The sequence below is a fragment of the Pseudorca crassidens genome, chromosome 2, assembly GCF_039906515.1.
Source record: "Pseudorca crassidens isolate mPseCra1 chromosome 2, mPseCra1.hap1, whole genome shotgun sequence".
NCBI lineage: Eukaryota > Metazoa > Chordata > Mammalia > Artiodactyla > Delphinidae > Pseudorca > Pseudorca crassidens.
Genome location: NC_090297.1, coordinates 9898061 through 9969508, shown reverse-complemented (window position 1 = coordinate 9969508; position 71448 = coordinate 9898061). Strand labels below are relative to the sequence as shown.

General features: G+C 43.1%; 4 protein-coding genes across 4 annotated transcripts in view; all 4 read right to left on the bottom strand.

Moving 5' to 3' along the window:
- Nucleotides 1-9808: 9808 nt before the first annotated feature.
- LOC137209987 (PRAME family member 8-like) lies at nucleotides 9809-13967 on the bottom strand. Its single transcript, XM_067711561.1, has 4 exons — nucleotides 13903-13967; nucleotides 12679-12998; nucleotides 11662-12234; nucleotides 9809-10651 (listed from the first exon to the last, which is right to left on the bottom strand). The coding sequence occupies exons 2-4, from the start codon at nucleotides 12963-12965 to the stop codon at nucleotides 10093-10095; spliced, it is 1419 nt and encodes a 472-aa protein (XP_067567662.1). The 5' UTR covers nucleotides 12966-12998; nucleotides 13903-13967; the 3' UTR covers nucleotides 9809-10092.
- A 14939-nt stretch (nucleotides 13968-28906) lies between these two features.
- On the bottom strand, nucleotides 28907-32980 carry LOC137209986 (PRAME family member 8-like). Its single transcript, XM_067711545.1, has 4 exons — nucleotides 32914-32980; nucleotides 31832-32142; nucleotides 30830-31402; nucleotides 28907-29816 (listed from the first exon to the last, which is right to left on the bottom strand). Exons 2-4 carry the CDS (start codon nucleotides 32116-32118, stop codon nucleotides 29258-29260), a joined length of 1419 nt encoding a protein of 472 aa, XP_067567646.1. The 5' UTR covers nucleotides 32119-32142; nucleotides 32914-32980; the 3' UTR covers nucleotides 28907-29257.
- A 14657-nt stretch (nucleotides 32981-47637) lies between these two features.
- LOC137220230 (PRAME family member 12-like) lies at nucleotides 47638-50542 on the bottom strand. The gene is made up of 3 exons (XM_067729987.1): nucleotides 50256-50542; nucleotides 49232-49804; nucleotides 47638-48211 (listed from the first exon to the last, which is right to left on the bottom strand). Exons 1-3 carry the CDS (start codon nucleotides 50540-50542, stop codon nucleotides 47638-47640), a joined length of 1434 nt encoding a protein of 477 aa, XP_067586088.1.
- A 17845-nt stretch (nucleotides 50543-68387) lies between these two features.
- Nucleotides 68388-71448, bottom strand: part of LOC137220229 (PRAME family member 15-like) — a 4154-nt gene continuing 1093 nt past the window's right edge. The window contains exons 2-4 of the mRNA XM_067729986.1: nucleotides 71380-71448; nucleotides 70376-70948; nucleotides 68388-68961 (exon numbers count right to left, since the gene is read on the bottom strand). The exon at nucleotides 71380-71448 is cut by the window's right edge and continues 242 nt beyond it. Coding sequence (XP_067586087.1) covers nucleotides 68388-68961; nucleotides 70376-70948; nucleotides 71380-71448 — 1216 coding nt within the window. The remainder of the gene's footprint in view (nucleotides 68962-70375; nucleotides 70949-71379) is intronic.

The window sequence follows — 71448 nt, the reverse complement described above, 5'->3', positions numbered from 1 at the left end:
AAATCCAATTGACCCCTTTCCAAGTGTATTTTGATAATTACTCTTTTCTCAAACTTGGGTAAATTCAATACAGATATTGATCAAGGTGACGCCGTTAGGCACAGAAATAGAATTCTGTTTCCCCTTCATATTAAGCACTGTTCACAAATATCAACACTTTTCCCACACAAAATTCAGAAGTTATATTTGATGTTTAATGGTCTGCCATGTTCAGGGATGTCCCCCACCCTGGACTGGATCACATGGAGACTTTTTGAAGTTCAGGATCCTAAGAAAGTAAGACCCTCCCTCTATCCCTAGGATTTATTATGCTTCTCTCTCCCCGCTCTATTCAATGTGATGCCCAAACGATTTTTATATACCACTGGTCACCAAGACTAGGATTCTTTGAAGAGTGTTTGCCATCTTGATAACTTTCTGGAAGATTCCTTTCGCCACATTTCTAACCCTTGTAGAGCCTTTGTGTAAAATTGGGTTAAACTGAATTGCACTCAATAGACATTTTAACTCCCAGGCCACCAAACACCTTTATTAATAAGCTGTAATAGAGTGAGATTAGTAACAATGATAATTATCAACATCTCTGTTTATTGAACACAAACTGGGTGAGCAATGGTGCCAGTACATTTTTTTAACACTACCTCAAATAACCTTCACAGAAAATGTAAAGTTCTCTGCTTTTTTCCCAATTGTTAAGTTGGTGGATTCGGGGATGGCCTTGGGAGAGGAACCTGCCCACTTCCACCCAGTGAATAACTGGTAGATTCCCTCAGGTGAGGGGTTCAGAAGGTCACTGGAATTGTCAGACCACCTAAGTGTTAGGAAGGACTGACAGATAGACTTCACATGATGTCACTGGAAATGGGGAAACTGCAGACTCCAAGCTGGGGATGTTTCTACGGGATGCCAGCTTCCATGAGATCCAACTAGGTAAGAAGGGTCAAAGTGTTGGAATGTTCTAGAAGTTATAAAAGCCCAGCCACCTCCCTTCCCCCTGAGGGTGGGGACCACCTCTGTCCTCCTTCACTGAGAGCCTGTTTGCTCTGGGGACACACTGTGTTTCTAGGAGGAGGGAGCACGTGTGCACAGAGGCACCATCCTTCCTGCCCAATTCTGAGTCAGCAGGACTCCCAGGGTCTGATGAGAAGCCTGGGTTTGGCATTTCTACCCTGTCCTGATTCCTTGTCCTCATGACCTCATTTGCTGCCCAGGTCAGAGCAGCTGTCTGAGCCCACCAGGGGGACGTCCTGATCCCCTTCTCCAGTCAAAGGGTCTCAAGTGAGATTCCAAAACATCTGCTCCTGGGTCCCTGCTTTGGGTTTTAGAGTATTTCTGTGCATCCAGTTTCCTCTCCCAGCATGAACTGACTCAGTAGCCCTCTCTTTCTGCAGCCCACCAACATCACCTCTCCTGGAACCTGAAGCCTGGCTTCAGTGTTAGGACACCCTTCCACCGGGATCAGCAGAAATCAAGGAATTCTTCTCAAGTTCTACTGAGCTATTATGGAAATATGACTAACCCCAAGGCAAAGAGTTTCCCTGCTTCATTTCTGGATCAACTGAAGCACCCAGGAATGCTGGAGGTTGACCCTTCTTGGGTTACAGAGGTGGACCCTGACTCCTCTGGTCTTCCTGGAGGTGACAGCTGATGGGAGACCCTGGGGACCAGTCCCCTACAGAGGCTCTCCCCTCTGTGACTCTCTTGAGGCAGTCCTTGAGCTGACAAAGTTCTCCTCAGGCCCAGTAAGTCCTTTTTCTTTCCCAAGTTAGAACTCTGCTGGCCCTGAAATGTCTTGCCCTCTGTGCCTTTTAAAATGTCCAGGTCCCTGTGTTGACCATCCTTGCCCTCTCCAGTACTTAACAAGGTCTGGCTACACTTTAGATCCACTGTCTTGCTATAAACAAGGAGCTGTTGATCTTTCTTCCTCATCAATAAAGATTTGATGATGACATCACCCTGAGTCCAGACAATCCCAAAGGACAGGCTTATAGATACATGGTGGGTGGGGAGGATGTCTGTGACTCTCCCCAGGCAGGATTGGGCCACAGAGAATGAAGGAACGGAGAGGTGTTACTGAGTCAAAGTTCATACTGCTCACCACATGACAGGCTAGAAAATTGAGAGACAAGTTGCTGGGGCAAGGAATAGTGACTTTATTGGGAAAGCTGGCTGACAGAGAAGATGATGGACTCATGTCCCAAAGAACCATCTTGCCTGAGTTAGAATTCAGGCTTCTTTTATATTAAGGGGAGGCAGTAAAGTCGAACATTTCCTGGTTCTGTTCAGACTCTGGAGGGAATGTATTAATTTCTTCCGTCCTGTAGTCATTCACAGGTGGGCCTGGTCAGGATGTTTTCTGTGAGCTAAACAAATGTATTTTAGCTTAATGCTCACTACCTGGGAGACAGGGTTCTCAGAGATGTGCCATTATGTATAATTTAAGTTTATAGGCAACATCGTTTTAGTGATTCACTTGTAATAGAATACAAAGCTTCCACCCTGTTACAGAGGGACAAGAGGAGGGAATGTCCATAGGAGCTGGTGTGTTGCCCAGAATAAGAGGGAAGCAGGGAAATCACAGACAACCTGGAGACCATGTCCTCTGGCTGTCACAGAGCTGTGTCCTTTCAAGTCTTGGGACTTGTGTCTAGACCACTGGGGGTCACTGAGGGCCTGGATTTGGGGCTGTGAGTTCCCAATGAACTGGATTTGCTTGCCCTGACCTGCATTAGGCTCCAGTGGCTGCCCCCACCCCCTGCCCAAGGGCATGGAGTCTGGCCAATGGACAGTCTGGAAAGAGAGAGAGTGAATAAAATCCATTGTGGATGAAAAGATGAGGGGCACGTTAGGTGAGAAGTGGAGGGTCCCCATCTTGGCATTTAGGCCAGGAAAGGATGCTCTTTGGAAAATTTTCAGTTTAGTCTCCTTACTCATCACAGCCTCCAGACTTTGAGAACTGTGCTTTTTAGGAGGATGTCTTTCTCATCCAAGTGACACCAGATTGCCTACTTTGATCTGTAGAAAGGTCATGGGAGATGAAAGTCAAACCAAGACATATTGGCTGCCTGGCACAAATGAAGGAGGAGCACAGTGGTCTCAGGGGCACTGGCCTTTTGTGGGAAAAATCTTCTAATGTCAGGGTTGAGGACTTGCAGAACCCCCTGGGGGCAGGGACTCTGTGGACCAGTTCCCTGGGATGTCCCCAGCACATGAGACACCCCCTAGTACTCAATATCCAATAATGCCCCCTCACATCTCTCTCCTTGATTCATTTAAAGCTTTTATTTATTCTTTTTATAACTGAAAATTGTACCGTTTGGACCTATATCATTCCATTTCTCCCTTCTCCAGCCCCTAGCAACCAACATTATATTCTGCTTCTGAGAAATTTCTTTTCTTTTCTTTCTTTTTTTAGATTGTACTCATAAGTGATACCATATAGTATTTGCCTTTCTCTCTCTGGCTTACTTCTCTTAGCGTAAAATCCTCCAGGTCCAAACATAATTTTACAAATGGCAGGACTGCTTTCTTTTCATGGATGAATGATATATCATTATGTATATATACCACTTTTTCTTTATCCATTCATCCATCAAAGGACATTTAGGTTGTTTCCATATCTTGGCTATTGTGAATAATGCTGCAGTGAACATGGGTGTTCAGATATCTCTTCAAGTACCTAATACACCCGCAGTGACTATAGCTATTAATATAATATTGTATAGTTGAAATTTGCTGACAGTGGATCTTAAGCATTCTCACCCTCCCCCCGCAACACACACACACAAAAAGTCAACTATATGGTGATGGATATCTTAATTATCCTGATCTTGGTAATCATTTCACAATGTATATGTATATCACATCTTCACATTCCACATTTGATATATCTACAATTATATTTGTCAATTATTACTCAATTAGAAAAATGCATTTACTGAGTATCTAGGGTGTGCCAACTGCTATTCTGGGTGATGGGGAAACATCCAATGAATATAACATCGTCCTGCTCTCATGTTATCCCATATGTACAAACCTTACATTCTATTGAAGCAGACAAAAAAAACACATAATCAGAAAAATAAATTTAATACAGGCAGACCTGTACCTAGACTATAGTAGTTCAGAATGAGCCCCTCCGTCCCCAAAATGTGCTACTCTGGTATGCATATTATTTTGAGCTACAGGCAATCAAGACCCAGCAGACTGAAACAAACAAAGAAAACCTTTTACCTCTCTCTGAACTACCTAAATAAATTCAGAAGGGGAGCCTGGGCCAGAGAGAGAGCTCTTACCAAGAGATAACTTTATCTGAATGAAGTATCTATATGGCAGGACAACTATCTAATTACCAAACATCTGCTCTTCTGTGAATCACCTTTCTGCACTTTGAAGCCCAGGCCCCCTCTCCCATTCCGTGTTCTGAGATCACACATAAGCCTCAATTGCTTGGCTTCTCCTTGGTCTTACTGTGCTGAACATTCCCATTTAAACTTCTTTTTTTCTCCTGTTAATCTGTCCTATGTCAACTTGATTATTAGACCAGTTGAAGAACGTTTAAGGGTAGAGGAAACGTGTCTCCTCCCCAACAATGATAAAAATGAATGTGCAAACTGAGACTACAACCCAATCTTAATAATCAAAAAGAAAAACTATGGTTATCCTGTGGCCTTTAAAAAATTTAAGAACTTTCTTGCTGTGGTTATAAATATATAGGTAAATTAAAACTAGTACTTAGTACACTGTAATTTAAAACATTTAGAGCTAAAGTATTTTGTTTCTTTGTGAGAAAATTACCAAGAGTAGTGTGAAAGGGTGACTGCCTTCTTCTTATGGCATAACTGATGACAGGGAGCCAACATCTCTCCTATGCTTTGGAAATTGTCATCCTCCTTTCTAAGTCTGGATCAGCCTCCCACATTTGGTCTTTCGTCCATCTGATATCATGGGTTCTGTGAGTGTGAAGGACAACTATTCCTTAAAAGGCTAAATTCCCTAATTACTTTCAGGGAAAGTCTTTTAAAGACAGGAGAGTGTTGTGGGGTGTATGATTAGCTCCTGGACATTCTTCTGATTGGCTGATGGTGATGTAATTGGGAATCAGCATCATCAACCTTCTGGTTCCAACTGGTCTGTGGTGTATGTGCTTGTGGTCTGGATACAACTAACTTCTTCCACCTGATGGAAGGTTCTGTATCTGCAAAACAGCTCAAAGGCTATGGCTCAGAATATTATCTATAGCTTGTGAGGAGGAACTAAACGTTCTTTACTTTGTTTAATGGCTAAAGTATAATTATTTTGTCTTGCTTGACTGTTTTCCTTTGTTTCTGCATTTTCTCATATTTTGTTATTCAATTTATTCTTTGTAACTTGGGGAAGTCCTAGGAGGCTAAAGATTTTCTGCAAACAAGAGGCAGGAGGAGAATATGGTGGGGATCTGCCCCGGGAAGGCCCCAGAGAGTCCTGCTTGGTTACACTTCCATGTACAATTTATAGGTTCAAATAGAACACAAATGCTATTTCTTCCATATCCCACTTGCTTATGTTATCAGTAGCCTGCTAATGTTGACTTTCCCCAATTTGCATTGCAGTGCAAAATAACATTTGGCTATAAACTGATGTTAAATTGTTCCATGCACCTGCAGTTATAGACATTTACTGGCTCACTGGGCTTCTTGTTCAGTTGTGGGACCACAAGGTGGTAAAGACACAGTCCCTTCCTTTTATGAGATAATCTCTAACAGGTAAGATTGTCAAGGTAGAAAAATAATTGTAAAACATAACTTTTTCATATGATCCAGCAATCTTGGTATCTACCCAAATGAGTTGAAAACTATGTCCACACCATGGTGCACACAGATACTCATGGTGGCAAACCAAGAAAGCAACCAAGATGTTGTTCAGTAGATGACTAAATAAACTCTGGTATGTTTAGACAATGGAATGTTATCAAAACATGAAAAGACATGGAGGAAGCTTACATGTATATCATTAACTGAGAAGCCAATCTGAAAAGGCTACATACTGGATGATTCCAATTATATAACATTTTGGATAAAGCAAAGCTCTGGGGAAATAAAAAATATAAGTGGTTGCCAGGGTTGCAGGAATGGAAAGATAAATAGCAGAGTAAAGAGGATTTTTACGGCAGTAAAACCACTCTGTAGGGTATACAATTATGTATTTGCCAAAACTCAGGGAATACACAACACCAAGGGTGAACCTTAGTGTAAAATATGAAATTTGGTTGATAATGATGTCTCAATGTAGACTCATGATTTATAGTAAATCTTCTACTCTGGTGGAGATGTTAATAGATAGAGTGGCTGTGCATATGGTGGGGTCATGAGTTACATGGGAACTCTCTGTACTTTCTGCTGTTTCACTATGAATCAAAAATTGCTCTAAGAAATAAAATCTGGGGCTTCCCTGGTGGCGCAGTGGTTGGGAGTCCACCTGCCAGTGCAGGGGACACAGGTTCGAGCCCTGGTCCGGGAGGACCCCACATGCCGCGGAGCAACTAGGCTCGTGTGCCACAACTACTGAGCCTGTGCTCTGGAGCCAGCGAGCCACAGCTGCCGAGCCCGTGTGCCACAACTACTGAAGCCTGTGCGCCTAGAGCCCGTGCTCCGCGACGGGAGAGGCCGCCTCAGTGAGGGGCCCACGCACCGCAGCGAGGAGTGGCCCCCGTTCGCCGCAGCTAGAGGGAGCCCGCGTGCAGCAACGAAGACCCAACGCAGTCAAAAACAAATTAAAAAAATTAAAGTAAAATAAATAAATAAAATCTACTATTATAAATATAATTGTAATCCTTCTAGCTCTAAAATTTTATTATTTTAAATGTGTTCTAAAGGAGAAAAAATTAATGCTTATTGTTTGTTTGTTTGTTTTTGGCTGCGTCAGGTCTTAGTTGCGGCACTTGGGATCTTCCTTGAGGCATGCGGGATCTTTCGTTGCAGCGCAGGCTCTTTGTTGTGGCGCACGGGCTTCTCTCTAGTTGTCGTGTTCAGGTTTTCCCTCTCCAGCTGTGGCCCGTGGGCTTAGTTGCCCTGCGGCATGTGGGTGGGATCTTAGTTCCCCAACCAGGGATCAAACCCATGTCCCCTGAATTGGAAGGAGGATTCTTTACCACTGGACCACCAGGGAAGTTCCAATGCTCATTGATTTTTAAAATCAGTTTTTAAGTCCTATTTGTTTTGAGACTCCAAACCAAGTTAAACATTTTTTTAAACCCACATGCATTCTTTAAAATACTAAATTTCCTTTATAGTTTTATAAGAATATTTATATCTTTAATATTTAAATGATTCACAGCACAATTATTTATTCAACTAGCATTTACATAACAGCAGATTTTTTAAAAAATACTGAACCGTGCTGTCCTGTCTGCCAAACAGGCCAAATTTATATCCTCTGGCCTGATCAACCAGCTGGTGGCCTACAGGACTTGAGGCTCAGAATGTCTATAACTAGAGATGAATCCAATCACTTCTATGTCCACGCCCAACCCTCCCTGCACTGGCTACTAGAGCAGCTTGGTAAATCATGATTCATTGGTGGCCACATGTAAATGCTGAGACACATTTCATGTCCTGGGTTTGTTCTCCTCCCCTGTTGCAAGGAATAGAGGGTAAGCTAGAGGGATAAAGAATCCTGGGGGCTTCTGCTATGAAGGAAAAGACTCATTTAATAATGTCTTACTGTTTGCCAGGTTGGGTGCCAAGCCCACAAGTGCATCATCTCATTGGATCCTACAAAAATCCCAGAAACTAAAAAAAAAAAAAAAAAATCCCAGAAACTAGGTTTGTAACATTGTCTTTCTTTCACAAGAAAACTGAGCTTTTACCTAAGGTCCCCCCAACCCTATATCCCCTCCCTCACTGAGTCAACAACACCGGCCCCTGAATCCTCAGCAGGGAGCTTTGCTGTGAATGCCCTTTGTTAGGGTCACTATGATGGTTAAAATTTTTCTGTATGAATATTGCTGTGCAAAAAAATGATGGTAAAGAATGAATTCTGGATGAGGGTGTTTCTGGAAGAAATTAACATTGGAAACAGTAGACTGAGTGAAGAGATCTGCCCTCATCAGTATGGGTGGGCATCATGCAATCCTTGGGTTCTGCATGAAACAAAGAGGACAAGTTCTCTCCTTCTCTCTCTTCTTACCCATGAATATCAAAGCTTCTGGCTCTCAGGCTTCCATACTGTGAAACTTAAACCAGTGGTCCCCTGGTTCTCAGGTCTTTGGCCTCAGACTTGGAGTAACACCATCAGCTTACCTGATTCTCAACCTTAATCCTCAGTCTGAGTTATACCACTGGCTTTGTTGACTCTCTAGTTTACAGACATCAAGCTGAGGGACTTCTCAGCCTCTGTAATCATGCAAGCCCATTCCCATAATAAATCTCCTTTAATATATATACAGGTGACGCTGGAAAACACTGGTTTGAAATGATCAGATTCACTTACACACAGAGTTTTTCAGGAGTAAATATAGTTCTACAGGATCTAGTTAGTGGAACCAAGGATGTGGGAATGAGGCTATGGAGGGCAGACAATAAGTTATATGGGGATTTTTCAACTGAGAAGGGGGTGGTAATCCTCACTGACACATTGCTCAGCAATCAGACATACCCTGTTGGTTGCTCAGGAGAACCCTGACAAATACAGTCTTACCACAGGCAAGGAGGTCACCTACACCCACAAGTGTTTTGTTATACATTATACATTCTGATTATTTGATGGCAAAACATGCTATTCTAGTCTTCCCTGTTGGTGAGAAATAGGTTTTATGGGAATAAATTCAATCTCTCATTGATATAATCTAGCCCCTGAAAGGATATAATTTTTTAAAATAAATTTATTTATTTATTTATTTTTGGCTGTGTTGAGTCTTCGTTGCTGCTCTCGGGCTTTCTCTAGTTGCAGCGAGCGGGGCTTCCCATTGTGGTGGCTTCTCTTGTTGTGCAGCTCGGGCTCTAGGTGCACAGGCTTCAATAGTTGTGGCACACGGGCTCAGTAGTTATGGCTCGCAGGCTCTCGAGTGCAGGCTCAGTAGTTGTGGCGCACGGGCTTAGTTGCTCCACGGCATGTGGGATCTTCCCGGACCAGGGCTCGAACCCATGTCCCCTGCATTGGCAGGAGGATTCTAAACCACTGCTCCACCAGGGAAGTCCTGAAAGGATATAATTTTTAATGAGGTATAAAAACACTAAAACCATGTTACATGCCTGTATGATTTTAGTAGTTAGCTAAAAGAAATTTGTATAACTTCCCTGGTCCAACTGGATTAATTCAGGAAGGACCATTACTCACCATGGGTCCAGAGGTTCAGCTTATCTGCAGTGTGGATGACCCCTTCCAGAACTGGGAGCCATGCCTTGTGCAGTAAAGCCCATTCCCCCCACACTGAAAAGTCAAGAACTGAGAGTTATGGACCCACCAGGAGAACCGTGAGGACTGCTCATGTCCAGGGTCATGGCCTGAGCCAGCAGTGAGGGCCCTGCCCAGAACTCTTCACTCCAGTGGTTCACTGACCACTGAGTATGTTCCCCTTTGTGTGTATTAACCCACTGAACAGCCACAGAAATAAGCAAGGAAGTATGAGATGCTCCAGGCTAAAGAACTGGTGGGAACGGTAAGATCAGATCATAGACAATTCAGAGCCATTGTCTTCTTCCATCAGTATCTGGATTCCTGCGGTATAAACTGAGAAATCAGGATAATACAGCATGGAGGGCAGCAGTCAGTTTACACTGAGGGTCTCTTTATTTCTGACCATTCGTTTACAACCATCTACCCAGGGATAACTCCAACACGTGGGTCTCAAGACTCAATCCACCTCCAGAAATTTAGGTTCATATTTCTGACTCTATGACACATGTCCCCAAAAGGCCTATTACCTGTCAGAGTCAACTTTTCCCTCTGCAGTCCTTCACCCTCCCTTAATCACTTTCTCTTCTCCCATTCACATTGAGCAGATGTCTGAAACCATGGGTCTGTTTTCCCTTTACGATTCAACTATGTCCTAGATATCAGTTTCCAAGTGCTCAGAAGAAAGCTTTTAGACGTACCCAAGTAGTTAGGGGGATTTCAGCGGTATACGATGGGCTGGGGATGAGAGAATGTGTTATCTCCACAGTGCAGACAGGGGCTGGAACTAATCCAAATGATCCTGGGACGTCCTAAGACTCGCAGAATCTCAAACAGTTCAGCCCGACACTGTGCAAGTCTCCCAGGTTGGAGGATTCGCTGAGAGCTGTAACTCTCCTGAGGGACAGGATACAGCTCTTGACTTAAACGGGGCAGCCCGGAGGTGTGTCGCAGCAGCTTCCCCATGACGGCCATGGAGATGAGGTTTCCCCGCAGGCTAAAGAACGTGAGCTGGGAGCAGCAGCTCAGGGGCGGCAGGATGGTCTCGAGGTGAGAGTCCATGATCCCACATTGCTCTAAATACAGTTCCTGGAGGGTGGCTGCAACTTTCTCCAACAGAACTGGGAGGAGCTCAGGACTAGAGTAGGTCAGGGTGATGCCACTCAGATCCAGGCCCTTTAGCTGACTGATGTTCGGACACTGGGACAGATGGTTCAAGTCTGAATCCGAAAGGAGGCAGTGAGTTATTGCAAGGTTGTCCAAGGGGTTTGTCAGACACCTGGGGAGAAACAGAGCAATTAGGTCTTGGAAACCGAGGTGGAAGTTGACCTCAAGTAGGGAGACAAGTGATTTGCCCAAGCCCAAGGTTAGCCTGATCATCTGATAACGATCAATACCCAGAATGCCCAGTCTCATTTTAACCTGAGTCCTTTCATCTTCCTGTGTGACTGAGCCAAGTTGAAAGCTCTCTTTCCTCATCAGTCAAGCAGAGAAAAACTTACTACACTTCTTATGAGGATGAACGAAGATAATAGAGTACACTAGAACACGCTCAGGGGAGAGCCTGACACCTTGTCTCAGTAAAGAGTGGGCATCACTGAATTTTAATAGTAAGATACATACATAAAATGCTTCCTACTCAGGTTTCCTTCAGCCCACGTTTGGGCCACAGGCACGCATATCTCAGGCCAGGTAAGGCTTCTGGGTGATGTGCATAGTGGAACCACCAGGGCAACATCTCAGGACATCAATTGAGGTTGCCAGTCTGCAGGGGCTCAGTTACATTCCTGCATCATCTGCAAACCATCTACCAGTTTTTATTCTGCTTTAGGCTCCTGATCTATTACCAGCATCTCCAGAATCATGCATTATCCATATATTAATTACCTTTTCAGGAGGAAAAAACAACCTTTTGCAAACAGGGAATTTGAGATAGGCTCATTGTGGTCACAACACTGGTGAGCACAGAGCTTCCATTTAGAAATGCTCAGGCCTGATGGAGTTTTCCCTCTTCAATGCCCACTTCCCTTAGTTATTTTCTTAATTCATCTAAACCAAGCTATCTCTTCCTAAAGAAGAAATCATATACCCACACCACTAGATCCTAACCCCTAGTCCATAGCTTCCTAGCAGGGTGTCCCTTTCTAGAGGCTCTATCCCAGTTTGGGCCCCTACCTTGATTTGCGTGGTTATGTGATACCACAGTTCAGGATAGAGAAGCAAAAGGGACAGTGCTTTGGATATTCTAGTGTTGTGTTCGCTGTTACCTGAACAATGGTGCACACTCACCTGAGCATCTGGTCCAGGCATCCTTCAAGGAAGGAGTGAGATTCCAGATGGAGATCCCGGAGGTGGTGCAGCCTGAGGAACTGAGAGGTAATTTGGACAACGTGCTGCTGTTCCTGCCCCCCAAGTGCAGACATGTGGATGTTGGAGAGAAGGAGTCTCTGCACTTTATTCATCTGGCCCAGGAGAGGAGCAAATACGGCCAGGGTGGACAGATGCCAGGTGCAATTCACTTGCACCTCCTGGATACAGTCCAACTGTACCATACTCAGGACCTTCATAATATTTTCCATGGGAAATGAAAGAATCCTCAGCTTCTTACAGCACAGGTGTATGGAAGCTTTTCTCTGCTCTACCCATCTGATGAGGTAGGTGAGGAATCCATCCAAGGTCCTTTCCTTGAGATGAAGTTCTATGAATACCTCCAAGGGAGCCCTGGGCTGTTCTGCCCTTGACCTGTCCTCAGCCACTTGTGCCATCAGTGAGCTTGAACACCCATGGACCCTGTATCCAGACCACATTCTCCAGAAGTCCTGGCTGGTATTTCTTAAATCCAGCACCCGCAGCCTGCACCTCCTGTGGGGAAACAGCAGATTGTCAGCGATGGCTTAAGATCCACACATAATGAAACCACAGTCTCAGCATTTAGGCAGCACTCAGACTCCCCACCCAAGCTTTTATTTCTCATCCCTGACATCACCTGCTGTCTTGCCCTCTTCTTCCCTCTCTGCCTCACATTCCTCCATCTCCTTTCCCCTTCCATCCTTCCTGGCTTTCTACACCTATTACCCTTACGCATCCCTGGCTGAGACATGTACTTTCAGGCTCCCCTGCATCTTAGGCACTCATACACTGCTGGAAGGCGTTTCCCCAAATGAGCTCAGCAATGGCCAAGTCTCTGTGTCTCTTCATTGGCATCATCGAAGCCTCTGTTCCATCCCTTGTCCATCCACTCTCCTGACTTCAGCTTTCTCTTCAGAGCTGCCCAAAACCTTACTAGGCTCCCTTGATCAGACTCACCTGGGATGATCCTTCTGTGCAAGCAGGATATCAAGCCCATCCAACACTGCTTGTAAGGTTCCCAGATGAGGCATCTTCATCAGGCCCCCCAGAGGCAGGCGGACAAAGGGCCAGGCTTGCACCATGGCCTTCAGGGTCTCGCTGCGTCTCCCATAGAAGGCCTCCATGAACACTGGGGGGAAGAGCTCTGTGGGCAGATCCTTCAGAGCCGTGATGGTCGAGGCCTCATCCCTAAGCAAGCTCATTCCCGCCAGGTCCAGGAGTCTCAGGGGGTTCCGCACACTCATCGTGACTCTGCTCCTAAAAGAATCCTGTGGAAACTTTCAGGGAACAAGGAATCTTTCTCAGGTTAAGCATGAGCACCCCCTACTCGGTCTCCCCACCCTTCAGAAGAACCAACTCAGAGCCAAAGTCACTGCTCTGGCAGTGGGGGAAGAGCCTCAGTTTAGCAGAATTCCACTCTGGGCTCAGTGGGCCCAAAGCCATAGCTTTGCCCTTGTGGGCACCAGAACAAGCTTCTCACAAGTACCAAGGAGGAAGAAACCCACCCACTCGTCCATCCATTTCCATTCACTGCTTTGCTCAATTAGGTTGCACTGGGAAGTGGGTACCATGAGCCTGAAGGCTGACCCCGGTCTTTTTGGGGGAAACCTTTCAGACCACCACTTAGGGCCCTAAAACTATGGGAATAGGAGCATCTTGTGGCCCAACACAGTCTCTAATCTCAGTTTCCACAGTTAACTGCACTGGGAAAGATAAAGCAGATATGCCTAAAATGAGTGCCATTTGTGCAAACTAAATCTTTTTTTTTTTTTTTTTTAATCTTTTGGCCGCACCACAAGGCATAGGGATCTTAGTTCCCCGACCAGGGATTGAACCCGTGCCCCCTGCATTGGGGGTGTGGAGTCTTAACCACTGGACCACCAGGGAAGTCCCTGTGCAAACTAAAGCTTTTTAATGTAAAAAAAAAAAATTCCAAACAGACGTTTTCATTAAAAAATAAAATCTGGTTGGTTAAGAGATTTTTAAATGATATAAACCAAAGTACAAATCAAGGTGTTTGGGATTAAGGCAAAACTACACTTAGAGGCAAAATCAAAGCCTTACATTTGTACATCTGAAAAGAAAGAAAATCTCCCTGCCACCCATAGCTACATGCCATCATTCAAAACCTGATGACCATAGATAAGATGAGAGTGTCTTTAGCTGAGGTCTGTAACTTACCAGCTCTGATGTGGCAGGGTGCTCAGACCTCAGATCCGGTGGAGAACCCAGGCAGTGACTCCAGAGAAAGAAGTTTCTGCATATCTTCTTTGGTGCCTGAGGCTTTTATAGGCCTTTTTAATCACATCTTCCCCCTTTGCAACTACAACCATCCAATCAGAAAGCGATGCCTGATTGGATTCCAGACTGTCCATCAGGTTAATCCTGATTGGATCTTTGCCTATAACCAGGTGAATTGATTGAATCCGGTATTCATTCAGGAGGGAATAAATGGGGGGGAGGGGATTCGAGGACTCAATCATTGATTCACTGCACAAACACTGATTGAGTTTTACTAATAGGGTCCGTTATAGCCAAGGGTGTGTGACAGGGAAGAGATTATTGGTTCCTGACATTGAAAAGATAAAACAAAACTTGAAAGTATCATTGTTGGGGAATCTTTGGCCAGATCAACTTAATCAAAATGTCCCACAATTAAAGCGACTTTAAAAACACATTGGGGTCATTCCCAAAGGTAACAACATAAACTCCTATCTGTATCAAGTTGTCACTTAGATTTTATATCAGAAACATAGCAGATCATAAGCCTATTCAGGGAGCAAGGGAAATGCAATTGGAGATGTTCACGATGTTCACCCCCAGGCTAAAGTCAGGGCTCCTCTGAAAGAAGTCAGGTCAAAATCACAATAAGGAGGAAGGGTGGGGACTGAGCAGTGTGGAGTAGGCCATTCCTAAAGGCACCCTTTGAATGACCCAAACAGTGTGAAATATTTTTTTTTCTCTTGGGGAAGAGGGAGACTAAATGACTTTTCTCTTGGTGGAGTTTAGCAATTAAAAAGGGAAACAGTGTCATGTTTGGGGTGTTTCCTTACAGAAAGATGGGATCAGCACAGCAAACTGGCATGAAAAGATTAAATATGAGAATGTGAGCAGAGGGAGAGGCTGGGAGCCCTGGGAAGTCAGACATTTCCAAGACTGAGAGCCACGGAGGGTGGGCACTGTGGGCTGTTCGGGAACTTGGATACAAGGGGAGACATGAACGTGGATAAGGTGCACCAAACCCTGTCCTCATCGTGGTGGCTGCTACCAGTAAACATTTTCTTTTAGGTTCTTCCCACAGAGGACGCTCCCCAATGGCAATTAGCCACAGCCTTTGTCCAGGACCTCTGGCAGCTGAACCACCACCCCATTGGCTCCTGTCCAAGTATATGTTGATAATTACTATTTCCTCAAAATTAAGAAAGTTCAACACAAGTTCTGATCAAAGTGACACCATTAGGCACAGAAATAAAATTTTGTTCTCATATTAAGCACTGTTCAAACATACCAACACCTTTCCCTACAAAGTTCAGAAGCTATATTTGGTGTTTAATGATCTGCCACAGTCAGGGATGACTCCCGCCTTGAGCTTCATCACATGGAGATTTTTTTGCAGTTTCAGGATGCAAAGAAAATGTGACCCTCCGTCCACCCCTAAGAGTTCTTCTTGCCTTCCTTTCCTCCATTCACTGTGATATCCAGATAATTCAATTATAAAACTGCCAAAGAAGGCTAGGAGTTTTGAAGAGTGTTCTCCACCTTGGTATCTTTCCAGAAGATTCCTTTCACCACATTCCTGCTATGGGTATAAATAAATAGCCTTTGCATAAAATTGGGGTAAACTGGATTGTACTCAATAGACATTTTAACTCCCAGGCTGCCAAACCCCTTTATTAATAAGCTGCAATAGAGTGAGATTAGTAACAATGATAATCATAAACCTCTCTGTTTATTGAACACAACGTGGTGAGCAACGGTGTCAGCACTTTTTATCCACTACCTCGATTAACCTTCACAGGAAATGAAAGGTTCACTGCTCTTTTCCCGTTTTTAGGCTGGTGGATTCAGGTGTGGGCTTGGGATAGAAACCTGCCCACTTCCATCCAGTGAATAACTGGTAGATTCCCTCAGGTGATGGGTACAGAAGGCCCCCCGAGTTGTCAGACAACCTAAGTGTTAGGAAGGACTGACTGACGGACTTCAGGTTATGTCAGTGTAAATGGGCAAATAGCAGAGTCCAAGCCGGGGATGTCTCTATAGGATCACAGCTTCTGTGAGATCCAAGGAGCTATGAGGGGTCAAAGTGTTGGAATGTTCTAGAAAAAAGCCCAGACCTCTCCCTTCCCCCTGGGTAGAGTGTAACCTCCTCTGTCCACCTCCACTCAGAGCCTGTTCGCTCAGGGGACACACTGAGCATCGAGGAGGAGGGTGCACAGGTGCATAGAGGTGCCGTCCTTCCCACCCAATTCTGGGCCCAGCAGGACTCCCAGGGTCAGGTGAGGAGCCTGGATTTCGCATTTCTACCCTGTCTTGATTCCCTGTCTTCATGACCTCATTTGCAGCCCAGGTCAGAGCAGCCCTCTGAACCCATCAGGGGCACATCCTGTCCTGCTTTTCCAGTCACAGGATCTCAAGTGAGATTCCAAAACATTGCTCCAGGGTCTTTGTTCAGGGGTTTAGAATGTTTCTGTGCATCCGGTCCCCTTTCCAGGATGAAGCAACTCGGCAGTCCTCTCTTTCTGCAGCCCACCAACATCACCTCTTCTAGAAACTGGAGCCTGGCTACAATGCTGGGACACCCTTCCACTGGGATCAGCAGAAATCCAGGAATTCTGCTTTAATTCCTCTGAGTTATTTTGGAGTTTATGACTAACCCCAAGGCATAGAGTTCCCCACTGCTCCTCTGGATCCATTGAGGCACCCAGGAATGCTGGGGGGAGACCCCTCCCAGGTTACAGAAGAAGATCTTGACTCTTCTGGTCTTCCTAGAGGTGACAGCTGATGGGAGGCCCTGGGGACCAGTCCCCTGCAGAGGCTCTCCCCTCCGTGGCTCTCTTGTTCCAGCCCTTGAGCTGACAAAGTTCTCCTCAAGCCCAGTAAGTCTTTTTTCTCTCCCAACTCAGATCCCTTCTTGCCCTGAGATGTCTTGTCCTCTGTGCCTTTTTAAAAGTTCAGGTCTCTGTGTTGGCCTTCCTTGCCCCCTCTAGCTCTCAGCAGGCTCTGGTTCCACTCTAGATCCACTAATATTTTGCTATAAACAAGGAGCTGTTGCTCTTTCTTCCTCATCAATAAAGTTTTGATGAGAACATTACCCTGGGTCCAGGCAATTAATCCCGAGGGACAGGTTTGTAGAGACATGGTGGGTGGGGAGGATGTCTGGGACCCTCTCCAGGAGGGATTGGACCATAGGGACTGAAGGAAGGAAGAGGGAGAGGGCAGAGAATGTCCAGAGGAGCTGCTGTAGGACCCAGAATGAGGGAGGGAAAAGAGAAATGGCAGCTGAGCAGGAGACCATGTCCTCTGACACTCAGAGGGCTGTGTCACTTCAAGACTGGGGACTTGTGTCTGAGGCCATTGGGAGCACTGAGGGCCAGTGCTTGGGGCTGGGAGTTCCCAAGAGACTGGATTTGCTTGGCCTGACCTGCCTTAGGCTCCAGTGGCTGCCCCTACCCCCAGCCCAAAGTCTGCCCAATGGGCAGTCTGGAGAGAGAGGGTAAATAGCATCCATTCTTGATGCAAAGATGACGAGCAAGTTAGGTGGGAAGTGGAGGGGCCCCGTCTTGGTATTTAGGCCAAGGACAGGGATGCTCTTTGGAAATTTTGCCATTTAGCGTCGTCACTCAACACAGCAGCCATACTTTGAGAATTGTGCTTTTCAGGAGGAAATGAGAAAGAAGGAGGTCTGACACTGTGTCTTTGTCATCCAAGTGACACCAGATTGTCTACTTTGACCCGTAGAAAGGTCATGGGAAATAAAAGTCAAACCAGGATCCATTGCTTGCCCAGCACAAATGAAGGAGGGGCGCAGGGACGACCTGCAGTGGCGTCAGGGGCACTGGCCTCCCATGTGTGGGAAAACTCCTCTAATGACCGGGTTGAGGACAGCAGGAACCCATCGAGGTGGAGACTCCATGGGCACTTTCACTAGGAAGTATCTAGCACACACGACACCCCCTAATACCCAATACTGCCTCCTCACTCCTTTCTACTTGATCCATTTACATGTACTTATTTATTCTTCATATAACTGAACATTTTTACCCTTCTCCCCATTCCCCCTGGCTGAGTGCCTGGCAACCACCATCCTATTCTGCTTCTGTGAAATTGTTCTTTTCTTTTTTGATTCTACATATAAAGATTCCATATAATAGTTGTCTTTTGACAGGATTTCCTTCTTTTTATGGCTGAATAATATACCATTATGTATATATACCACATTTTCTTTATTCATTCATCCATCAAAGGACATTTAGGTGTTTCCATACTGTGGCTATTGTGAATAATGCTGCAGTGAACATGAGTGTTCAGTTATCTCTTCAAAAATCTAAGACGCACACAGTGACTATAGTTAATATAATATGTATACTTGAAATTGCTGAGAGTAGATCTGAAGCATTCTCACTACACACACAAAAAGAATTAACTATTAGGTGATGGATGTCTTAATTATCCTAATCTTGGTAACCTTTTCACAATGTGTATGTGTAATATATCACATCATCATCATTGTGCAATTTAAATATCTACAGTTATATTTGTCAATCATTACTCAATTAGAAAAATGTATTTACTTAGTATCTAGAGTGTGCCAACTGCTACTCTGGGTGTCGGGGAACCATCCAATGAATGTGACCCACTCTTATGTTAGGTCACATGTACAGACCTTACATTCTATTGAGGTAGGCAAAAAACACATAAGCTGAAAAATAAATTTAATACAAGCAGAGCTGTACCTAGACCACAGTAGTGCAGGAGGGTGAAGGGATTAAAAACGCCACCCCAAAAATGTGCCGCATTGTTATGCATATTTTTGGAGCTATAGGCGATCAAGACACAGCCAATTGAAACAAAGAAAACCTTTTCCCTCTCTCTGCACTACCTAAAAGAATTTAGAAAGGGGGCCTGGCCAGAGAGAGAGAGTTATTACCAAGAGATAACTTTATCTGAATGATGTACCTGTATGGCTGGACAAACATCTAATTACCAAACACCTGCTCTTCTGTGAATCACCCTCCTCCCCTTGGAAGCCTGGGGCCCCTCTCGCATTCTGTGTCATGAGATCACACATAAGCCTCCAAAGGCTTCTCCTGGGGTCTCACTGTGCTTGTGGGACTCCTGAACTTTCCCAATTAAACTTCTTTTTTTCTTGTGTTAATCTGTCTTATGTCAACTTGATTATTAGATCAGTTGAAGAAAGTAGAAGGTTAGAGGAATTATTCTTCCCCAACAATACTAAAAATGAATGTGCAAACTGAAACTACAACACAATCTTAATAATCAGTAGAAAAAATTATTATTATCTCCTGACTTCCCTGGTGGCGCAGTGGTTGAGAGTCTGCCTGCCGATGCAGGAGACACGGGTTCGTGTCCCGGTCCAGGAAGATCCCACATGCCAGGGTGTGGCTGGGCCCGTGAGCCACGGCCGCTGAGCCTGCGCGTCCGGAGCCTATGCTCCGCGACGGGAGAGGCCACAACAGTGAGAGTATACCGCAAAAAAAAACAAAAAAAAATTAAGAACTCTTTTGCTGTGATTATAAATATACAGATAAATAAAAACTAGTAAACTACCATTGACTTAGCACACTGTAATTTAAGATGTTGAGAATTAAAGTGTTTTATTTCCTTGTGAGAAACTTATCAGGAGTAGTGTGAGCAGTGGCTGCCTCCTTCTCATAACTGATGACAGGACATCTGCATCTTTTCTATGCTTTGTAAATTGTCATCCTCCTTACTAAGTGGGTATCAGCCTCCCACATTTGATCCTTTGGACTTCCAATGTCATGAAATTCCCCCAGAGTCCTGTGAGTGTGAACTTTCTGACCAGCGTCACCTCGTCTGGAGCTTCTTCATTCTTTTCTTCACACACTTTCCTCTTCCCTGCATCTCTGGGAGATACGGGCTGTGAGCCTGAGAGGAACAGAGGCCATGGAGAGAGGGGATCCCTTGACTGGTTCAAGGTCACACATGGGAAAATGGAGGGAGAAGGGTCTGGATTTACCTGCATTTTATCCACATGAGGCGCCTCACCAGTGCAGGTTGGCTCCATTTGAAGCAGAAAGGTCCTGGATCAGCAAGTCCCTGGAACAGCAGATGGGAAACATTCCTAACAGTATTAATATGGTGTACCTGATCAAAGCTGGCTTCTGTTTCCCGGCGGAAACTCAGGACCGTGGGGATCAAGGACCAGATTGACCAGGGAGTTGGGAGGAGTTTGTTCTCCTTGGGCTGGGAACCCAGTGGATCGGGGTAAGGTTTGAGGCCACACCCGCTGACTCTGGATCTCGGGAAGGGAGAGGATGAGACGCTGAGACCAGGACCCACACCAGGGCCTGCAGTGCAGGTGAGCCCTTTCCCTCTATCAGGTGCAGAGCCAGAGAACAGCTGGCTCTGGGTTCCTCACATATTCCTGTGTCCCTCCTCTAGAGAAGTCTCAGCTGCAGGACAGCTGCACCTGTCCCTGTGCAGGAGAGGGCCCCAGCACGCACCCGGGTGCAAAGTCCATAAGGGGACCAGAGGCATTTGGCAGTGGGTGGGGGAGTGCGGGAGAGGTTGTCTCCCTGGCGCTTTCCCCTCCCTTGAGTTCACGGCAGGTTCCCTTCCCTCCAAGTCCTCCTGGGATACTTGCACCTGGAAGTCAGGCAAGGGTCAGCCAAGGTCCAGTGTGGAGGAGAACTCTACTCAGTATTCTTTCATAACCTGTACGGGAAAAGAATCTGAAGAAGAATGGACATATGTATATGTATAACTGAATCACTTTGCTGTACACCTGAAACTAGCACAACATTGTAAGTCAACCATACTCCAATATAAAATAAAAATTAAATTACCGAAAAAGATGAACTGCATAGTAATAAATTATGTCCCAATAAAGAGTTTATCTTTTTTAAATAGGACACTTCACATTACTTTTAAAATTTTTTTAATCTATCTATTTATTTATTTATTTATAGTTTTGGAAAACATAACAACTTTCGGTAAAAATGTGTTATTTATGTCACAGGTTGGTATTGTTATGCATAATTGAATTGATAAATGAGTTTTAAATATTTTCCCATTGTAACTAGATGACAAATATTGATAAATATAACCCAGATACTCAAAAGCTCTTTAGGATCATCGATATATTTTTAAAATATAAAGGCATCTTGAGACTGAAAATTTGAGAACAGTGGCTCTAGGATGAAAATTTACCAATAATGAAAGCAGTGGTTTTTCCCTACTGGTGAGAAAAGTGAAGTTTCTTTCCCCCTTATACTGTTATTTAATCCTGCACACACCATCCAAACACACGTGTTATGGTCTGTGTGGTGAGGGTGAGCACAGGGTGGTACAGCCACACTCTCTCTACTGCTTCTCCACTGGCTATCATAGTTTACACAGCTAAGTCAGTCAGACATGCAAATATTTGTGGGGTTTTTTTCTTTTTCACTGTAAAAGCCCTGTCTCCTTATATTTTTTTTCATTTTTCTTTTGGCATATTTTCCTAGAAGAATTTTTCCAGTTTTATTGAGGTAGAATTGACCTATAACACTGTATTCCTTTTCCAGTGTACAACATAATGATGTGACATGTATACATTGTGAAATGATCACCACAAGAAGTTTAGTTATCATACATCACATCACATAAATGTGTTTTTTTCTCATGATGAGAATTTTAAATATCTACTCTCTTAGCAATTTTCATACACAACACACAATGTTTTTAACTTTTGTCACTGTGCTATGACAGACACATTCCATCCCCTTGACTTATTTATTTTGTGACTGGAAGTTTGTACCTTTTAACCACTTTATGTCTTTCCCCATAGGTCTTTCTTTACTTATTTCACTTAGCACAATGCCGTCACGGTCCATCCATGTTACCGAAAGTGGCAGGACTTCTTTCTTTTTTATGGATTTATGGCTGAATAATATTCATATATATAAAAATATATACATTCATATTTTCTCCGTCATCCATTGATGGACCCTTAGATTGCTTACATGTCTTGCTACTGTAAACAATGCTTCAGTGAAACTGTGGCTGCAGATTTTTTTTTGATACCGATTTCATTTCACTCATATATGTACCCAGAAGTGGAATAGCTGGATTCTATGGTAGTTGTATATTTAATTTTTTGAGGAACCTCCGTACTGTTTTCCACAGTGGCTGCATCAACTTACATTCCCAGCAACAGTTTCAAGGGCTCCCTTTTCTCCATGTCCTCGTCAACACTTGTTATCTCTTGTCTTTACAGCAGCCATTCTAAATGTTCCGAGGTGATATCTCCTTGTGGAGTTTTTTCTCTTTTTTTAAATTTTTATTGAAGTATAGTTGATTTACAATGTTGTGTTAGTTTCAGGTGTACAGCAAAGTGATTCAGTTATACATATACATATGTCCATTCTTTTTCAGATTCTTTTCCCATATAGGTCATTACAGAGTATTGAGTAGAGTTCCCTGTGTTATTCAGTAGGTTCTTATTAGTTATCTTTTTTATATATAGTAGTGTGTATATGTCAATCTCAAACTTCTAATTTATCCCTCCCTACCCCTTTCCTCCTTGGCAACCATAAGTTTATTTTCTACATCTATAACTCTATTTCTGTTTTTAAAATAAGTTCATTTGTACCCTTTTTTTTAGATTCCACATATAAGTGATATCATATGATACTGGTCTTTCTCTGTGTGACTTACTTCACTCAGTATGACAATCTCTAGGTCTATCCATGTTACTGCAAATGGCATTATTTCATTCTTTTTTATGGTTGAGTAATATTCCATTGTATATATGTACCACATCTTCTTTATCCATTCCTTTATCAATGGATATTTAGGTTGCCTCCAGGTCCTGGCTATTGTAAGTAGTGTTGCAATGAACACTGGGGTACATGTGTCTTTTCAAATTATGGTTTTCTGTGGATATATGCCCAGGAGTGGGCTTGCTGGATCATATGGTAGCTCTATTTTGAGTTTTTAAGAAACTTTTATGCTGTTCTCCGTAGTGGCTATGCCAATTTACATTCCCACCAACAGTATAAGAGGGTTCCCTTTTTTCCACATCCTCTCCAGCATTTATCATTTGTAGATTTTTTTGATGATGGCCATTCTGACTGGTGTGAAGTGATACCTCATTGTAGTTTTGATTTGCATTTCTCCAATAATTAGTGATGCTGAACATCTTTTCATGTGCTTTTTGGCCATCTGTATGTCTTCTTTGGAGAAATGTCTATTTAGGTCTTCTGCCCATTTTTTGATTCAGTGATTTGTTTTTTTGATATTGAGCTGCATGAGCTCTTTGTATATTTTGGAGATTAATCCCTTATTGGTTTCTTCATTTGCAAATATTTTCTCCTATTCTGTGAGTCGTCTTTTCATTTTGTTTATGGTTTCCTTTGCTGTGCAGAAGTTTTAAGTTTAATTAGGTCTCATTTCTTTATTTTTGCTCTTATTTTCATTACTTCATGAGGTGCATCAAAAAGATCTTGCTGTTATTTATGTCAGAGGGTGTTCTACCTGTTTTCCTCTAAGAGCTTTATAGTATCCAGCCTTACATTTAGTTCTTCAATCCATTCTGAATTTATTTTTGTGTATGGTGTTAGGGAGTGTTCTAATTTCATTCTTTTACATGGAGCTGTCCAGTTTTCCCAGCACCACTTACTGAAGAGACTGTCTTTTCTCCATTGTGTTGCTATACTCTTGCCTCCTTTGTCATAGGTTAGGTGACCATTGGCACATGGGTTTATCTCAGGACTTTCTATCTTGTTCCATGGTTCTATATTTCTGATTTTGTGCCAGTACCATACTGTTTTGATTACTGTACCTTTGTGTATAGTCTGAAGTCAGGGAACCTGATTCCTCCAGCTCCGTTTTTCTTTCTCAGGGCTGCTTTGGTGATTCGGGGTCTTTTGAGTTTCTATACAAATTGTAAGATATTTTGTTCTAAATCTGTGAAAAATGCCATTGGTAATTTGATAGAGATTGCATTAAATCGGTAGGTTCCTTTGGGTAGTATAGTCGTTTTCACAATATGGATTCTTCCAATGCAAGAACATGGTATATCTCTCTATCTGTTTGATTTCTTTCATCAGTATCTTATAGTTTTCTGAGTACAGGTCTTTTGCCTCCTTAGGTAGATTTATTCCTAGGTATTTTATTATTTTTGTTGTGATGGTAAATGGGATTGTTTCCTTCATTTCTCTTTCTGATCTTTTGTTGTTAGTGTATAGGAATGCAACAGGTCTCTGTGCATTAATTTTGTATCCTGCAACCTTACCAAATTCATTGATTAGTTCTAGTAGTTTTCTGGTGGCATCTTTAGGATTCTCTATGTATAGTATCATGTCACCTGCAAACAGTGACAGTTTTACTTCTTCTTTTCCAATTTGTATTCCTTTTATTTCCTTTTCTTCTCTGATTGCTGTGGCTAGGACTTCCAAAACTATGTTGAATAATAGTGGTGAGAGTGGACATCCTTGTCTTGTTCTTGATCTTAGAGGAAATGCTTTCAGTTTTTCAACATTGAGAATGATGTTTGCTGTGGGTTTCTCGCATATGGCCTTTATTATGTTGAGGTAGGTTCCCTCTATGCCCACTTTCTGGAGAGTTTTTATCATAAATGGGTGTTGAATTTTGTCAAAAACTTTTTCTGCATCTATTGAGATGATTGTATGGTTTTAATTCTTTAATTTGTTAATATGGTATATCACATTGATTGATTTGCATATATTGAAGAATCCTTGCATCCCTGGGATAAATCCCACTTGATCATGGTGTACGATCCTTTTAATGTGTTGTTGGATTCTGTTTGCTAGGATTCTATTTTGTTGAGGATTTCTGTGTTTATGTTCAACAGTGATGTTCATCTGTAATTTTCTTCTTTTCGTGATATCACTGGTTTTGGTATCAGGATGATGGTGCCTTGTAGAATGAACTTGGGAGTGTTTCTTCCTCTGCAATTTTGTGGAATAGTTTCAGAAGGATAAGTGTTAGCTCTTCTCTAAATGTTTGATAGAACTTGCCTGTGAAGCCATATGGTCCTGGACTTTTATTTGTTGGAAGCTTTTTTATTATTATTATTTTTATGCTCTATTTATTTATTTTTCATATTGCACCAATATTTACTTTAAAAATGGTGCTAACCATTTTTTTAACATCTTTATTGGACTATAATTGCTTTACAATGGTGTGTTAGTTTCTGCTTTATAACAAAGTGAATCAGTTATACATATACATATGTTCCCATAGCTCTTCCCTCTTGCGTCTCCCTCCCTCCCACCCTCCCTGTTGGAAGCTTTTTAATCACAGTTTCAATTTCATTACTCGTGATTGATCTGTTCACATTTTCTATTTATTCCTGGTTCAGTCTTGGAAGGTTGTACCTTTCTAAGAATTTGTCCATTTCTTCCAGGTTGTCCATTTTATTAGCATGTAGTTGCTTGTAGTAGTTTCTAATGATCCTTTGTATTTCTGTGGTGTCAGTTGCAATTTCTCCTTTCCTATTTCTAATTTTATTGATTTGAGTCCTCTCCCTTTTTTTCTTGATGAGTTTGACTAAAGGTTTATGAATTTTGTTTATCTTCTCAAAGAACCAACTTTGAATTTGATTGATCTTTGCTATTGTTTTCTTTGTTTCTATTTCATTTATTTCTGCTCTGATCTTTATGATTTCTTTACTTCTACTAACTTTTGGGTTTTGTTTGTTCTTCTTTCTCTAGTTGCTTTAGGTGTAAGGTTAGGTTGTTCATTTGAGATGTTTCTTGCTTCTTAAGGTAGGAGTGTATTGCTATAAACTTCCCTCTTAGAACTGCTTTTGCTGCATCCCATAGGTTTTAGGTTATGTTTTCATTGTCATTGCAGTATTTTTTTAATTTCTTCAGTGAGCTCTTAGTTATTTAGCAGCATGTTGTTTAGCCTCCATGTGTTTGTGTGTTTTTACAGTTTTTTTTCCTGTAATTGATTTGTAATCTCATAGTGTTGTGATCAGAAAAGATACTTGATATGAGTTCAATTTTCTTAAACTTACTGAGGCTTGATTTGTGACCCAGTATGTGATCTATCCTGGAGAATGTTCCGTGTGCACTTGAGAAGAAAGTGTATTCTGATGTCTTCTGATGGAAAGTTCTATAAATATCAATTAAGTCTATCTGGTCTAATGTGTCATTTAAGGCTTGCGTTTCCTTATTTATTTTCTGTCTGGATGATCTGTCCATTGGTGTAAGTGGGGCGTTAAAATCCTCCAGTGTTATTGTGTTACTGTGAGTTTCCCTTTTTATGGCTGTTAGCATTTGCCTTATGTATTGAGGTGCTCCTATGTTGAATGCATAAATATTTACAATTGTTATATCTTCTTCTTGGATAGATCCCTTGATCATTGTGTTGTTTCCTTCTTTGTCTCTTGTAACAGTCTTAATTTTAAAGTCTATTTTGTCTGATATGAGTATTGCTACTCCAGCTTTCTTTTGATTTCCATTTGCATCGAGTATCTTTACCATCCCCTCACTTTCAGTGGGTATGTATCCCTAGGTTTGAAGTGGGTCTCTTGTAGACAACATATATATAGGTCCTGTTTTTGTATCCATTCAGCCAGTCTGTGTCTTCTGGTTGGAGCATTTAATCCATTTACATTTAAGGTAATTATTGATATGTATGTTCCTATTACCATTTTCTTAACTGTTTTGTGTTTCTTTTTGTAGGTCTTTTTTTTCTTCTCTTGTGTTTCCTGCCTAGAAATGTTCCTTTAGCACTTGTTGTAAAGGTGGTTTTGTGGTGCTGAATTCTCTTATCTTTTGCTTGTCTGTAAAGCTTTTGATTTCTCCATGGAATCTGAATGAGATCCTTGCTGGGTAGAGTAATATTGATTGTACGTTTTTCCCTTTCATTTCTTTAAATATATCTTACCACTCCCTTCTTGCCTACAGAGTTTCTTTTGAAAAATCAGATGATAACCTTATGGGGATTCCCTTTGTTATTTGTTGCTTTTCCCTTGCTTCTTTTTTTTTTGGCAGTATGCGGGCCTCTCACTGTTGTGGCCTCTCCCGTTGCGGAGCCCAGGCTCCGGACGCGCAGGCTCAGCGGCCATGGCTCATGGGCCTAGCAGCTCCGCAGCATGTGGGATCTTCCCGGACCGAGGCATGAACCCGTGTCCCCTGCATCGGCAGGCGGACTCTCAACCACTGTGCCACCAGGGAAGCCCAATGCACACCTTTTTTATATGATCCAGCAATCTCACTCCTTGGTATCTACCCAAATGTGTTGAAAACTTATGTCCATATCAAATGTGCACATAGATGCTTATAGCAGCAAACCAAGGAAGCAACCAAGATGTCCTTCAGTAGATGAATGAATAAATAAACTCTGGTATATTCAGATGATGGAATATTATCAAAACATGAAAAGACATGGAGGAAACTTACATGCTTATTACTAACTGAGAAGCCAATCCGAAAAGGTTACATACCAGATGATTCCATTTATATAATATTTTAGAAAAAGCAAAGCTCTGGGGAAAGCAAAAAGATCAGTGGTTGCCAGGGTTGCAGGAATGGAAGGATAAATAGCAGAGTAAAGAGGATTTTTAGGGCAGTAAAACTACTCTGTAGGACACTACAACTAAATATTTGCCAAAACTCATAGAATATACAACTCCAAGAGTGAACCTCAGTGTAAACTATGAAATTTGGGTGATAATGATGCCTCAGTGTATGTTCAAGAATTATAACAAATGTATTCCTGTGGTGGAGATGCCAATAGAGTGGCTGTGCATGTATAGGGGCAGCAGTTAGATGGGAACTCTCGGTACTTCCTGCTCAGCTTTACTATGAATCTAAAACTGCTCTGAAAAATAAAGTCTACTTTTAAAACTATAACTATAATCCTTCTAGCTCTAAAATTTGATTATTCTAAATATTTTTAAGGGAGAAAAAATATCCGTGTTCATTGATTTTTAAAATCAGTTTTAAAATCCTATTTGTTTTGAGGCTCCAAACCAAATAAAACATTTTTTTAAATCCACATCTATTCTTTAAAAGTATTAAATATTTTTTATAATTTTAAAATGACACATATCTTTAATAGATCAGAGCACAATGATTTAGTCAACTGACATTTACATAACAGCAGGGTTTTGGTTTGTTTTTTGTGTTTTTAAAAAAATTAATTTAATTAATTAATTATTATTTTTTTAGATGTTGGGGGTAGGAGTTAATTAATTTATTTATTTTTGCTGTGTTGCATCTTCGTTTCCGTGCGAGGGCTTTCTCTAGTTGCGGCAAGCGGGGGCCACTCTTCATCGCGGTGCGCGGGACTCTCACTATCGCGGTCTTTCTTGTTGGAGAGCACAGGCTCCAGACGCGCAGGCTCAGTAGTTGTGGCTCACGGACCTAGTTGCTCTGCGGCATGTGGGATCCTCCCAGACCAGGGCTTGAACCCGTGTCCCCTGCATTAGCAGGCAGATTCTCAACCACTGCGCCATCAGGGAAGCCCTAATTTATTTTTTTAATACTGAACTGTAGAGTCCTGCTTACCAAACTAATTTTTATCCTCTGGTCTGATCTACCAACAGGTGGCCTAGGAGACCTGAGGCTCAGAATGTCTATCACAAGAGATGACTCCGATCTCTCTTATGCCCTCCCCATGCCCTTCCTGCCCTGGCTGAGACATCTGGACCCACAAGAGAACCATGAGGGCTGCTCATATCCAGGGTCATGGTCTGAGAGAGCAGTGAGGGCCCTGCCAAGAACTCTCATTCCAGTGGCTCATTGACCACTGAGTATGTTCACCTTTGTGTGTATTAACCTACTGAGCAGCCACAGAAATAAGGATGGAAGAAAGAGATGCCCCAGACAGAATAAAGAACTTGCTTGAATGGTAACGTGTCAGATAACAGACAACTCAGTGCTTTCTTTTTTTTTTTCCATCAGTAACTGGAGTTTGCTGAGTTATAAACTGAGAAAGCTGAATAATACGTTATGGAGGGCAGCAGTCAGTTTACACTGAGGGTCTCTTTATTTCTGACCATTTCTTTACAAAATCCACCCAGGGAGAGCTCCAACATATGTGTCTCAAGCTCGAATCCACCTAAAGAAACTTAGATTCATATTTCTGACTCTATAGGACACATGTCCCCTAAAGGTCTATTACCTGTCAGAGTCAACTTTTCCCTCTGCAATCCTGCACCCTCCCTTAATCACTTTTTCTTTTCACATTTACATTGAGCAGATATCTGAAACCCTGGGTCTGTTTTCCCTTTACGATTCAACTATGTCCTAGATTTCAATTTCCAAGTGCTCAGAAGAAAGCTTTTGACAGATGCACCCAAGTAGTTAGGGGTATTTCAGCGGTATACGATGGGCTGGGGATGAGAGAATGTGTTATCTCCACAGTGCAGACAGGGGCTGGAACTAATCCAAATGATCCTGGGACGTCCTAAGACTCGCAGAATCTCAAACAGTTCAGCCCGACACTGTGCAAGTCTCCCAGGTTGGAGGATTCGCTGAGAGCTGTAACTCTCCTGAGGGACAGGATACAGCTCTTGACTTAAACGGGGCAGCCCGGAGGTGTGTCGCAGCAGCTTCTCCATGACGGCCATGGAGATGAGGTTTCCCCGCAGGCTAAAGAACATGAGCTGGGAGCAGCGGCTCAGGGGCGGCAGGATGGTCTCGAGGTGAGAGTCCATGATCCCACATTGCTCTAAATACAGTTCCTGGAGGGTGGCTGCAACTTTCTCCAACAGAGCCTGGAGGAGCTCAGGACTAGAGTAGGTCAGGGTGATGCCACTCAGATCCAGGCCCTTTAGCTGACTGATGTTCGGACACTGGGACAGATGGCTCAAGTCTGAATCCGAAAGGAGGCAGTGAGTTATTGCAAGGTTGTCCAAGGGGGTTGTCAGACACCTGGGGAGAAACAGAGCAATTATGTCTTAGAAACTGGGGTGGAAAGTGAACTTAAGGTGGGAGACAAGTGATCTGCCCAAGGCTAAGTTTGGTCTCACCATCTGATAATGATCAATACCCAGAATGCGCTGTCTCATTTTATCCTAAGATCTTTCACCTTCTTTGTGTGACTGGATCAAGTCCACAGAACCCTGAAAGCCTTCTTTCCTCATCTGCTAAAAGGGAACAACATACTCCACTTTCTTTTGAGGATGAATGAAGATAATGGAATGCACTAGAACATGCTCAGAGGAGAGCCTGACACCGTGTGTCCATCAAGAGTGGGCATCACTGAATTTTAATAGTACGTGACATACCTAAAACTCTTCCTACTCAGGCTTCCTTCAGCCCATGCGTGGGCCACAGGCACCCATACCTCAGGCCAGGTGAGGCTTCTGGGTGACATGCATAGTGGACCAGCGTGGGCAAGATCTCACGACATCAGCTGGGGTTGCCGGTCTACAGGGCCTTAGTTACATTCCTGCATCATCTGCAAACCATCTTCCAATTTTTATTATCCCTTCGGCTCCTGCTCTATTACCATCATCTCCAGAATCACGCATTTTCCATATATTAAGTACCTTATCTGGAGCAAAAAACAACCTTTTACAGACAGGGAATCTGAGACAGGCTCAATGTGGTCACAAAACTGATGAGCACAGAGCTTCCATTTAGAAATGTTCAGGCCTGATGGAGTTTTCATTCTTTAAGGCCCCCTATTTTCCTAAGTCATCTAAACAAAGATATCTCTTCCTAACGAAGAAATCACATACTCACACCCACTAGATCCTAGCCTCTAGTCTATATCTTCCTAGCATGGCGTCCCTTTCCAGAGCCCCTATCCCAGTTTGGGTCCCTACCTTGATTTGTATGGTTATGTGATACCACACTTCAGGATAGAGCAGCAAAGCGGACAGTGTGTTTCACATTCTAGTGTTGTGTTCATCATTACCTGGTCAGTGGTGCACACTCACCTGAGCATCTCATCCAGACAGCCTTCAAGGAAGGAGGGAGATTCCATGCAGAGATCCCGGAGGTGGTGCAGCCTGAGGAACTGAGAGGTAATTTGGACAACGTGCTGCTGTTCCTGCTCGTCAAGTGCAGAGACGTGGATGTGCGAGAGAAGGAGTCTCTGCACTTTATTCATCTGGCCCAGGAGAGGAGCAAATACGGCCAGGGTGGACAGATGCCAGGTGCAGTTCACTTGCACCTCCTGGATGCAGTCCAGTTGCACCATACTCAGGACCTTCATAATATTTTCCATGGGCATTGAAAGTATCTTCAGTTTCTTACAGCACAGGTGTATGGAAGCTTTCCTCTCCTCCACCCACCTGATGAGGTAGGTGAGGAATCTATCCAAGGTCCTTTCTTTGAGGTGAAGTTCTATGAACACCACCACGGGAGCCAAGGACTGCTCTGCCCTTGACTTGTCCTCAGCCACTTGTGCCATCAGTGAGCTTGAACATCCATGGACCCTGTATCCAGACCACATTCTCCAGAAGTCCTGGCTGGTATTTCTTAAATCCAGCACCCTCAGTTTGCACCTCCTGTGGGGAAACAGCAGATTGTCAGCGATGGCTTAAGAGCCACACATAATGAAACCACAGTCTCAGCATTTAGGCAGCACTCGTTTCCCACCCGAGCTTTTACTTCTCATCCCTGACATCACCTGCTGCCTTGCCCTCTTCTTCCCTCTCCGCCTCACCTTCCTCCATCTTGTTTCCCCTTCCATCCTTCCTGGTTCTCCACTTCTAGTACCTTAAGCATCACTAGAAAGATGTGGGGACATGTTCCTTCAGGTGCCCTTTCATCTTAGGTACTCCTACATTTCTGGAACTCAGCAATGGCCAAGGCCTCTGAGCCTCTTCATTTGGCATCATCAGAAGCCTCTAGTCCATCAACCAGCCATCCACTCTTATGACACCAGCTGCCTCTGGATGTCTAGGACTCTACCAGGATACCTGGATCAGACTCACCTGGGGCGATCCTGCTGGGCAACTAGGACATCAATACCGTCCAACACTGCTTGTAAGGTCCCCCGGTGAGGCGTCTGCATCAGACCCCCCAGAGGCAGGCGGACAAAGGGCCAGGCTTGCACCATGGCCTTCAGGGCCTCACTGTGTCTCCCATAGAAGGCCAAAATGAACAGTGGTGGGAAGAGCTCAGTGGGCAGGTACTCCACAATGGAGATGACCGAGGTCTCATCCCTCAGCAGACCCGTTGCTGCCAGGCCCAGGAGTCTGGGTGGGTTCCAGACACTCATGCTGACTCTGCTCCAAAAGGAATCCTGTGGAAACTTGCAGGGAACAAGGCATCTTTCTCAGTCAAGCATGAACACCCCTTAATCTGTCTTCTCACTCTGCAGAGGAACAAACTCATAGCCAAATCACTGCTCCCACAGTAGTGGAAAAGCCTCTGTTAGCAGAATTCTACTCTAGTCTCTGTGGGCACAGATCCATAACGCTGCCTCTACAGGAACCAGAGCAAGCCTCCTTCCAAGGAGGTAGAAAACCAACGACTTGTCCATTCATTTCCATTCACTACTTCGTTTAATTGTATTGCACTGGGAAGTGGGTACCACAAGCCTGAAGGCTGACCCTAATCTTTTTGGTGAAAACTTTTAGAAAATCGCTTAGGTCCCTAAAACTATGGGAATAAGAGCATCATGTGGCCCAACACAGCCTCCATCCACAATTCCCACTGTTAACTTGGGCTGGAAAAGATGAAGGACATACACCTAAAATGAATGCTCTTTTGTGTACAGACTAAATATTGTAAACGTCAAGAAATAAAATTCTAAACTGTTAGATGTTTTCATTAAAAGGAAAATCTTCTTGGTTAAGATAATTAAAAATGATATAAACCAAAGGACAAATCAAAATGTTAAGAGTGAATCAAAACTACACTGAGAGGCAAAACCAAAGCATTAAATTTGTTCATCGGAAAAGAAATAACTGAAGATACCCCTCTCCCTGCCATCCTGAGCTACATGGCACAGTTCAAGACCAGCTGACCATACATAAGAGGAGAGTGTCCTTGACTGAGGTCTATAACTTACCAGCTCTGATGTGGTTGGCAGGGTGCTCAGTCCCAAGACCGGGTGGAGAACCCAGACAGTGACTCCAGAGGAAGAAGTTTCTGCATCTCTTCTTTGATGCCCGAGGCTTTTATAGGCCTTTCTAATCATGTCGTCCCCATTTCCAACTACTAACAACCAATCAGAAAGCGATGCCTGATTAGATTCCAGACTGTCCATCAGGTTAATCATGAGTGGATCTTCGCCTACATCCTGATGAATTGATTGAATCTGATTTTCATTCAGGAGGGAATAAATGGGGGTAGGAGATTCAAGGACTCAGTCTTTGATTCACTGCACAAACATGGATTGAGTTTTCCTAATAGGGTCAGTTATAGCCATGGGTGTGGGAAGAGATTATTGGTTCCTGATATTGGACAGAAACAACAAAACTAGAAAGCATCATTGTTGGAGAATCTTTGCGCAGATCAAACTCATCAAGATGTCCAACAATTAAAACATTATAAAAATATGGTGATGTCATTCCCAAAGGAAACAACATAAACTTCTGTCTGCATCAAGTTGTCACTTAGGTGTTATATAAGAAACATAGCAGATCATGAGCCTATTCAGGGAGCAAGGGAAATGCAATGGGGAATATGCTTGGCACTCGGGGGCTTAAGTCAGGGCTTCTCTGAAGCAGGTCAGGTCAAAATCACAATAAGAAGGAAGGGCGGGGCTTCCCCGGTGGCACAGTGGTTAAAAGTCCGCCTGCCGATGCAGGGGATGCAGGTTTGTACCCCAGTCCGGGAAGATCCCACATGCCGCGGAGCGGCTGGGCCCGTGAGCCATGGCCGCTGAGCCTGTGCGTCCGGAGCCTGTGCTCCGCAATGGGGGAGGCCCGCGTACCGCCAAAAAAAAAAAAAAGAAGAAGGAAGGGCGGGGACTGGGCAGTGTAGAGCTGGGCATTCCTAAAGGGACACTGTGAAGGAATCAACAGTGTATAGTATGGGTATATTCCTTTTCTCCTGGGAAAATGGAGACTAAAAGACTTTTCTCTGGGTGGAGTTTAGAAATTAAAAAGGAAACCAGTGTTTGTTTGAGATGTTTCCTCCCAGAAAGATGGGATCAGCACAGCAAACTGGCGTGAAAAGATTAAATATGAGAATGTGAGCAGAGGGAGAGGCTGGGAGCCCTGGGAAGTCAGACATTTCCAAGACTGAGAGCCACTGAGGGTGGGCACTGTGGGCTGTTCGGGAACTTGGATACAAGGGGAGACATGAACGTGGATAAGGTGCACCAAACCCTGTCCTCATCGTGGTGGCTGCTACCAGTAAACATTTTCTTTTAGGTTCTTCCCACAGAGGACGCTCCCCAATGGCAATTAGCCGCAGCCATTTTCCTGGGGGCTTGGTAGCCAAACCATAATCCCATTGGCCCCTTTCCACGTATATTATGATAATTACTATTTCCTCAAAATTAGGAAAGTTCAGCAGAAAGTCTGACCAAAGTGACATCGTTAGCCACAGAAATAAAATTCTGCTCTTCTCATATTAAGCACTCTTCATAAATACCAACAACTTTCCCTACAAAGTTCAGAAGCTATATTTGGTTTTTAAGGATCTGCCATGCTCATGGGTGACTCCCACCCCGGGCTTCATCACATGGAGATTTTTTTTTTCCAGTTTCAGGATACAAAGAAAGTGTGACCCTCCCTCCACCCCTAAGAGTCCTTCATGCCTTCCTTTCCTCCATTCACTGCGATGTCCAAGTAATTCAATTATAAAACAGCCAAAGAAGGCTAGGAGTTTTGAAGAGTGTTTTCCACCTTGATATCTTTCCGGAAGATTCCTTTCACCACATTCCTGCTATGTGTATAAATGCCTTGTGCATAAAATTAGGTTAAACTGGATTGTACTCAATAGACATTTTAACTCCCAGGCCGCCAAACCCCTTTATTAATAAGCTGCAATAGAGTGAGATTAGTAACAACGATAATCATAAACCTCTCTGTTTATTGAACACAACGTGGTGAGCAACGGTGTCAGCACTTTTTATCCACCACCTCGATTAACCTTCACAGGAAATGAAAGGTTCACTGCTCTTTCTCCATTTTTAGCCTGGTGGACCTGGGTCTGGGCTTGGGATAGAAACCTGCCCACTTCCATCCACTGAATAATTGGTGGATTCCCTCATATGAGGGGTTCAGAAGGTCCCCTGAGTGTTAGGAAGGACTGATTGTCAGACTTCACATGATGTCAGTGGGAAGGGGTAAACTGCAGACTCCAAGCTGGGGATGTTTCCCAGTTTCTGTGAAATCGAAGGAGGTAGGAGGGGTCAGAGTGTTGGAATGTTCTAGAAATTATAAAAGCCCAGCCCTCTTCCTTCCCCCTGAGTAGAGGGGACCTCCTCTGTCCAACTCCACACAGAGCCTGTTTGCTCAGGGGACATACTGGGCGGCGAGGAGGAGGGAGCACATGTGCACAGAGGTGCCGTCCTTCCCACCCAATTCGGGGCCTGCAGGACGCTTGGGGTCTGGTGAGAAGCCTGGATTTGACATTTCTACCCTGTCCTGATTGCCTGTTTCATGACCTTGTTTGCTGCCCAGGTCGGAGCAGCTCCCTGAGCCCATCAGGGGGTTGTCCTTCCCGCTTCTCCAGTCACACGATCCCAAGTGACATCCTAAAACATTGCTCCAGGGTCTTTGCTCAGGGGGTTAGCATATTTCTGTGCGTCCAGTTCCGCCTCCCAGCATGAACTGACTTGGCAGCCCTCTCTTTCTGCAGCCCACCAACATCACCTCTCCAGGAACCTGGAGCCTGGTTACAATGCTGGGACACACTTCCAATGGGATCAGCAAAAATCAAGTACTTCTTTTCTAATTCCTCTGTGCTATTTTGGACAAATTGACTAACCCTAATGCATAGAGTTCCCCTGTTGCATCTCTGGATCCATCAAAGCACCCAGGAATGCTGGGGGGGCGACACATCCTGGGTTACAGAAGAGGACCCTGACTCCTCTGGTCTTCCTAGACATGACAGCTGATGGGAGACCTTAGGGACCAGTCCCCTGCAGAGGCTCTCCCCTTTGTGTCTCTCTTGGTCCAGCACTTGGGCTGGCAATGTTCTCCTCAGGTTCAGTAAGTTTTTTTTCTCTCCCAACTCAGATCTCTTCTTGCCCTGAAATGTCTCACTCTCTATGCCTTTTTAAAAGTCCAGCTGTCTGTGTTGGCCCCCCTTGCCTGCTCCCCCAGTACTCAACAGGGTCTGGTTCCACTTTAGATCCACTAATATCTTGCTATAAACAAGGAGCTGTTGCTCTTTCTTCCTCATCAATAAAGACTTGATGACAACATTACCCTGGGTCCAGGCAATTAATCTCAAAGGACAGGCTTGTAGAGACATGGTGGGTGGGGTGGATGTCTGGGACTCTCTCCAGGTGGGATTGGGCCACAGGGAATGAAGGAAAGAAGAGAGAGGAGTGCAGAGAATGTCCAGAGGAGCTGCTGTAGGGCCCAGAATGAGCGGGGGAGTAGAGAAATGGCAGCCTATCAGGAGACCATGTCCTCTGGCTCTCACAAGACTGTGTCCCATCAAGTCTGGGGAACTTGTGTCTGAGGCCACTGCGGACACTGAGGCCCTGGATTGGGGGCTGTGAGTTCCCAGGGTCTGGATTGCTTTGCCCTGACTGGCATTAGGCTCCAGTGGCTGCTCTCGCACTCACCGCAAGGGCACAGTGTCTGGCCAGCGAAGAGTCTGGAGAGAGAAAGAGCGGTGGGCATCCAGTCTGGGTGCAAATACCAGGGGCAGGTTAGGAGGGAAGGCGAGGATCCTCACCTTGACATATATGCCAGAGGGAGGGATGCTCTTTGGAAATTTTGCAGTTTTGTCTCCTCACTCATCACAGCTTCCAGACTTTGAGAATTGTGTTTTTCAGGAGAAAATGAGAAATAATGAGGTCTGTTACTGTGTCTCCGTCATCCAAATGACAGCAAATTGCCTACTTTAATCCTTATGAAGGTCATAGGAGATGAAAGTCAAAGCAGTACCCATTGCTTGTCCAGCACAAATGAAGGAGGAGCGCAGGGACCTGTACTGGCCTCCCTCTTGTGGGAAAATCTTCTAAAGTCCCGGGCTGACGACCGGCAGGAGCTTCTGGTGGTGGCGGTGGGTGGGGGGAGGGCTCTGTGGACAAGTTCACTGGGTTGTCTCCAGCACATGTGACACAGCCTAATACTCTTACCCAGTATTGCCCTCTCACTTTTCTCCTTGATTCATTTAAAAGTATTATTTAGGGCTTCCCTGGTGGCGCAGTGGTTGAGAGTCCACCTGCCAATGCAGGGGACGCGGGTTCGTGCCCCGGTCCGGGAAGATCCCACATGCCGCGGAGCGGCTGGACCCTTGAGCCATGGCCGCTGAGCCTGCGCGTCCAGAGCCTGTGCTCCGCAACGGGAGAGGCCACAACAGTGAGAGGCCCGCGTACTGCAAAAAAAAAAAAAAAAAAAAGGATTATTTATTCTTCTTGTAACTGAAAATTTGTACCCTTTGATGTATTTCTCTCCATTCCCTCTGGCCCAGTCCCTGTCAACCACCATTTTATTCTCTGTTTATGAGAAATTGATTTTCTTTTCCTTTTTTTGAGTCTGCATATAAATGATACGATGTAGTATTTGTCTTTCTCTCTCTGGCTTACTTCACTTAGCATAATGTCCTCCAAGTTTATCCATATTTTCACAAATGGCAGAATTTCCTTTTTATGGCTGAATAATATACCAATATGAACATATACAACTTTTCCTTTATTCATTCGTCCATCAAAGGACTTTTAGGTTGTTTCCATACTGTGGCTATTGTGAATAACGCTGCAGTGAACATGGGTGTTCAGACGTCTCTTCAAGGATCTAGTACACTCACAGTGACCATAGTTAATAATATAATATTTTATATTTAAAATTTGCTGAGAGTAGATCTTATAGGCATTCTCACCACACACACACACAAAGAGTTGACTATGAGGTTGTGGATGTCTTAATTATCTTGACCTTGGTAATCATTTCACAGTGTATACGTATATCACATCACCACATTGCACACTTTAACTATCTACAATTGTATTTGTCACTTATCATTCAATTAAAATGTGTTTACTGAGTATCTACAGTGTACCAACTGCTATTCTGGGTATCAGGGAAACATCCAATTAATGTGATATGTCCCACTACCATGTTATCTCATATGTACAGACTTTACATTCTATTGAGACAGACAAAAAACACATAAGCTGAAACATGAATTTAATACAGGCAGATGTGTACCTAGACCACAGTAGTGCAGGAAGGTAAAGGGACTAAAAAAGAGCCCTTCCCAATGTGCAACACTGGTATACTTACTGTTCTGAGCTGTAGGCAATCAAGACACAGCAGACTGAAACAAAGCAAACCTTTTCCCTCTCTCTGAACTACCTAAAAGAATTTAGAAAGGGGGCCTGGGCCAGAGAGAGAGCTATTATCAAGACATAACTTTATCTGAGTGGTGTATCTGTACGGCAGGACAAACATCTAATTACCAAACAAATTACTAGCTCTTCTGTGAATCACATTCTTCCCCGTTGAAGACCTGGCATTCTCTCCCATCCCGTGTCCTGAGATCACACATGAGCCTCAATTGTTTGGCTTCTCCTTGGGTTTCACTGCACTTGTCTGACTCCTGTAGGTTTGTAATTAATTTTGTTCTGTTTTTCTCTGATTAACTTGATTATTAGACCAGCTGAAGAACATTGAAGGTTACAGAAAACATTTTTCCTCCCCAATAAAAATAAACATGCAAACTGAAGCTACAGCACAATCTTAATAATCAATAGTAAAAATGATGATTATTACATAACCTTTAGAAAAGTTAAGGACTCACTTGATGTAGTTATAAATATATATGTAAATGTAAAAACAGTAAAAGGAATATTTATTTAGTACACTAGATTTTAAAACTTTGAGAATTAAAGTGCTGTATTTCTTTGTAATAAACTTATCAAGAGTAGTAAGAGCAGGGACTGCCTTCTTCCCATGGCATAATTGTCAACGGGGAGCCAACACCGTTTCTATGCTTTGTAAATTGTCATCCTCCTTTCTAAGTTTGTATCAGCCCCCAACATTTGATCCTTCATCCTTCTGACGTCATGAAATTCCCGGAGAGTTTCGTTAGTCTGAAATTTCCAGCCTGTGTCACTTCCTCCAGGGCTTCTTCATCTTTTCTTCAGGTGCTTTCCTCCTTTCTGAATCTCTGGGAGAAGAGGGGTGTGAGCCTGAGAGGAACAGAGACCATGGAGAGAGGGTCGCCCTTGACTGGTTCAAGGTCATATGCAAGAAAATGGAGGGAGCAGGGTCTAAATTTACGTGCCTTTTATCCACATAAGGCACCTCACCAGGTTGTCTCCCTGTGAAGGTTGGCTCCTTTGAAGGAGAAAGGGCTCTAGTCAGCAAGTGGCTGGAACAGCAGGAGGGAAACATTCTTACCAGTATTAGTGTGGTGTATCTGACCAACCAGAATAATATATATTGTATATTATTCACATTTTCTTCATCATCCCTTGACAAGTACTTAGATTGTTTCCATATCTTGCTACTGTGAATAATGCTTCAGTGAACATGGGGGTGGAGATATCTTTTTGAGACAGTGACTTCATTTCCTTCCCAGAAGTGGAATTGCTGGATCAAATGGTAGTTCTATTTTTTATTTAAAATTCACATCTATGCTGTTTTCCATACTGGCTGCACCAAACTACATCCCCAACAACAGTGCAGGAGGGTTCCCTTTTCTCCACACCCTCACGTCACTCGTTATCTCTTGTCTTCTTGATAACAGCCATTCTAAATTTTGTGAGGTGATATTTCATTGTAGTTTTGATATGCATTTCCCTGATTAGTGATGCTGAGCATTTTTTCAAGTACCTGTTGGCCATCTGCATGTCTTCTTTGCCAGAATGATATTTAGTATGAATTGTGAGGTCAGAAACATGCAGTCCCCTGCAAATAGGCAGAATGTAGAGAAATATGGGATGCAGGTGAACTTGAAACGTGTTTTGTGTAGGATAAGGCAAACCAGGCAGAAACTTGTGGTCTGGGGTAAGAGGGTAACTCCCCCTGGAGGCCTCTCCATGGAGGGACCCAAGAGACTCTGTTCCAATCCCTTGGCTCTGACCCAGACCACACACCTAGCCTGGTGGTGCCTGAACTAGTCACCTGCACTGCAATTTTATTATTGTGGATTACTCTTGGGACACACATTCCCTCCTGGATCACCACCAAAACAGCAATTCAACAAAAAGTCACTGGTCTTGGGAAGTAAATTATGCCCCCTGAACTTATTAATAGAAGCACAAATCCTCGTCTCTATAACTGAAATTTCATCCTCAGCACTCCTAGATCTCACTGTGCACAGTCATTGAGGCCACCTCAGAACACTTCTCATCCATGTTCTCAGGACACAGTTCTTCAGACTTTGGAAAAGTGGACACGTGAGGAGTGATGGGATGCTGCAACATTGTTGATGAGTCAGCCCCAAACTCCCATCCTCCATTCCTGTTAGCATCATTGACCCCCTGTGTAGTATTCTGATGATACCTCTTTTTTCAGGAGCCCCTCATACCAGCCTCTGTCCATTGAAGAGAAGAACCTGCAGGAAGAAGGTGACTTAGAGCCCAGGACCCAGGTTGTGTTTGACAACTAACCCAGACACAGCCCAGTGTGCTCTCCTGCATAGACATAAATGCTGCTCTGATGGAAGGTTCTGGAGAAGAGCTTTAGGTCCACCTTGAGGTCAACTGCTCTCCAGTTCCAGCTCTATTTCCATAACCCCAGCAATCTGACACCATTCCAGAGGGGACTGAATTAGACGGTCCTCACTCAGTAACACTCTTGGTCTTCTTCTAAGCTTTTGCTCTTCCAAGGCCTGTCCCTAGTCCAGTGTCCTATCCTCTTTCATCTGGCTACCTCTGGGCTTCACCCCTTGCCCAGTTGTCCAGAAGATCTTGGGTATCCAGCCAGAAACTAACACAAACAGATGTAAAGATATACAATGTTCATGGATTAGAAGAATCAATATTGTTAAAATGACCATACTTCCCAAGGCAATCTAGGAATTCAGTGCAACCCCGTTCAAAATAACAACAGCATTTTTCATAGAACTAAAATTATTTTAAAATTTGTACAGAAACAGAAAAAGACCAAAAATAGCCAAAACAATCTTGAGAAAGAAGAACAGAGTTGGAGGTATCATGCTGCTGCTTTAGACTACATTGCACAGATACACTAATCAAAACAGTATGGTACTGGCAAAACAAACAAACAAACCCAGAAACATAAAAATATGGAACAGAATAGAGAGCACAGAAAAAACCCCTACACACTTATGGTCAATTGATCTATGAAAAAGGAGGCAAGAATATACAATGGAGAAAAGACAATCTCTTCAATAATTGGTGCTGGTAAAGTTGGACACCTACATGTAAAAGAATGAAATTAGAACATTTTATAACACCATACACAAAAATAAACAAAAAATGGATTAAAGACCTAAATGTAAGGCCCCAGACCATAAAACTCCCAGAAGAAAACTTAGGTGGAACAGTCTTTGACACAAATCATAGCAATTTTTTTTTTTTGATATGTCTCCTAAAACAAAGGAAACAAGAGCAAAAATAAACAAATGTTCCCTAATTAAACTTAAAAGCTTTTGCACAGCAAAGGAAACCATGGACAAAATAAAAAGACAACCTGCTGAATGGGAGAAAATATTTGCCAATGATATGACCAATAAGGAGATAATATCCAAAATAACATATAAACAGCTGATACAACTCAACAGCAAAAAAAAAAAAATGGGCAGAAGACTTGAATAGACATTTTTCCAAAGAAGACATACAGATGGTCAACAGTTACATTGAAAGATGTTCAGTGTTGTTAATCATCAGGGAAATGCAAATAAAAAACACAATGAGATATCATTTCACACCTGTCGGAAGGACGATCATCAAAAAAAACACAGATCACAAATGTCGGCCAGGGATGGAGAAAAGGGAACCCTCATACACTGTAGGTGGGAATGTGAATTGGTGCAGCCACTGTGGAAAACAGGACAGAGGTTTCTCTAAAAACTAAAAATATAACTATCATATGACTCAGCAATTTCACTACTGGGTATATACCTAAAAACCCCAAGTACAATAATTCTAAAAGATACACGCATCCCAATGTGCACAGCAGCATTATTTAAAAAGCCAAGATATGGAAGCAGCCTAAGTGTCCATCAACAGTTGAATGGATAAAGAAGTGGTATATTCCACACACACAACGGAATACTACTCAGTCATAAAAAAGAAAGAAATTTTAACATTTGCAACAACATGGATGGACGTGGAGTGTATTATGTATAATGAAATGTCAGACAGAAAATATAAATACTGTATGACATCACTTATATGTGGAATCTGAAAAATAAAATAAACTAGTAAATATAACAAAAGAGAAACAGACTCACAGATACAGAGAACAAACTAGTGTTTACCAGTAGGGAGAGGGAAGGGAGAGGGGTAAGATAGGGTTAGGGGATTAAGAGATACTAAGTACAATGTATAAAATAAACAAGCTAAGAGTATATATTGTACAGCACAGAGAATATAGCCAATATTTTATCATAATAACTATAAAAGTAGTATAAACTTTAAAAATTGTGATTTAGTATGTTGTACACCTGAAACTTATATAACATTTTACTTCAACTATACCTCAATTAAAAAAAAAAAAAAGTAAAGCAGCTCAGCCTACTGATAGAAGCACTGGAGGATGATTTGAAATCCAGTGACCTTTTCTTTTCCCCCTTTTGGCTAATTAAAAAAATAGAATATAGTGGTGAGCTTGACATAAGTTGAGGAAAATTATCTTCTAAGAGGATGAAATGGATAATTCAGGAACAACAGGGCTATATACAGGGAGAAAGCGTTGAGAAACCAAAGAGAAGCTTTGGGGAGTACAAGGATTTTTATTACTCTATGGTTGGCAAGAACAGCAAAACATTGGAGCAACCTAAATTTACATAAGGAGGCACACTGTTAAAATGTGGGCCATTCATTTTATGGACTACTATATGCCCACTGATATGAATGAAGACTGATCCTTAAGACCCACCCTTAAACGTAAAAAAGCAAGATGATCTGAATCACTAAGACACCGTTTCTATAAGGGAAGCTGAACCAGATGTCATCACATGCAAAAATAAATGTACAGAGAGTCAGAGAGAAGTCTGGAAAGTACACTAAACTGAACTCTCTGGAGAGGGGCCTGGGATGAAGAGGAAGTTCAGGGGAGATGTTTCTTCTCTCTGTATTGTTGGGATGTTTTACATTGAGAGTATAGTCCTGTCTTACTTGGGCAAAACCAACAAAAGTATGGGAAACAAATGAAGGTTTCTTTTGTTACTGAGCCAGACTCGGGTCCACTGATCTGTTGCAGTGAAGCCAATCTACTGCTACTGAGAGCGATGAAGGAAAGTGTAGCATTTATTGCAGGCGCCAAGCAAAGAACGGGGGCAACTGTTGCTCAAAAGACCCTAATTCCCTGATGACTTTCAGGAAAAGATTTTTAAAGACAGGGTGAGAGAGAGTGTTGTAGGGTGTGTGATCAGCTCATGGACATTCTTCTGGTTGTTGGTGATGAGGTAATCGGGAATAAATATCATCAAGCTTCTGCTTCCAACCCCTCTGGTCTCTATGTGCTTGTAGCAGCCTGGAGTTCACTTCATTCAGTGTTTTCAAAGTAGCTCAAGGATATGGCTCAGAATGTTACCTATAGCCCTTGAGGAGGAACTATAGGTCTTTGAATTTGTTTAATGGCTAAGCTATTATTATTTTGTCCTGCTTGATTATTTTCCTTTCTTTCTACATTTTATCATATTTTCTGTGTATTCTTTGGAACTCAGGATAGGCCTAGGAGGATAAAGGTTTTCTACAAACAAGAGGCAGCTGCAGGACATGAGGGGGTGTCTGTCCTGGGAAGGGCCCATAGGGTTCTGCTCAGTTACACTTCCAAGTACAACTTATATGTACAAATGCATTGACCACAAGTGCTATTTCTTCCGTATCCAATTTATTTGTTATTGGTAGACAGTTAGTGTTGACTTTCCCCAAATGTGCATTTCAGTGCAAAATAACGTTTGGCTATAAACCGTTGTTAAATATGTCCATGCACCCACAGTTATAAGCATTTACTGCCACACCAGGCTTCTTGTTCAGCTGCAGGACCACAGGGTGATAGAGACGCAGTCTCTGTACTTCATGAGACTATTAATGTTGTTGATGAAAATTCAATTAACTCTCAAGTTAAGAAGAAAAAAAAGGGAATTTTATTTGAACCAAACTGAGGATTATAACCCAGGAAGCAGATTCTCAAAAAGCTCTGGGAACTGTTCCATGTGTTAGAAGTCAAAGGCACAGTCATGTACATTTTTGAGTCAAAGGATCACTCATCAAAATGACATCCTGATGTTTTACATAAAGTTCACCAAGGATACATAGTCCAGGTAAGCACGTACAAGGTGAGCAGCAAGTCACCATGAACCCCTACAGAGCTGGGAAAGAACACTGTTCTTTTAAGAAGTTACATTGCTGGCATCAGAAGAAAAAAAATTGATCTTTAATCTTGAGCAGGCACTCCCATCTTTGAGGAGCTCATTGCATATTAGGTAGGCAGGAGGCCCAAACACACACAGAGAGAGACTTTTATGTTTAATGTTTTTCTTGTCCTGCCTTAAAATATAAGTTTTATTTCATCATTGCCTAACAGGTAAGTTTGTCAACAGAAAAAATTGTAGTACGTACCCTTTTCGTACGATCCAGCAGCCTCGTTCCTTGGTGTCTATCCAAATGAGTTGAAAACGTATGTCCAAACCAAACATGCACATAGATGATTTTAGCAGCAAACCAAAGAAGCAAGAAAGCTGTCCTTCAGTATATGAGTGAGCAAATAAACTGTGGTGTATTCAGACAAAGAATGGGATCAAAACATGAAAAGACATGGAGGAAACTTAATAAGTGAAAGAAGTCAATCTGAAAAGGCTACATACTGTATGATTCCAGAAATATGACATTTTTTCTTTTCTAAAAATTTTTATTGGAGCATACATGATTTACAACGTTGTGTTACTTTCTGCTGTACAGCAAAGTGAATCAGTTCTACATATACATATATACAGTCTTTTTTAGATTCTTTTCCCATATAGGTCATTATAAAGTATTGAGTAGACTTCCCTGTGCTATAAAGTGGGTTCTTACTAGTTATCTATTTTATATATAGTAGTGTGCATATGTCAATCCTAATCTCCCAATTTATCCCTCCCCCACCTTTCCACCCTGGAAGCCATAACAATGTTTCCTACATCTGTAACTCTATATGACAATTTGGAAAAGGCAAAGCTCTGGGGAAAGCAAAAATATCAGTGGTGGCCAGGGACTGGGGGGTGGAAAAGATAAATAGGAAAAGCAAAGAGGATTTTTAAAAAAAAAAGTTTATTGGAGTATAGTTGATTTACGATGTTGTGTTAGTTTCAGGTGTACAGCAAAGTGAATCAGTTATACATATACATATATCCACTCTCCCTCTTTTTTTTTTTTTACATTTGTTTCCCATACAGGCCATTGCAGAGTATTGAGTAGAGTTCCCTGTGCTATACAGCAGGTTCTTATAAGTTAGGACAGTGAAAATACTCCATATGATACTGCACTAGTAGATACATGCAACTATACATTTGTCAAAACCCATAGAACGTACAACCCTAAGAGTGGACCTTGGTGTAAACGATGAAGTTTGGTTGATAAGGATGTCTCAGTGTAGATTCATGAATTATAACAAATGTACTCTTCTGGTGGGAGATTTGGATATCCAGGGAGGCTGTACACGTGGGGGCAAGAGACAAATGGGAACTCTCTGTACTTTCTGCTCAATTTCACTGTGAATCTAAAACTGCTCTAAAAAATAAAGTCTACTTTAAAAAATATAATTGTAATCCTAGCTCTAAAATTTTATTATTGTAAATATTTTTAAAGGAGAAAAAATCTCATTCATTGGTCTCTAAAATCAGTTTTCATGTCTTAGTTGTCTTGAGACGCCAAAGGAAGTTTATCATTTTTTAAAAAATCCACATGCATTCTTTACAAGTACTAAATTACCTCTATAATTTTCAAAGAAATTTCATGTATTTAATATTCATATAAATGTATAAATATTTAAACTCAACTAGTATTAACAGGACAGCAAAATTTTTAAAAAGTACTGACGTATACAGTCCTGCTTACAAAACCGATTTATATCCTCCTGTCTGATCTACCAGCTGGTGGCCTAGGAAACCTGAGGCTCAGAATGTCTATCACTAGAGATGAATCCAATCTCTCCTATATCCTCACTTCCTCCTCCCTGCACTGGCTGAGAGAGCAGCTTGAGTGAACCATGATTCATTGGTGTCCACATGTGAAAGGTGAGACCCATTTCAGGCCCTGGGTTTGCTCTCCACCCTGTTGTAAGGAATAGAGGGTAAGCTAGAGGAATGTAGGTACTGAGGTTTCCACTAGGAGAGAAAAAGAAGGGAAAGACTCATTTAGTTATCTCTTAGTGTATGCTAACTCCAGGGCCAAGCCCTCAAGTGCATTCTCTCATCGGAACTTACAAATGTCTAATGAGCTGGGTTTGTATCATTATCTTCCTTTTGCAAGGCAACCGAGGCTTTTGATTCATGTTCCTCCATCCCTATATCCACTCCATCCCTGGCGCACCAACACCCTGAATTTCCCATCAACTCCTTGAGTCAACTTTTCCCCTTCAAACTTTTTTTTTTTTCACTTTGAGACAATTATATATATTTTTTTCTTTTAACATCTTTATTGGGGTATAATTGCTTTACAATGGTGTGTTAGTTTCTGCTTTATAACAAAGTGAATCAGTTATACATATACATATGTTCCCATATCTCTTCCCTCTTGCGTCTCCCTCCCTCCCACCCTCTCTATCCCACCCCTCCAGGCGGTCACAGAGCACCAAGCTGATATCCTTGTGCCATGCGGCTGCTTCCCACTAGCTATCTACCTTACGTTTGTTAGTGTATATATGTCCATGCCTCTCTCTCGCCCTGTCACAGCTCACCCTTCCCCCTCCCCATATCATCAAGTCCGTTCTCCAGTAGGTCTGTGTCTTTATTCCTGTCTTACCCCTAGGTTCTTCATGACATTTTCTTTTTCTTAAATTCCATATATATGTGTTAGCATATGGTATTTGTCTTTCTCTTTCTGACTTACTTCACTTTGTATGGCAGACTCTAGGTCTATCCACCTCATTACAAATAGCTCAATTTCATTTCTTTTTATGGCTGAGTAATATTCCATTGTATATATGTGCCACATCTTCTTTATCCATTCATCTGATGATGGGCACTACAAATAGAACTACCATATGACCCAGCAATCCCACTACTGGGCATATACCCTGAGAAAACCAAAATTCAAAAAGAGTCATGTACCAAAAGGTTCATTGCAGCTCTATTTACAATAGCCCAGAGATGGAAACAACCTAAGTCCCCTTCAATCTTGTACCCCTGCTGGGTCACCTTTCCTTTTCACATTCACGTTGAGCAGATGCCTGAAACCATAGGTCTGTGTTCTCTTCACAATGCACCTATTTCCTAGGTTTCAGTTTCCAGGGCCCAGAAGAAAGTTTTTCATAGAGGCAACCAACTAGGGAGGGACAAAACAGCAGTATATAATGGTCTTCTCATGACAGAATATCTCATTGCCCCAGCGAGGACAGGGGCTAGAGCTAATCCAGATGGTCCTGGGCCTTCCTAAGTTCCTCATAATCTCAGTCAGCTCAGCCTGAAGCTGGGCAAGTCGCCCCAGGTGTAGAATTCTCTGAGAGCTGTAACTCTCCTTTGGGGCAGGATACAGCTCTAGGATTAAACTGGGTAGTCCATCAGTATGACGCAGCAGATTCTCCATGATGGCCATGGAGAGGAGGTTCCCACAAATGCTGAAGGTCCTGAGCTGGGAGCAGCGGCTCAGGGCAGGCAGGATGGCCTCAAGTTGACAGTCCATGATTCCACACAGATTTAAGTCCAGTTCCTGGAGCGTGGCTGCAACTTTCTCCAGCAGAACTTGGAGGAGCTCAGGACTAAAGTCAGTCAGTGGGACACCACTCAGATCCAGGCCCTTTAGCTGACTGATGTTCAGGCACTGGGACAGATGTTTCAAGTCTGATTCTGTAATCAGACAGTGAGTTATTGCGAGGTTCTCCAAGGGAGTCTTCAGGCACCTGGGAGAGAAACTGAGGAATTAGGTCTTGGAAACTGGGATGGAACGTGACCTCAAGGTGGGAGATAAGTGTTTTACCCAAGGCCAAGGTCATTTTGACCATCTGATAACAATCAATACCCAGAAGGCCCAATCTCATGTTAGCCTGACTCCTGTCATCTTCTTTGTTTGGCTGAGATAAGTACACAGAATCTTGAAAGCTCTCTCTCCTCATCAGTCAAGCAGGGTACAACATACTGCACTTCCTTTTGCGGATGAACGAAAAGAGTGGAATTCACTAGAACATGCTCAGAGGAGAGCCTAGCACAGAGCCTCAATCAAGAGTGGGCATCACTGAATTTTCATATTTAGAGTTGAAACAAACAAAAAATACTCTCACATCAGGGTGCCTTTAGCTCACTAATTGAGCCCCAGGTGCCCAGATCTCTGGGCCAGATGAGGCTGGAGGGAGACATGCACAGAGAACCAACCTGGACAAGATTCCACATCATCACCTGGGGTCTCCAGTCTGCAGGGGCTCAGTTACATCCCTGCATCATCTGCAAACCACCTACCACTTTTTATTTTGCTTTTGGCTCCCCATTCCTTACCACCAGAATCATGCATTTCCCGTATATTAATTACCTAATCTGGAGCACAAGCAACATTTTACAGATGGGGAATTTGAGACAGGCTCACTGTGGGCACAAAACGGCTGAGCGCAGAGTTCCTCTAGAAACACTCAGGTCTGAGTTTCTTTCCCCTCTTCAGTGCCCTCTTACCTGTTTTTTTTTTTTTAAGTCACCTGAACAAAGACATCTCTTCCTGAGAAAGAAATCACAAACACTGATACATCTGAATCCTCCAATCTATAGCTTCCTAACATGGTGTCCCTTTCCAGAGCCTCTATCGCACTTTGTCCCTCTACCTTGATTTGTGTGGTTATGTGATGCCACACTTCAAGGTAGAGCAACAAAGGAAACAATGCACGTGACGTTCTAGTGTTGTGTTCTCTGTTACTCGGTCAGTGGTGCACACTCACCTGAGCATCTGGTCCAGGCGACCTTGGAGGAAGGAGGGAGATTCCATACGGAGATCCCGGAGGTGGTGCAGCCTGAGGAACTGAGAGGTAATTTGGACAACGTGCTGCTGTTCTTGCCCCTCAAGTGCAGACATGTGGATGTTGGAGAGAAGGAGTCTCTGCACTTTATTCATCTGGCCCAGGAGAGGAGCAAACACAGCCAGGGTGGAGAGATGCCAGGTGCAATTCACTTGCACCTCCTGGATACAGTCCAGTTGCACCATACTCAGGACCTTCATAATATTTTCCATGGACATTGTAACAATTTTCAGCTTCTTACAGCACAGGTGTATGGAAACTTTTCTCTTCTCCACCCACTGCATGAGGTAGATAAAGAATTCATCCATGGTCCCTTCACTGAGGCAAAGTTCTATAAACACCTCCAAGGGAGCCAAGGGCTGCTCTGTCCTTGACCTGTCCTCAGCCACTGGTGCCATTGATGAGCTCGAGGACACACGGACATTGGATCCAGACCACATGCTCCAGAAGTCCTGGCCAGTATTCCTTAAATCCAGCACCCGCAGTTTGCACCTCCTGTGGGGGAAACAGCAGATTGGCAGCGATGGTTTAAGATCCACACTGAATGAAACCACAGTCTCAGAATTTAGGCAACACTCACTTCCCACGTGTGCTTTTACTTCATGTTCCTGACGTCACCTGCTGCCTTGTCCTCTTCTTCCCTCTCTGCCTTTCTTTCCTCCATCTCCTTTCCCACTTCCATTCTTTCTGGTTTTCTACTTCTAGTACCTTTAATCATCACTAGAAGGCTGTGGGGGCATGTTCTTTCAGACTCTCCTGCATCTTAGGCACTCCCACACTTCCAGAAGGCATTTCCCAAAGTGAGCTCAGCAATGGCCAAGGCCTCTGAGCTTCTTCCTTGGCATCATCAGAAGCCTCTGGTCCATCCCTTGGCTACCTACTCTTACGACACCAGCTGTCTCTTCAACAATGTCTAGGACCCTACCAGCCTACCTGGCAGACTCACCTGGGGCAATCCTTCTGGGCAAGCAGGACATCAAGCCCATCCAACACTGCTTGTAAGGTCCCCACATGAGGCATCTCCATCAGGCCTCCCAGAGGTAGACGGACAAAGGGCCAGGCTTGCACCATGGCCTTCAGGGTCTCACTGTGTCTCCCATGGAAGGCCTCCATGAACAGTGATGGGAAGAACTCTGTTGGTAGATCCTTCAGAGCAGCAAAGGCCAAGGTCTCATCCCTCAGCAGGCTCATTCCCACCAGGTCCAGGAGTCTGGGTGGATTCCAGATACTCATGCTGATCTTTTCCAAAAGGAAACCTGTGGACAAGACATCCTTTTCATGCCAAGCATGAGCAAGCCTCCATTGTGTCCCCACCCTTCAGAGGGACTTAGCACAGTGGTAGAAGTGCCTCAATTTTCCCCAATTCCACTCTAGGTTCAGCGGGCACAAAGCCATAACTCTTTCCCTACTAGCAGCAGAACAAGTATCTCACAAGTACCAAGGAGAAGGAAAGGCAACCACTAGTCCATCCATTTCCACCCACTGCTTTGCTTAATTCATGTCCCAGTGGTAAGTGTGTACCATGAACCTTAACAATGTCCCTTATCTTTCTTGGGGGAAAACTTTCAGACCATCACTTAGGGCCCCAAAACTATGGGAATAGGAGCATCATGTGGTCCAGAACAACCTCCATCCTCAATTCCCACAGTTAACTTGGCTGAGAAAGATGAAGGAGATGCCCCTGAAATGAATGCTATTTGCACAAAGTAAATATTTTAAACGCCAAGAAATAAAATTCCAAAGAGATATTTTTCATTAAAAAGAATATCTGTTTGGTTAAGACATTTAGAAATAATATAAACCAACGCACAAATCAAAGTATTTGGGATTAAGGCAAATTTACACTTAGAGGTAAAACCAAAATCTTAAATCAGTTTATCTGAAAAGAAATAAGAAACCTTCCATACCAAGCTACATGCCACCATTCAAGACACAGAGATCATGGGTAAGATGAGGGTGTCCTTAGCTGAGGTATGTAACTGACCAGCTCTGATGATATTGACGAGGTGGTGCTAGGACCTCAGACTCCTCGGAAAATCCAGGAGGTGACTGGATTCTGCATCTCTTCTTTGGTACAGGAAGATTTTATATACCTTTCTAATCACAACTTCCTTCTTTCCAACTACTAACTTCCAATCAGAAAGCATACCTGATTAGATTCCAGACTGTCCATCAGGTTAATCCTGATGGGATCTTTGTCTATCTCAAGAGGAATGGATTGAATCAGATATTCATTCAGGGAAGAGAAAGAACGAAGGAGGGGTATTGGAGTCAAAGGCACGTTCCTTGATTCACTCCACAAATATTCATTGGGTTTGACCAATACCAATAGTTATACCTGTGGGTATGAGACAGGGAAGGGGCTATTGATTTGTGATATTGGATAGGAAAAACAAAAATTTAAAGCATCAGTGTTGGGGGATCTTTGGCCATTCACAATTATCAAAATGTCCCAGAATAAAAAGAGCTTCATGAAGACAGTGGTGTTGTTCCCAACGGAAACACAATAAATCCATCCCTGTATCAAGTGTCACTTAGGTGTTATGTCGGAAACATGGGAGATTATGAGCTGATTCGGGCAGCAAGGGAAGTTCTTTGGGGGATGTGTTTGGTTTTCCAGCCTTATGTCAAGGCTTCTCTGAAGGAGGTCAGGTCAAAATCACAGTGAGAAGGGTGGGGCTGGGCAGCATGGAGCTGGGCATTCCTAAAGGGACCGTGTGAATGAGAAAAACAGTGGAAAACATAGTTGTTGTTGTTGGTTTTTTCTCCTGAAAAGGGAGAAGATTTAAAGGCTATTCTCTGGGTGGAGTTTAGAAATTGAAAGGGAGTGGCTAAGAAGAGGCAGTGTCATCTCTGACGGTGTTTCCTCCCAGAAAGATGGTATCAGCACAGCAAACAGGCATGAAAAGGTTAATCTGAGAATGTGAGAAGAGGGAGAGGCTGGGAGCCCTGGGAAGTCAGGCATTTCCAAGACTGAGACTCACTGAGGGTGGGCACTGTGGGCTGTTTGGGAACTTGGAACCGGGGGAGACATGAACATGGTCAGTCACAAATAACCCTGTCATCCAGGGGCAGCTGCTAAGAAGAGATGTTTTCCTTTAGGTTTTTTCCCCACAGAGGATAATTCCCAGATGGCAAATAACCCCACCCATTTTCCAGGGGTCTTGGAAGCTGAACCATAGTCCCATTGTCCCCTTTCCAAGTATATTTTGATAATTACTGTTTTCTAAAACTTAACTAAGTTCAGCACAGATTCTGATCAAGGTAATAGCAATGGGCACAGAAATAAAATTCTGTTTTTCTCTTCATATTAAGCACTGTTCACAAATACCAACACCTCTTTCAAACAAAATTCAGAAGCTGTATTTGGTGTTTAAGTATCTGCCACGTTCAGGTATGAGTTCCACCCCAGCTACACCACACAGAGATTCTTTTGAAGTTTCAGGACACAAAGAAAGCTGGACCTTCTCTCCACCCCCAGAATTTTCCATGCCTCACACCCCCCATTCCATACAGTGCCCAAACAATTCTTGTATACCACCGGCTGCCAAGGCAAGGATTATTTGAAGATTGTTCTCCATCTTGGTATCTTTCCTGAAGATTCTTTTCACCATATTTCTACCATGGGTATAAATGGCTTTTACATAAAATTGGGCTAAACCAAATTGTACTCAATAGACTTTTAACTCCCAGGCCATCAAGCACCTTTACTAATGAGTTGCAGTATAGTGAGATCTGCAACAACAGTAATCATAACCATCTCTGTTTATTGAACACAAACTGGGTGAGCACTGGTGCTGACCCTTTTTATCCACTAGTTCAGACATTAACCTTCACAGAGAATCTAGAGGTCACTGCTATCTCTCTGCATTTTTAACCTGGTGGATTGGGGTCTTACTCAGTAGAGGAATCTGCCCACTGCCATGCAGTGAATAACTGGTAGATTCCCTTTGTTGACGGGATCAGAAGGAACCAAGGAACCCTGAGCTGTCAAACAACCTAAATTGTGGAGAGGACTAACTGAGAGACTTCACTCGAACGTTAGTGGAAATGGGGAAAGTGCAGTGTCTCAGGTGGGGATGTTTCTATGGGTTTGCAGCTTCCATGAGATTCAAAAAGACCATTGTTTTATTTTATTTATTTATTTTTGAGGTACGCAGCCTTCTCACTGTTGTGGCCTCTCCTGTTGCAGAGCACAGGCTCCGGACGCACAGGCGCTGAGCTGCCATGGCTCACGGGCCCAGCCGCTCCGCGGCATGTGGGATCCTCCCGGACCGGGGCACGAACCCGTGTCCCCTGCATCGGCAGGCAGACTCTCAACCACTGCGCCACCAGGGAAGCCCAAGACCACTGTTTTAAAGTGGCAGGTTGTAACTAATTCTCTGAAGAAAACTCCAGGGATGAAATGGAAAGGTCCAAAGTGGGCAGACTCGAAGTTGAGCCTCTCTGGGATATTTGGGAGTTTGCAGGATACTGGGAAGGAGCTTTCTTGCCTGAGCAGTAATCAACTGTGGGAGCTGTGTCAAAGAAAACCAGAGACAGACACAGGTTTATACGGTAAAGGCGAATTTTATTCAGGATTATTGCAACAGAGGAAAAGATACACCAGTATGGAACTGGTCTCCGTTCACAATACAATGAAGACATTTGGGAATTCACAACCAACAAGCAGGGGGTTTCCTGGCTGGAAAATTACTATGAGGAGACTTCAGTTCTGGGGGAAATCTGGCTAAACCAGTGTAACAGGATTCCTACCGAATCCTGTGATCAGATACCAAGAGTGGGGAGTGAGGAATTTGGATCAGTTATTATTGGAATAGCAGGTATCAAAGGTGTGGATTCTTCTAAAACTGACGAATCAGGGTTCTTCCTAAAGCTGGATTTTACAAGGATGTGCACAGATGGGCCTAGCAGAAGGTCAGGAGACTGACTTAGAGTTTTCAAGTGTACGTGCCAGTTGAGGGGATCGTGTTGGAGCCATGGGCGCATTGTGCAAATCCTGATGTAGTGAAGAGCTTGGCCAACTTGAGAACAGGAAGAAAGCCACTGAGGCTGGGCAAAGAGGTGCAGGCAGTTCAGGAAGGATCCATCAGAAGATTTTCATGATCTTATTAATTCTTTCCCTACTGGTGAAGAAAGTTAGGGGAAGATTGTTTTATTCTTATATTGTTATTTATTCTGGTACACACCATCCAAGCGCACCTGGTATGGTCTGAGTGGTGAGGGTTAGCACAGGGTGATACAGCCACACTCTGTGTATTCCTTCTCAGTTGGTTCTTTTAAGTTTATACAGCTAAATCAACCCTAAGTGAAAATATTTGCTCTTCTCTTTTCCATTGTAAAAGCCTTGACTCTTTTCTTTTTTCAGTTTTCTTTTGGCATATTTTCCTAGAAGATTTTTTTCAGTTTTATTGAGATACGATTGACCTCTTTTTCAGTGTACAACATAATGATTTGATATATGTATACACTGTGAAATTATCACCACAATAAATTTAGTTATCATCCATCACTTCACGTAGTTAAAATTTTTTCCTGTGGTGAGAACTTTAAAGATCTACTCTCCTAGCATTTTTTTTCAAGTACACAATACAGAATTGTTAACTTTTGTCACTGTGCTATACATTACATCCCTATGACACATTTATTTTATAACTAGAAGTTTGTACCTTTTGACCGCCTTTATTCATTTCCCCATAAATCTTTGACTTGTTTCATTTAACATAATGCCCTAATAATCTGTCCATATTGTTGAAAATGGCAGGATTTTCTTCTTTTTTATGGTTTTAATTCAGAATAATATTCATATATATATATGAATATATATGTATTATATATATATTCACATTTTCTTCATCATTCATTGATGGACCCTTAGGTTGTTTCCCTTTCTTGACTATTGTAAATAATGCTGCAGAGAGCTTAGGGCTGCAGATGTCTTTTTGAGAAAGTGATTTCATTATCTTCATATATATACCCAGAACTGAAATTGCTGGATCTTGTGGTACCTCCATACTGTTTTCCACATTGTCTGCACATTCTTACATTCCCAGCACAGTGGCTACACAAGGGCTCCTTTTTCTTCACACCCTCACCGTCACTCGTTATCTCTTGTCCTCTTGATAACAGCCATTCTAAAAGGTGTGAGGTGATATCTCCTTGTGGTTGTGATGTACATTTCCCAAGCATCTTTTCAAGTACCTGTTGGCCACCTGCATGTCTTCTTTGCCAGAATGAAGTCAGCAATGGGCAGTCCCCTGAAATTTGGTAGAGTGTAGAGAAATACAGGATACAGGTCAACCAGAAGTGTGTTTTTTCTGTAGGATACGGCAGACCAGGTGGAGAACTTGGGGTCTGGGATGTGGGGTAGTTCCCCTGGAGGCCTCTCAACAGTGGGGCTCAAGAGACTCAGTTCCATCCCCTGGCTTCAAGCCAGCCCGGGAGTACCTGAACGGCTCATCTGTTCTGCCCTTTCATTATTGTGCTTTACCCTTGGAACACACACTACCTCCTGGGATGCCACCAAAAAAGCAAATCAACAAAAGTCGCAAGTGTCTTGGGAAGTAAATGCTGTCCCCTGAACTAATGAATAGGAGCACAAGACCTCATCTCTATAACTGGAATTTCCTCCCAAGCATCCCTGGTTCTCACTGTGCACACTCACTGAGGCTGTCTCAGAACTCTTCCCATCCCTGTTCTCAGGACACAGTTCTTCAGATCTTGCAAAATCAGGCACATGGGGAGGGTTGCAAGGTTGTCCTCAGGGCTGTCTCAAATCCCCAAACTCCCATCCCCCATTCCTGTTACCATCACTGACCCTCTGTGTAATATTCTGATAAGGAAGGAGGTGACTCAGTCCAAGACACAGGAAGTTCCTTGGTAACTGACCCGGACACAGTCCAGTGTCCTCTCTTGCACAGACATGGGTGCTGGTCTGATGGGAGCCCCTGGAGAAGAGCTATAGGCCCATCCTGAGGCCAACAGCATTCTTGTTCCAGCTCCATTTCCGTAACCCAGAGAGTAGGGCCATCCCAGAGGGGACTCAGTTAGACTTTCCTCTCTGTCTGACGCTCTTGGTCTTCTCCTAAGCTTTTGCTCTTCCAAGTCTTTTCCCAAATCTACTATCCTGTCCTCTCTCACCTTTCTTCCTCCAGGCCTCACCCCTTGTCCAGCAGTCTAGATGATCTTGCATCTCCAGCCACCAGGGGACACTGTGGGCCCAGAATTGGCTGCAGTGCAGGGTTCCAGGAGGGAGACGAGAGAGATTGCATCACCTTGAACTAGGGGGCAGCCAGGGAGTGGAGGCTGGGGTGATGGGGGGAGACTGCCCAGGCAGGGGCTTGTTAGGGGACCCTGGAATTTTGTAAGTAGGGTTGTAACATAACCTGATGAGTGTTTCCCAGCCCCCCTGGCTGCTGTTGGTTAGTGTTCTGGGGGAGTTAACAAGGAAGCAGGGATGCCAGAAAGAGACCCTTGGTGGCTCCTGGCGGCAGATCCTGGCTTGCACTTTAGGTACCTTGGGGACAACTTCAGGGATACTTGGAGGCAGAATCAACAGCACTTCGCTCTTAGAGTGAAGGTGGGGCATGAGGGTAAAACAGGGATTGAGGGACCTCCTAGAGCCTTGTGGTGACTTCTTAAAATTGGGAGGAATGGGAAAGGAGCAGGTACGAAAAAAAGGTAAAGAGTCTGCTGGGCCATGTTATTCTTCAGATGATTACATCATTTTATGAAAAAAGATGAAGTACAGAGTAACACCTGAAATATATATATATATATATATATACACATACATATATAATCATATATATTCTTATTCAAGAGCTATTTGCAAATGCCTCCCATGGACTTTATATTTATACATGGTGTTGCACTACTGTGGGGTGCAAAGGGGATTATAGGCCCTGCAGTTTCAAAGCCAGGCTCCTGAGTAAGGTCAATCTCTGGCCCAGAAAAACAAAGTCATGTGGTTTCTTTTCTGTTGTCTTCAGCGTCACTGTGGGTCAGGTCAGAATGCTATGCAGGACATTTTTGTCTCCACATTAGAGGCTGCAGGGTGGCACTCCAGAAGCCAAATGTGTCCTACAGACATGTTTTGGGACAATGTTTTAACAAATAAGATTTGTGGCCAGAGGTTAAAAATCAAGTTTTGTATCATAATTTACTCCCCAATATCCCTTGAAGAAAAAATCTTAAAAGAAAAATGTAGCATCACTGAACCCACATCCCTAAGGGGTATCACGAACTGCGAGGCAGCTTCCCTGATGTGGGGGCCTGTGCCCTCCAGGTCTCCATGGTCCCTGCCTGCAATCCTTCACTCACCCCCTGCCTGGCCCTGGGTTCTGTGGAGTTTGTGTCTCATGTAGGAAGATGCCCAGGCAATTTGACCTGAGACTGGGAGAGAAGGAAACTGTTCACCTACTCCTGCAGTGGGAAAAGGGTAGGAAGACCCCAAAGTGGGATGTGGGGACCTGGGATACAGAAATTGCATGTGTCCAAGTTGTTCCTGCTCCAGTGACTATGGGAACCTTAGTTCAAGAAAAAAAAAAAAAAAAGAAATCTAGCACAAAATCCAGATTCAGGAGTGTATCTGGAAACTCCAGTGAACTGGGGACCTCAGAGACGGTTTCTTTTCAGACAAAGAACCGGAGGCCCAGAGCATGAAATGTGTCAGCAAGAAATGTCTGACCAGAACTGGGACCTCGGAGTGAGCCCCACAGTGTTTGCAGGTCAACACGGCTATGCCTTCAAATTCATGGATGAATTATCTGAGCATTGGCACACCCGAGTTCACCAACAGCCCCTCAGACGTTTGCCAAGAAGAAATAGAAAATCGCTGGGGGCAGGGGGCAATCAGGTGTTGACTTATTTTCACATCTGCTCCCATGAGTTAGCGCCAAATCAGACAGACCCTGATCCTGAAGCCATAGCCACCTGCACATTGGTGTCAAATTGGCCACCAGGGGGCTTGTGCCAGCCAATGGGCTGAACTCTAGGGGGTCATCCAGGCTTGGCTCCTAAGGTGCCGGGCTCCACAGTCAAACCAGCACATCTTGGCAGAGGGACCAGCTGGCAGGTTACTGGACGCTGCTGCAGAGCCGGGCCATTCCCTGGGGCCTGGCTATTTATGCCTGTGGTCTTTGAATGTCAAGAAACAGCTGCTGCCATTTTTGGAGGATTTATTCGGCAACAAGTTCTGGGCTCAGTGTTTGTATCTGAGTTAGAGATCATCATGGTACCCATTCAATAGCGGAAGACATAGATTCAGAGAAGGACAGAAACTTCTTCAAGGACACACAAGAGTAAGTGTTAAAACTGGAATTCTGGGGCTTCCCTGGTGGCGCAGTGGTTGAGAGTCCGCCTGCCGATGCAGGGGACACGGGTTCGAGCCCGGTCTGGGAAGATCCCACATACCGTGGAGCAATTAGGCCCGTGAGCCACAACTACTGAGCCTGCGCGTCTGGAGCCTGTGCTCCGCAACAAGAGAGGCCGCGATAATGAGACGCCCGCGCACCGCGATGAAGAGTGGCCCCCGCTTGCCACAACTAGAGAAAGCCCTCGCACAGAAACGAAGACCCAACACAGCCAAAAATAAATAAATAAATAAATTTTAAAATAGTATGGAAAACAAAACTTTTCTTTCATGTACATTTACATGTACAAATATATAGACTACAATTGCTATTTCTTCCATATCAACTTATCTACGTTATTGGTAGCCAGAAAATGTTGATTTTGCACAAATCTGCATTTCAGTGAAAAGTATCATTTGGCTATAAACTGATGTTAAAGATTTCCACACATCATGCAGTTCAGGCTTTGTGTTCAGCTATACTACCACAGTGTGAGAGACACAGTACCTGCCCTTTATGAGACAATCTCTAACAGGTGAGATTGTCAAGGTAAATAATTGTAATATGCACCCTAATCATACAATCCAGCAATCTCACTCCCTGGTAGCTACCCAAATGAGTTTAAACCTTATGTCCACAACAAATGTGCACACAGATGCTTATAACAGCTTTATTGATAATTGCCAAAACTTGGAAGCAGCTAAGATGTCCTTCAGTAGGTAAATGAATAAATAAACTGCACTATATTCAGGCAACGGTATGTTATCAAACCATGAAAATACTTGGAGGAACCTTAAATTTGTATTAATAATTCAAAGAAGCCTATCAGAAAAGGCTACATATTGTATGATTCCAACTATGTGACATTGTGGAAAAGACCAGTCTCTGGGGACAGCAAAACAGATCAGTGGTTGCCAGGGAATGGGGGAGAGGGAGAGATGAAAAAGAGCAAATAGGACTTTTATGGCAGTGAAATTTCTCTCTATGATATGATAATGATGGATATATCTCATTATATGATTGCCAAAACCCATAGAAAATACACCACTAAGAGTGAAGCTTAATGTAAACTATGGACTTTGGCTGATAATGATGTGTCAATGTAGGTTCATCAGTGTAACAAATGTACCAACCTGGTGAGGGAAGTTTATAGTCCTGAAGGCTGTACATGTGGTGGGGTAGCAGTTAAATGGGAACTCTTTGTACTTTCTGCTCATTTTCAAGATGAACCTAAAACTCCCCCAAGAAATAAAGTCTACTGTAAAAAAATATAATTGTAAACTTTCCAGCCCTAAAATTTTATTATTCTAATTTTTTTAAAGAAGAAACCATTCTTGTTCATTAATGTTTAAAATCAGTTTTAAAGTCTCATTTGTTTAGAGGCTCCAAATCAAGTTAAACTTTTCCTAGAAGTAAACATTCATTCTTTAAAAGTATTAAATTTACATTATAATTTTTTTTCTTAACATTTTTATTGGAGTATAATTGCTTTACAGTGATGTGTTAGTTTCTGCATGTATCCAAGTTGTTGTATTCACTTTGTTGTATAATAAAGTGAATCAGCTATACATACACATATATCCCCATATCTCCTCCCTCTTGCGTCTCCCTCCCACCCTCCCTATATCACCCCTCTAGGTGGTCACAAAGCACTGAGCTGATCTCCCTGTGCTATGCGGCTTCTTCCCACTAGCTATCTATTTTACATTTGGTAATGTATATATGTATGTCCATATAAACACTACCACTCTCTCACTTTGTCCCAGCTTACCCTTCCCCATCCCCATGTCCTCAAGTCCATTCTCTAGTAGGTCTGGGTCTTTATACCCGTCTTGCCCCTAGGCTCTTCATCTTTTTTTTTCTTTTTTTTTTAGATTCCATGTATATATGTTAGCATGTGGTATTTGTTTTTTCTCTTTCTGACTTCACTCTGTATGACAAACTCTAGGTCCAACCACCTCACTACAAATAACTCAATTTCGTTTCTTTTTATGGCTGAGTAATATTCCATTGTATATGTGTGCTTCATCTTCTTTATCCATTCATCTGTCAATGGACACTTAGGTTGCTTCTATGTCCTGGCTATTGTAAATAGAGCTGCAATGAACATTGTGGTACATGACTCTTTGAATTATGGTTTGTTCAGGGTATATGCCCAGTAGTGGGATTGCTGGGTCATTTGGTAGTTCTATTTCTATTTTTTAAGGAACCACCATACTGTTCTCCACAGTGGCTGTAACAGTTAACATTCCCACCAACAGTGCAAGAGGGTTCCCTTTTCTCCACACCCTCTCCAGCATTTATTGTTTGTAGATTTTTTATGATGGCCATTCTGACCAGTGTGATATGATATCGCATTGCCATTTTGATTTGCATTTTTCTAATGATTAGTGATGTTGAGCATTCTTTCATGTGTTTGTTGGCAATCTGTATATCTTCTTTGGAGAAATGCCTGTTTAGGTCTTCTGCCCATATTTGGATTGGGTTATTTGTTTTCTTGATATTGAGCTGCATGAGTTGTTTGTAAATTTTGGATATTAATCTTTTGTCAGTTGCTTCATTTGCAAATACTTTCTCCCATTCTGAGGGTTGCCTTTTTGTCTTGTTTATGGTTTCCTTTGCTGTGTAAAAGCTTTAAGTTTCATTAGGTCCCATTTGTTTATTGTTTTTAGTTTTTTGTGGTTTTTTTGCAGTACGCGGGCCTCTCACCATTGTGGCCTCTCCCGTTGCGGAGCACAGGCTCCGGACGCACAGACACAGCAGCCATGGCTCACAGGCCCAGCTGCTCCGTGCCATGTGGGATCTTCCCGGACCGGAGCACAAACGTGTGTCCCCTACATCGGCAGGCAGACTCTCAACCACTGCGCCACCAGGGAAGCCCCCCATTTGTTTATTTTTGTTTTTATTTCCATTTCTCTAGGAGTTGGGTCAAAGAGTATCTTGCTGTGATTTATGTCATAGAGTGTTCTGTCTATGTTTTCTCTAAGAGTTTGATAGTGTCTGGCCTTACATTTAGGTCTTTAATCCATTTTGAGTTTATTATTGTGTATTGTCTTAGGGAGTGTTTTAATTTCATTCTTTTACATGAAGCTGTCCAGTTTTCCCAGCACTACATATTGAAGAGGCTATCTTTTCTCCACTGTATATTTTTGTCTCCTTTATCAGGACACATATTAATCAAACTATCAAAAATTAACTACAAAGAAAAAATATTAAAAGCAGCAAGGGAAAAAAAACAAATAATATACAAGGGAATCCCCATAAGGTTAACAGCTGATCTTTCAGCCGAAACTCTGCAAACCAGAAGGGAGTGGCAGGACATATTTAAAGTGATGAAAGGGAAAAACCTACAACCAAGATTACTCTACCCAGCAAGGATCTCATTCAGATTTGATGGAGAAATTAAAACCTTTACAGACAAGCAAAAGCTAAGAGGATTCAGCACAACCAAACCAGCTTTACAACAAATGCTAAAGGAACTTCTCTAGGCAGGAAACACCAGAGAAGGGAAAGACCCACAATAACAAACCTAAAACAATTAAGAAAATGGGAATAGGAACATACATATCAATAATTACCTTAAATGTAAATGAATTAAATGCTCCAACCAAAAGAGTAGACAGGCTGAATGGATACAAAAACAAGACCCGTATATATGCTCTCTACAAAAGACCCACTTCAGACCAAGGGACACATACAGACTGAAAGTGAAGGGATGGAAAAAGCTATTCCATGCAAATGGAAATCAAGAGAAAGATGGAGTAGCAATTCTCATATCAGACAAAATAGACTTTAAAACAAAGACTATTACAAGAGACAAAGAAGGACACTACATAATGATCAAGGGATCAATCCAAGAAGAAGATATAACAATTGTAAATATTTATGTACCCAACATAGAAGCACCTCAATACATAAGGCAAATGCTAACAGCCATAAAAGGGGAAATTGACAGTAACACAATAATAGTAGGGGACTTTAACACCCCACTTTCTCCAATGCGCAGATCATCCAAAATGAAAATAAATAAGGAAACACAAGCTTTAAATGACACATTAAACAAGATGGACTTAATTGATATTTATAGGACATTCCATCCAAAAACAACAGAATACACTTTCTTCTCAAGTGTTCATGGAACATTCTCCAGGATAGATCATATCTTGGGTCACAAATCAAGCCTTGGTAAATTTAAGAATATTGAAATCATATCAAATACCTTTTTTGACCACAATGCTATGAGCCTAGATATCAATTACAGGAAAAAAAACTGTATAAAATACAAACACATGGAGGCTAAACAATACACTACTAAATAACCATGAGATCACTGAAGAAATCAAAGAGGAAATTTAAAAATACCTAGAGACAAATGAAAATGAAAACAATGATGACTCAAAACCTATGGGATGCAGCAAAAGCAGTTCTAAGAGGAAATTTTATATCAACACAATTCTACCTCAAGAAAGAAGAAACACCTCAAATAAACAACCTAACCTTACACCTAAAGCAATTAGAGAAAGAAGAACAAAAAAAAAAAACCCACCAAAGTTAGCAGAAAGAAAGAAACCATAATGATCAGATCAGAAATAAATGAAAAAGAAATGAAGGAAATGATAGCAAAGATCAATAAAACTAAAGCTGGTTCTTTGAGAAGATAAACAAATTGATAAACCATTAGCCAGACTCATCAAGAAATAAAGGGAGAAGACACACATCAACAGATTTAGAAATGAAAAAGGAGAAGTAACAACTGACACTGCAGAAATACAAAGGATCATGAGAGATTACTACAAGCTACTCTATGCCAATAAAATGGACAACCTGGAAGAAATGGACAAATTCTTAGAAATGCACAACCTTCTGAGACTGAACCAGGAAGAAGTAGAAAATATGAACAGACCAATCACAAACACTGAAATTGAAACTGTGATTAGAAATCTTCCAACAAACAAAAACCCAGGACCAGATGGCTTCACAGGCGAATTCTATCAAACATTTAGAGAAGAGCTAACACCTATACTTCTCAAACTCTTCCAAAATATAGCAGAGGGAGGAACACTCCCAATCTCATTCTACAAGGCCACCATCGCCCTGATACCAAAACCAGACAAAGATGTCACAAATAAAGAAAAATATAGACCAATATCACTGATGAACATAAATGCAAAAATCCTCAACAAAATACTAGCAAACAGAATCCAACAGCACATTAAAAGGATCATACACCATGATCAAGTGGGGTTTACCCCAGGAATGCAAGGATTCTTCACTATATGCAAATCAATCAATGTGATACAGCATATTAACAAATTGAAGGAGAAAACCCGTATGATCATCTCAATAGATGCAGAGAAAGCTTTCGACAAAATTCAACACCGATTTATGATAAAAAACCCTCCAGATAGTAGGCATAGAGGAAACTTTCCTCAACATAATAAAGGTCATATATGACAAACCCACAGCCAACATCATCCTCAATGGTGAAAAACTGAAACCATTTCCACTAAGATCAGGAACAAGACAATGTTGCCCACTCTCACCACTATTATTCAACATAGTTTTGGAAGTTTTAGTCACAGCAATCAGAGAAGAAAAAGAAATGAAAGGAATCCAAATTGGAAAAGAAGGAGTAAAGCTGTCACTGTTTGCAGATGACACGATACTATACATAGAGAATCCTAAAGATGCTACCAGAAAACTACTAGAGCTAATCAATGAATTTTGTAAAGTAGCAGGATACAAAATTAATGTACATAAAACTCTTGTATTCCTATACATTAATGATGAAAAATCTGAAAATGAAATTAAGAAAACACTCTCATTTACTACTGCAACAAAAAGAATAAAATACCTAGGCATAAACCTACCTAAGGAGACAAAAGACCTGTATGCAGAAAACTATAAGACATTGATGAAAGAAACTAAAGATGATACAAACAGATGGAGAGATATACCATGTTCTTGGATTGGAAGAATCAACATTGTGAAAATGACTCTACTACCCAAAGCAATCTACAAACTTAATGTAATCCCTATGAATCTACCACTGGCATTTTTCACAGAACTAGAACAAAAAATTTCACAATTTGTATGGAAACACAAAAGACCTCGAATAGCCAAAGCAATCTTGAGAAAGAAAAACGGAGCTGGAGGAATCAGGTTCCCTGACTTCAGACTATACTACAAAGCTACAGTAATCAAGATAGTATGGTACTGTCACAAAAACAGAAATATAGATCAATGGAACAGGATAGAAAGCTCAGAGATAAGCCCATGCACATATGGTCACCTTATCTTTGATAAAGGATACTTTATAATTTTTAAGGAACATTTATAACTTTATTATTTATAGAAATCACAGTGTAATTATTTACTCAACTAGCATTTACATAATATAATATTGATAGGGACAGAGTAAAGGGACAAAGTAGGTAATTAAATAGTTAATCCCACTAGGGGATTAAGTAAAAAAAATATATACGGGGAACCCCTGTAAGTTAATGATCACTTAAGAAAACAGGTTTGCTTGACCACAAAACCAAGCACGCATGCTTAGCAACAAAACCATGTGACGGAAACATGAGCCATGCCCCCAAACAATAAAAAAATGGTGGCATGAGACCCACATCCTGCCCAGTGAGCTCAGTAAGTTAATGGCCCCTAGGAAATGCTCTCTACCCACATGAAAAACAATAATTTATGGAAAGGTGGCATTTCAAAGTGAAAGACCCTCATTGTACTGAGACCTAAAATAATTTTTCCATAGTACCATGACAGTCCAGGCTTGACCTTGTAGGAAAAAGAAAACTCCCCTGTCCAACCTGGAGGAGGAGCTGATGATGGAGGCATGACATCTACTCAGGAATGAAGAAGAAGGTCGTCTTTTCTTCCTCCCCACTTTTCCTTTGATTATTAAACTGTAGCCCACTAAGTTCTCCAGGGCAGCACCCTGTTGCCCACCCACTTATAAGCCTCATAAGCATCCTATTCTAATAAATCACTTCTTATCTATCACTTTGCCTCTCACTGAATTCTTTCTGCATGGAGGACATAATGGACCCGAGCTCTTCAGAGCCCCCCAAAATGCCACATAGCGGTTTCAAGATTTTTTTAAAATACTGAATTATATAGTTCTGCTTGCAAAACTAATTTATATCCTCTGGTCTGGTCTACCAGTAGGTGCCTATAAGTTCTGAGGCTCAGAATGTCTACCTAATAATCACTAGAGATGAATCCAGTCTCTTCTCTGTCCCCCTCTCTGCACTGGCTGCTGAAGCACCCTGGGTGAATCAGGATTCTTTGGTGCCACAGGTATAAGCTGAGTCCCACTTCACACCCTGGATTCTGCTCTCCTTGAGGTTGTCAGGAATAGAGGGTAAACTAGAGGATGAAGATAGTGGGTGTGTCCACCAGGAGGAAAAAACAAGAGAAACACCCTACTGCTGAACTCTTACTACATGTCAGGTCCTATGCCAGGCCACCAACTAACATTGTCTCATCGATTCGTACTGAAATCCTGTAACTTGAGTGTGCTCCATTGTCTCTTCATATTATGAGAAAAATGAGGCCCTTGCCTAAAGTCCTCCCACCCTTATATCCTATTCCTCTCCTGAGCCAATAGCACCAGTTTTTTATTTTGTAATGAGGAGTCTTCATTTTGGTGCCTTTGGTTTAGGGCGACTGTGATGGTTAATTTTGAGTCACCTTGGTGAAGGAATGCCCAGATATCTGGTAAAACAATAATTCTGGGTGTGTCTGGGAGGGTGTTTCTGGAAGAGATTAGCATTTTAATCCATAGGCTGAGGGAAGAGATCAGCCTTCACCAATGTGGGTGGGCATAATCCTATACTTTGGGGGCCTGAATGGAACAAGAAATCCAATTCTCACCTACTCTCTCTTCTTGCCCATGAACATTGAAGCTTGTGGCTCTAGAGCCTTCATACTCTGAACTTACACCGGGGGTCCTCTGGTTCTCAGGCCTTCAGCCTCAGACTTGGAATAACACTGTCAGTTCCACCATTTTTCAGCCTTAAACTTTGGTCTGAGTTATACCATCAGCTTTGCTGGTTGTCTAGCGTACAGACAGCAGACTGTGGGACTTCTCAGCCTCTGGAACCACGTAAGCCCATTCCCATAATAACTCCCTTTAATACATAACTATATATACAGCTGACACTGGAAACATGGGTTTGAACTGCTTGGGTCCACTTACATGAAGATATTTTTCGATAGTAAATATAGCACTAAACCATCTGAAGTTGGTTGAATCCAAGGACATGAAACTGATGATGGAGACAGCAGACTATGAGTTGTATGAGGTACATAACAGGTATTTGATATATATCTTGATATGCTGATGTCAAAACATTCTATGCCAGTTTTCCATAACAGGGAGAGTCAGGAGGTATTAAGGGAATATAGTCAATCTCTAACTGACATGAACTAGTCCCCCCAGATGGTATAATTTTTTTTTTTAGAAGATGTTGGGGGTAGGAGTTTATTAATTAATTAATTTATTTTTGCTGTGTTGGGTCTTCGTTTCTGTGCGAGGGTTTTCTCTAGTTGTGGCAAGCAGGGGCCACTCTTCATCGCGGTGTGCGGGCCTCTCATTATCGTGGCCTCTCTTGCTGCGGAGCACAGGCTCCAGACGCACAGGCTCAGTAGTTGTGGCTCACGGGCCTAGTTGCTCCGCGGCATGTGGGATCCTCCCAGACCAGGACTCGAACCCGTGTCCCCTGCATTAGCAGGTAGATTCTCAACCACTACGCCACCAGGAAAGCCCAAATGGTATAATTTTTAACACACTATAAAAATACTAAAAACATGTTACATGCCTACGTGGTTTTAAATTTTTGCTAAAAGGAATTTGGATGTCTATACTGACCACAACTAGATTAATTCAAGAAGGACCACTACCCACCCATGACAGGTATGGGTTGGTGAGGACCAGAGGCTCAGCTTAGCTGTATAGATACACCTTCCAGAACCATGGGCATTGCCTTGTGTAGTGAAGCTTTTTCCCAGCACATACAAAGACCAGAAACTGAGACTAAAGAACCCACCAGGAGAACCGTGAGGACTGCTCATGTCCAGGATCATGGCCTGAGCCAGCAGTGAGGACCCTGCCAAGAACTCTTCATGCTATTGGCTCATTGGCCACTGAGTATGTTCCCCTTGTTGTGTTTATTAACCCACTGAACAGCCACAGAAATAAGCAATGCAGTAAGAGATGCCCCAGATAGAAAAAAGAATTTGCGGGAAGGGTAAGGTTTCAGATTATAGACAACTCAGTGCCTTTTTTTTTTTTTTAACCAGTAACTGAAGATGACTGAGATATGAACTGCAAAAACAGAATAATACATCATGGGGGGCAGCAGTCGGTTTACACTGGGGGTCTCTTTATTTCTGACCATTTATTTACAGCCATCCACCCAGGGATAACTCCAACATGTGTATCTCAAGCCTGAACTTCCTTCCAGAAATTTAGATCAATATTTCAGACTCTATAAACACATATTCCTGAATGTCCCATCAACTACCTGCGTCAAGATTTCCCCCTGCAATCCTGCACCCTTGCTGGATCACCTTTCCTTTCCCCGTTCACATTGATCACATGTTGGAAACCATGGGTCAGTTTTCCCTTCAGGATGCAGCTTTGCCTAGATTTCACAGTCCAGGTGCTCAGAAGAAAGTTTTTGATAGAGAACTAGGCAGAATACCAATTAGGCAGGGGTATTATAGCTGTATACAACAGGCTCAGGATGATAGAATGTGTTTTCTCCACAGTAAGGACAGGGGCTGGAGCTAATCCAGATGGTCCTGGGACGTCCTAAGTCTCTAAGAATCTTCAACAGCCCAGCCTGAAGCTGGACAAGTCTCTCTGGGTGGAAATGTCCCTGAGGGCTGTAACTCTCCCGAGGGGCAGGATACAGCTCTTGACTTAAACTGAGCAGCCCGGAGGTATGTTGCAGCAGCTTCTCCATGATGGCCATGGAGAGGAGGTTCCCACACATGCTGAAGGTCCTGAGCTGAGAACAGTGGCTCAGGGCAGGCAGGATGGCCTCAACTTGGGGGTCCATGATCCCACACAGACCTAAGTCCAGTTCCTGGAGTGTGGCTGCAACCTTCTCCAGCAGAACTTGGAGGAGCTCAGGACTAAAGTTGGTCAGAGTGACACCACTCAGATCCAGGCCTTTTAGCTGACTGATGTTCGGGCACTGGGACAGATGGAGCAAGTCTGAATCTGTAAGCTGGCAGTTGGTTATTGAGAGGTTGTCCAAGGGGGTCTTCAGGCAGCTGGAGAGAAACCAATGAATTAGGTCTTGAAAACTGGAGTGGCAGGTAAACTCCAGGTGAGAGAAAAGCCCAAGGTCAAGGTTGTTCTGACCATCAGATAAAGGTCAATACCCAGAATACCCAATCTTATTTTAGCCTGAGTCCTTTCATCTTCCTTGTGTGACTGGGTCAAGTTCACAGAATCTTGAAAGCTCTTTCCTCATCTGTCAAGCAGAATAAAATTTACTCTACTTCCTTATGAGGATGAATGAAGATTACGGCGTGGACTAAAACATGCTCAGAGGAGAGTCTTACACAGAGTTTCAATCAATTGGCACCACTGAATTTTAATATTGGGAGACACGAAAAAAAATGCTTTCAACTCAGGTTCCTTCAGTCCATGCTTGGGCCCCTAGCACCTATATCTCAGGCCAAGTGACAGTCCTGGGTGATAAGCATAGAAAACCAACCTGTACAAGTTCCCAAATCATCAACTGTGATTTTCCAGTCTACAGGGGCTCACTTACACCCCTGCATCACCTGCAAATCACCTACCCCCCCTTTTTTTTTTTTTTTGCGGTACACGGACCTCTCACTGTTGTGGCCTCTCGTGTTGCGGAGCACAGGCTCCGGACGGGCAGGCTCAGCGGCCATGGCTCACAGGCCCAGCCGCTCCGCGGCATGTGGGATCTTCCTGGACCGGGGCACGAACCCGTGTCCGCTGCATCGGCAGGCGGACTCTCAACAACTGCGCCACCAGGGAAGCCCACCTACACCTTTTTATAATCCTTTTGGCTCTAGCTCCTTAACCATCCTCTCCAGAATCATGCGTTTCCCATATGTTAATTACCTTATCTGGAGCACAGCACAACTTTTGCTGAAATGAATTTGAGACAGGCTCACTGTGGTCACTAAACGGGTGAGCACAGAGCTTCTCTTTAAAAATGTTCAGGTCAGCTTACATATTTTACTAGGTCATCTGATTAAAGATAGATATCTCTTCTTAAGGCAGAAATCACAAAATCTCCATTGATAGATCTGAATGGTCTAATCTGTACCATGGTGTCCTTTTCCAGAGCCTCTCTGCCAGTTTAGCCCTCTACCTTGATTTGTGTGGTATGTTATACCACACTTCAAGATAGAGCAGCTGGGGCTTCCCTGGTGGCGCAGTGGTTGAGAGTCCGCCTGCCGATGCAGGGGAAGTGGGTTCATGCCCCGGTCCGGGAATATCCCACATGCCGCAGAGCGGCTGGACTCGTGAGCCATGGCCGCTGAGGCTGCATGTCCGGAGCCTGTGCTCCACAACGGGAGAGGCCACAACAGTGAGAGGCCCACGTACCGCAAAACAAAACAAAAAAAGATAGAGCAGCAAAGGAGACAATGCATTCACATTCTATTGTGTTTATTGTTATTCAGCCAGTGTGGCCACACTTACCTGAGCATTTGGTCCAGGCAGCCTTCAAGAAAGGAGGGAGATTCCATACGGAGATCCCGGAGGTGGTGCAGCCTGAGGAACTGAGAGGTAAATTGGAAAACATGCTGCTGCTGCTGCTCCTCAAAGGCAGACAGGTAGACATGGGAGAGAAGGAGTCTCTGCACGTTACTCATCTGGCCCAGGAGAGGAGCAAACATGGCCAGGGTGGACAGATGCCAGGTGCAATTCACTTGCACCTCCTGGATACAGTCCAGCTGCACCCTACTCAGGACTTCCTTGATGTTTTCTGTGGGCATTGTAATGATCTTCAGCTTCTTACAGCACAAGTGTATGGAACCTTTTCTCTGCTCCACCCACCGGATAAGGTAGATGAGGAATTCATCCAGGTTACTTTCCTTGAGGTGAAGTTCTACAAACACCTCCAACAGAGCTAACGGCTGCTTTGTTCTTGACCTGTCCTCAGCCACTTGTGCCATCAGTGAGCTTGAGTGCACATGGTAACTGGATCCAGACCACATTCTCCAGAAATACTGCCCAGTATGCCTTAAATCCAGCACCCGCAGCCTGCACCTCCTGTGGGGAAACAGCAGATTGGCAGCGATGGCTTGAGAGCCACACATAATGAAACCACAGTCTCAGCATTTAGGCAGCACTCGTTTCCCACCCGAGCTTTTACTTCTCATCCCTGACATCACCTGCTGCCTTGCCCTCTTCTTCCCTCTCCACCTCACCTTCCTCCATCTTGTTTCCACTTCCATCCTTCCTGGTCTCCACTTCTAGTACCTTAAGCATCACTAGAAAGATGTGGGGACATGTTCCTTCAAGTGCCCTTTCATCTTAGGTACTCCTACATTTCTGGAACTCAGCAATGGCCAAGGCCTCTGAGCCTCTTCATTTGGCATCATCAGAAGCCTCTAGTCCATCAACCGGCCATCCACTCTTATGACACCAGCTGCCTCTCAAGGATGTCTAGGACTCTACCAGGATACCTGGATCAGACTCACCTGGGGCGATCCTGCTGGGCAACTAGGACATCAGTACCGTCCAACACTGCTTGTAAGGTCCCCCGGTGA

Coding starts and splice junctions, on each gene's coding strand:
- LOC137209987 (XM_067711561.1), bottom strand. CDS start 12,965: ATGAGTGTGCGGAACCCCCTGAGACTCCTGGACCTGGCGGGAATGAGC. Junction 12,235..12,678: donor GCACAGAAGGATCATCCCAG/GTGAGTCTGATC, acceptor GTTTCCCCACAG/GAGGTGCAGGCTGCGGGTGC. Junction 10,652..11,661: donor TGCCTGGACCAGATGCTCAG/GTGAGTGTGCAC, acceptor GTTTCTCCCCAG/GTGTCTGACAAACCCCTTGG.
- LOC137209986 (XM_067711545.1), bottom strand. CDS start 32,118: ATGAGTGTCTGGAACCCACCCAGACTCCTGGGCCTGGCAGCAACGGGT. Junction 31,403..31,831: donor GCCCAGCAGGATCGCCCCAG/GTGAGTCTGATC, acceptor GTTTCCCCACAG/GAGGTGCAAACTGAGGGTGC. Junction 29,817..30,829: donor TGTCTGGATGAGATGCTCAG/GTGAGTGTGCAC, acceptor GTTTCTCCCCAG/GTGTCTGACAACCCCCTTGG.
- LOC137220230 (XM_067729987.1), bottom strand. CDS start 50,542: ATGAGTATCTGGAATCCACCCAGACTCCTGGACCTGGTGGGAATGAGC. Junction 49,805..50,255: donor GCCCAGAAGGATTGCCCCAG/GTGAGTCTGCCA, acceptor TTTCCCCCACAG/GAGGTGCAAACTGCGGGTGC. Junction 48,212..49,231: donor CGCCTGGACCAGATGCTCAG/GTGAGTGTGCAC, acceptor TTTCTCTCCCAG/GTGCCTGAAGACTCCCTTGG.